General features: G+C 32.4%; 8 protein-coding genes across 13 annotated transcripts in view; 3 read left to right on the top strand and 5 right to left on the bottom strand.

Moving 5' to 3' along the window:
* Mlf (myeloid leukemia factor) overlaps positions 1-5,309 on the top strand; it is a 6,427-nt gene extending 1,118 nt beyond the window's left edge. The window contains exons 2-7 of one of the 5 annotated variants that reach the window (XM_018543394.1): positions 928-1,093; positions 1,216-1,507; positions 1,602-1,752; positions 3,096-3,152; positions 3,990-4,049; positions 5,034-5,111. In XM_018543394.1, coding sequence (XP_018398896.1) covers positions 928-1,093; positions 1,216-1,507; positions 1,602-1,752; positions 3,096-3,152; positions 3,990-4,008 — 685 coding nt within the window. In that variant the 3' untranslated portion in view covers positions 4,009-4,049; positions 5,034-5,111. Of the gene's footprint in view, positions 1-927; positions 1,094-1,215; positions 1,508-1,601; positions 1,753-3,059; positions 3,153-3,989; positions 4,050-5,033 lie in introns of all 5 variants that reach the window. The other 4 variants (XM_018543393.1, XM_018543391.1, XM_018543390.1 and 1 more) reach the window with 4 other exon arrangements.
* Positions 5,310-6,639: 1,330 nt separating this feature from the next.
* On the bottom strand, positions 6,640-8,329 carry LOC108776678 (uncharacterized; the record flags this gene model as incomplete). The annotated part of the gene is made up of 4 exons (XM_018543362.1): positions 6,640-6,921; positions 6,997-7,551; positions 7,838-8,027; positions 8,112-8,329. Coding segments are annotated over 4 exons (1,143 nt in total), but the record flags the coding sequence as incomplete, so codon positions are not given.
* A 14,302-nt stretch (positions 8,330-22,631) lies between these two features.
* anchor (integral membrane protein GPR155 homolog anchor) lies at positions 22,632-26,424 on the top strand. Its single transcript, XM_018543361.1, has 11 exons — positions 22,632-22,698; positions 22,791-22,918; positions 23,066-23,355; positions 23,432-24,243; positions 24,360-24,427; positions 24,515-24,661; positions 24,739-24,878; positions 25,331-25,496; positions 25,574-25,733; positions 25,798-25,984; positions 26,111-26,424. Exons 1-11 carry the CDS (start codon positions 22,696-22,698, stop codon positions 26,422-26,424), a joined length of 2,415 nt encoding a protein of 804 aa, XP_018398863.1. The 5' UTR covers positions 22,632-22,695.
* A 1,660-nt stretch (positions 26,425-28,084) lies between these two features.
* On the bottom strand, positions 28,085-29,213 carry Elp5 (Elongator complex protein 5). The gene is made up of 2 exons (XM_018543359.1): positions 28,996-29,213; positions 28,085-28,866 (listed from the first exon to the last, which is right to left on the bottom strand). The coding sequence occupies exons 1-2, from the start codon at positions 29,057-29,059 to the stop codon at positions 28,085-28,087; spliced, it is 846 nt and encodes a 281-aa protein (XP_018398861.1). The 5' UTR covers positions 29,060-29,213.
* Positions 29,214-31,322: 2,109 nt separating this feature from the next.
* On the top strand, positions 31,323-39,908 carry Madm (MLF1-adaptor molecule). The gene is made up of 11 exons (XM_018543376.1): positions 31,323-31,705; positions 34,107-34,196; positions 34,848-35,072; positions 35,165-35,295; positions 35,375-35,469; positions 37,699-37,782; positions 37,861-38,148; positions 38,285-38,444; positions 38,533-38,719; positions 38,802-38,921; positions 39,009-39,908. Exons 1-11 carry the CDS (start codon positions 31,577-31,579, stop codon positions 39,312-39,314), a joined length of 1,815 nt encoding a protein of 604 aa, XP_018398878.1. The 5' UTR covers positions 31,323-31,576; the 3' UTR covers positions 39,315-39,908.
* Positions 39,909-40,846: 938 nt separating this feature from the next.
* Positions 40,847-63,558, bottom strand: LOC108776729 (uncharacterized). The gene is made up of 22 exons (XM_018543430.1): positions 63,490-63,558; positions 62,322-62,890; positions 61,149-61,259; positions 60,620-60,711; positions 60,359-60,448; positions 59,808-59,911; positions 47,510-47,574; positions 47,117-47,276; positions 46,650-46,792; positions 46,278-46,482; positions 46,032-46,193; positions 45,438-45,719; positions 44,743-44,991; positions 44,283-44,458; positions 44,040-44,189; positions 43,573-43,855; positions 43,184-43,393; positions 42,865-43,015; positions 42,572-42,794; positions 42,360-42,489; positions 42,158-42,278; positions 40,847-42,032 (listed from the first exon to the last, which is right to left on the bottom strand). The coding sequence occupies exons 2-22, from the start codon at positions 62,873-62,875 to the stop codon at positions 41,296-41,298; spliced, it is 4,398 nt and encodes a 1,465-aa protein (XP_018398932.1). The 5' UTR covers positions 62,876-62,890; positions 63,490-63,558; the 3' UTR covers positions 40,847-41,295.
* On the bottom strand, positions 47,849-49,709 carry LOC108776730 (uncharacterized). The gene is made up of 2 exons (XM_018543432.1): positions 49,202-49,709; positions 47,849-48,609 (listed from the first exon to the last, which is right to left on the bottom strand). Exons 1-2 carry the CDS (start codon positions 49,255-49,257, stop codon positions 48,297-48,299), a joined length of 369 nt encoding a protein of 122 aa, XP_018398934.1. The 5' UTR covers positions 49,258-49,709; the 3' UTR covers positions 47,849-48,296.
* Positions 63,559-65,062: 1,504 nt separating the features above from the next.
* LOC108776695 (protein-L-isoaspartate O-methyltransferase domain-containing protein 1) lies at positions 65,063-69,158 on the bottom strand. 2 transcript variants are annotated; one of them, XM_018543384.1, is made up of 6 exons: positions 69,001-69,158; positions 68,707-68,790; positions 67,055-67,383; positions 66,856-66,990; positions 66,525-66,776; positions 65,063-66,421 (listed from the first exon to the last, which is right to left on the bottom strand). In XM_018543384.1, the coding sequence occupies exons 3-6, from the start codon at positions 67,359-67,361 to the stop codon at positions 65,433-65,435; spliced, it is 1,683 nt and encodes a 560-aa protein (XP_018398886.1). In that variant the 5' UTR covers positions 67,362-67,383; positions 68,707-68,790; positions 69,001-69,158; the 3' UTR covers positions 65,063-65,432. The 2 variants fall into 2 exon arrangements, with proteins under 2 accessions (XP_018398886.1, XP_018398887.1); XM_018543385.1 differs by lacking the exon at positions 68,707-68,790.
* Between the last annotated feature and the right edge of the window lie 2,931 nt (positions 69,159-72,089).

The raw sequence follows: 72,089 nt of genomic DNA, 5'->3' as shown, positions 1-72,089 counted from the left end.
AAAAAAAAAATCAGAGTATGGAAAAAGGAAATAAAAAAAAAGTTGTATTGGGTATGAGTTCTTCCTTAAAGATGCAATAAGTTATAATGTTTGTTTGATATTATTTATAAAGTAATAAATAATATTGTTCTAATAAGTAACTTTAACTAAAGTGATATTACTACGGTAGTTGATTAGAGTTGCGTTGTAAGTCTGAAAAAATTTCGGTACGTGATAAAGTGACTACATACGTGGTAAATAAAATTCACACATTACTTTAGCAACCAAAATCTTTGCTTGACCATTATTAGGCCTTTATTTACTTGTTTAAATACTAACGGTCCTACACATATCGTAATTTTCTAATAAGTAATATTTTAATTAATTCGTGTAGAATCCTAACTTGAATACAAAGCATGTAATATTGCACAAATCGATGAAAATCAATTAAGGCTCTTGAGTAGTCGCTATATTGAATTGTGACGTTACGAGCGAGAAATTACATGTTAACTTTTTATAATAATAAACGCACTTTACATGCTTTTTACGACTGTCAAAGGAGGTAAAGATAGAAAATAGTCTCGACTTATTTTTGCAAGTGTTTTAAAATTAATGGGAACATTTTGTTTTATTCAAATTTTCAAATGGCATGCAAGAACAATCAATGTGATACTTATGATATATTTCTCGCTTATGATGTCATGATTCAATATAGCTGAGATGAGTATTCGGGATTCTTAAATAATAAAAAATAATCGATGGATAAATCCTGGAAAAACTAAGATTTTTAACTGGAATATTCTGGAATTATTCTTGAATTGATTAGTCAAATTTCACTGAACACCATGATTCCTTCCTTAACATTTCTTAAAAAATTGTTATATATATTTAAATTCAAAAATTTGAAAACAAGAATGTATGAATAATGAACGTGTTATTTATGATCAGATCGCCCATGCATACTATGAGACAAATGAACTCCATGATGAACACTATGTTTTCTGATCCATTCGACATGATGGGACAAAATGCTCTTGTGCCACGTTATGGCAGAGGATTTAATGATATGCCAGTTTCCCTCTTTGATTCTCATTTTGGAAGATCGTATGATTTTGTAAGTACAATTGTGAAGATAGATGATGTAGTTATATTATTAATAATTATTATATATATATATATATATTAATGGTCTTAAATTATGATTACAATTTAATTTTAAATTATATTAATATATAGAACAACATGGCGGCAAGTAATGGAGGAAACTGTCATTCATTCATGAGCCAATCAGTGATGACTATGTCCAGTGGTCCCGATGGTCGACCACAAGTTTATCAGGAAACTATGTCTACAAGAATGGCACCTGGTGGTATAAAAGAAACTAAAAAGACAGTAAGCGATTCTCGTACTGGAACCAGAAAAATGGCTATTGGACATCATATTGGTGAGAGGGCACATATTCTCGAAAGAGAGCGAAATGTTCAAGGTGATGAAGAAGAACATCAGGAATTCATTAATCTTGAAGAAGGTAATATGTTCTTTTATGGCCTTAAAAATTCAATTTGGCATATAAAAAAAATTTTTTTTTATATATAAATTATTTGTTTTTATACCTATTATAGAAGAAGCAGAGAGTTTCAATCGCGAGTGGGAAACACGTACGCGTCGTGTCGCTGGCAATGCAATTGCTAATACAAACGTGGCTAGTAATGTCAGAGCTAATCCAGCTCCGAGACAGTTAGCTTTACCATCTACTACGGATATACCAGCAAGGTCAGTACCTTAGAGAACAGAGAGGATTACTAAAATATATACATATTCAATAAATGAAATCTTATTCAAGGTAAGAGTATATAAACATTCATATTTTATTGCATTTGTAAATTATAAAATTGCATGATCATGTATTTTGATAATACATTTTATAATATAATTTTTCACTTTCTTCACATTTACACTTTTCAAATCTTTTATCTAATCATTTTCTACAATAGCATGTGCAGTGTTACATTTCATAATCTAAAGAGAAGAGTAAAATATTTGAGTAGAGCAGGACTGTTTTGTTAGATTCAATTTTAAAATAATACGAAAATTTACGATAGCAAACAATATTAATATGTCTTTGCAATGACATTTTTATAATTACATTATATAATCATGACTGCTTCTTGAGAACACAAGTACAACCTTTAAATCAACATGTGCTGTTCGCACAGAAACATAAATTTTATATTATTGAAAGAAATGGACGAAAAACCCGTCTGTACCTTAATGTATGACGAAATATTGTTTAAATATCAACTATTTGTATTATTTATTAAATTAAATTAATCTGAGTGCAAATATTAATTGAATATTCTACGGAGTATTTTCAGTAAATATTTTACACAAGTTATTTTAATATTAAATTTTAAACTTTGTTAAATTATCATTTTATTTATTAATAAAATTGACAAATTACTCACTTTAATAATACTTTATAAAAAGCATTGATAAATTTTATATTTGCACAGCAGATATATGAATTGGATATAGACACGCCAGAAAATAATAAATGGAAATACAGAATTCTCCATCATGTGTGGCCATGCTATTTATTATATGTATTATATATCCTTATTCTTTCTTTCTGTATGTAGTTTTGAAATAAATATATGCCTGTTTGCTTTTCAATATATATATTACGAGAGCATGTATGTTTATCGTTTAGATATGTATAGCAAATCTGTTTTTATAATTTTCCATGTATACACTTTACTACATTATTATATACATATAAAAAATTTGTAGATATATATTATATTAAGAAAAGGAAGAATGAAATCATATTTGAATAAATTCAGAGTTTGTATATATATTCTATGTAATAATTCTTTTCTATCATTGCAAATAAAAAAAAATACAATATTATTACCTATGTATAAATTAATTATTTAAATTTATAAAATGTTTTTTTCATGTAGCATCATTTTATTCTGTATTATTTCATTCTTTATGTATTCTGTTATTTGCTTTTTTTGCTGGAATATTTTTCTTGTTTCTTTTATTTACCTTGGTCTTGTTGTCCTATGCTTTTGTAGTCGACATTCTAATAGAAGATGGTTTCCTTCTGCTAGACGTGCTGTAAGGTCTTTAAATCCTTTGAAAGTAAAAAGTACACATCCCTCTTCAAGGTAAGTTTAATTAATTTCTGTCAACTATATCAAAGATTAAAACTTATAATTTATATAAAAAAATATATGCCTGAATAAAATAAACCGAGATTTTTATCATTTTATAATAAGTGTAGATAATTTCATTTTACTTCATAATTTATCACAGCATTTTAAATATGCTATTTCATATGTACATACATCATGTACTAATATTTTTAATATCACAAAAACGAAGAATGCATTGCAATGCTTATATTAGATATATAGATAGATAGATAGTATCTTGAGATATTAATGCTCAGTCTCTAATATTTATATTTCACAATTATTATATCTTATTACAATAAATAATATCTCTTACACAATCAGGTTTTATGGTAATGTAATATATATTATAAAAGGCATTAATACTTCAAGGCCAGTATTTATAGTCTGCTCTTATATTTAAGACTGTTTTGAGTATAGTCTTAATATGACAAATCAATCACAGAATTGTATTAGGATTTTAAGATATTACTTAAGACATTACTTAAGATAATCTTGGAATAAGAACGTCGATAAATATTGGCGTAAGACATTTTTTTTAGAAATATTCTTATATTCTCTCTATTACATTACTTTCAAGTGTGTAATTTTCATTGAAATGTTTATTGTTATAATGCAAAATTATAATTATTTAATGTCATTTTTGAAACGTTAATTTATGGCGTATTTTATTCTTTAGACGGTATCAATATTATTATCAATGCTTTAGCCATAATCATATTTAAATTAAGATATGGAACACATAATTCATAATAATAGCGAATCTGCTAAGATTGATACAGAATATACCGTCTTGTGTGTGTATTGCAGGTACAGCCGCAAATATTAATAAGTTAAAAGCATAGTATACACCAGTGACGCTTATGCAACGTAAGTACGTTGCGCTTCACTCTATTATTTCGTTTTGTTTATTTTATTCCAATTTCAGTATTAATTTGTAATTACAAACACTTATGTTTAACATGTTTTGTAATATTTTGAATATTTATCTCGATATTAAAGTGTAAAAGTGTATGTTATATACTTGGAATGAGATTTGATTTTATTATATTAGAATAAAAAGAAATAGTGTTAGGTTTTTTTAACGCTTAAATTAAACAGAAGGGGATGCTATCCAATGACAGTTGGAATTTTGGAAAACAGAATTTCGAAAAAGCAATACAGCCAATCAAAATCCCCATTCATTTGTATAATACGTTAAAAATGTTTTAGATTGGTCGTATTACTTTTTCGAAATTCAACTGTTATACTGTTATACATGTACTCAATCCTAATTGATATTAATATACAAGGGGCCTATTCTGCAACTCTTAATGACTGTAACTATAGAGTTACAGTTATTAAGAATTACATAATAGGCATCTAAATATTAATAACTGTATATAGGAATATTAGGTAGTAGCTGTATATTAGGATTGTATTAAGTTCTTATGTAAGTTACAATTTAATAATATGATTACGATATAATTTTATTATTAATACTAGATATTTTTAAATTTCGGCAGTTTCAATAAATCATAAAACACATAAATTTAATATCTGTATTATATTCGCTTATATATTTTTTTTAATACGTTAATTATTTTTTATATGCTTACATAAGCTTATATACACAGTCTTTTTACTTTTAAGAAGTGCAGTTTTTGCAAGGAATAAGCTACAGCAATCTTACACTATTCTAGAACAAGAGCATGATTCGCTTAGTTGCTTATATTTTTTTCTCGCATCTAAACACGCAAGTTATACACTTTTGCGATAATTTGATCATATTGGACTCTTCATGCGCTTCAATTCTTCGGATTTGTCTCTTTCTAATTATTATGCAAAAACAAATGTTGATTCATATGCTTGCAGCTTCAAATCTCGAGAACCTGCAACGTCTTCGAGAGCCGAAGCATCGTCGACGTCGCCGTATACATCAGGATCTCGAAAACGCGAACATAAGCCGGATAGACAAGTTAGTAATAAGCGTCACGCTGCTCCTGCTAGTGACAACTAGAATATCTCCAATTATTATCCGTAAACGTACTTTACTGAACTTTACTCTATATCTATTATAGAATCTCATATAACGAGGTTTACTTGAAACAATGTAGAAATATATTTTTTTCATAACGTTAATGTTTTAAAAAAAATTGTGCGATTATTTTTTCTATAAATTATCTCTCTCTCTCTCTCTCTCTCATTCACTTACAAGAAGCATTATTTTAACATGTAAACGAAGTGCTCAGCAAAGTTCAGAGTAATGTTCTTTCTTTCTTTTTTGTATACGAATATTTATTTAATTAGCTTAGTAGAATATCTTTTCTCTTAGTTATATCGAAAAGTTTCATATCTTATTTTCATACATACATGTATATTCTATCTTTTAAAATGTAATCGAAAACGTGTCACATACATTAATAAGTAATAAATTTCTGTTAGTTTCATTATTGTACAATTAAATAGATTAAAAAGTATAAAGGGAATATAAATTTCTTGTTTTAAATGTATTTTTTAGACCTTGTATGTTTTATTTAATCAATTTTCTGCCTAATCCCGCGTATCGATGAAAAATATTCATAATTTTAAAAGTATAAGGTGAGGTATTTTCAATCAATACAATATTTTTCTAACCAACACAATTTATTCAAATAAAGTTGAATTTAGTGTTTATAATTGAAAGATATACATATATTATTCTAAAGAAGAAACGTCGTGCGCGCAAACATGCGTACACAATAGAATAAAACAAAAAGTTCCCTCATACCAATATAATTTTAGTGCAGTCTTTTCTACATAAATAGTAACTATTAACTGCATTAGTGCCAATATTGTTCAATGAAAATATTACCACACCGATCTATATATTAACACAGAACCCAACAGCTTACATGTTCAAAACTAAAATCTAAGATGCAAAATAATATTTAAAAACTTTTTAGTTGTGAAGATAAAATGACGTTTACTTCGCGTTGCATTTTATATATATAAAAAAAAAGCAAATATATAAAATTGTCAGATTTAAAATCATACATGTTTAAGTAAATCATTATACTATTTGATCGTATCTGTTAATGTTTTCATTGAATTACATATGCAAGACAATATCAGAATTGTCGAAAACATTTTACAAGTCTTATCATAAAGAAACGACGCTTTGCTATAAAAGTTGAATCATGCATTTTGAGTGAATCATTTAGAATTGGTGAGTAATACTTAAGTATTATGCAAAATAAATTGAAAATATTAATTTAATTTTTACACAAAAGTATTCTTGTACTTTTGCGGCGTAAAATTATCCAAATCAATTTTAATTCTCTTTACATTAATCTTCATAATTTATTCATTATTTCATGTAGAAAAATTTATAATTGAAAAATGAAGAGCTTGCAAGATTGCATGACTCGTCTTATATATATGCAAATATAGCGTCGTAATAAAGCGTGATTAAAACAAATAAAAGAACAAATAAGCTATGAGAGGTAATAAAAGAGAAAGAACGTAAGAGGAAAGCGGGCAAAAGAAATAATAAAACGTAATGTTGTGTCGACGCTCCATTGGTTGGAGTGACTTCTGTTTGTTAATTATCCTCTGCTAAGGTGTTAATTCTTGCATTGATAGCCAACAGCTGTGCCACAAATGACGAATCATTTATGATAGTGGCTAAAGCAGAGAGGATATCTTGCAGGATATCTTGCGAAATATTGAGTTGTCGAGCACATTCCGCTATCATCTCCATTTCCTCAGTATCAGGACTTATCTGCAATAAATATTTTTATTGTAAATTTCAAGATGTCCACGAAGACATTTCTGAATTTAATCTCAAGAAATTTACCTTACGCGAACCATGGAATTTATTAAATGCCATCTTGACTCGCTTCTTCCCGTTACCAGTCTGATAGAAAATTGTGAAGGTCTGTGTGTTGTTCTTATCTAGTACAACGGGAAAATATATGCCGGCGGTGACATGACCCTTAGTATCTCTGGCAAGGAGACTTCTCTGGTTATAAACCAAGTTTCTACGTTCTGTAACGTCAATGGCAGTTAAATATGGTCTTGCCACATAAATGAGAGCTACTTGCACCCCCTCCAAGGCACCAGGTCGAGTTTTTCTCTCATGCCACTCGACATAATCAGAATCGTCGGCACACAGACAGTAATTGTACTCTTTCTTACAGGTCGGCTCGTCGGATTGCGTGAACCAACCCGTATGAGGGTATAACTTATCGGCCATCACAGTGATAACTCGTGCTACATGGTAACCGGGATCGAGTAGCATGACGCCGCGACGTCCGCCAATCTCGATTTTCAGGCACACTAGTACATGCTCCTTTTCACCGCTATCTGCCGCTGGTGGACCGCCAACATATCCGGCGATATCACCGATCGTCTGCAACCAAACATTAATTTTTTTCATGAATATTAGTAATTTAAACATATTAAAAATCTGCTCTTTTTAGTTAAACTTCTCGCATGATTCATCTTTTCTTTTTTGTTCTCGCAAAGAGAAAAACAGAAAAGATGAATCATGCAAGAAGCATTATTCAGCTTAAAAAAACAGAGCAACACATTTCGAATAATTGGTGGACAAAAGAATTGTTTTCCCCAAAGATATTGAATGTTATATATTGAATAGAGCATAACTGTATGTATACATATAAATATTTCGAACTTACTTCTTCACAAGATACTAAATAGAGGCCACTTGCTATTCCTGGGAATCGCTTGTTTAATCCTGTTAATCGATGTAATAATTCAAATCCAAGACCGACGCAAGTATGGTGTTCGTGTGTTATTAGTGGCTGATATTTCCGGTAGAATCGATCCAGCACACTTTCTCCACTTGCAGTGTAGTCCTTGTAGAACCTGTATATCGTGTACAATCGACATTGCAATTTATTATTTACAAACTACGGGCATAATGATAAAAGGAGAGATCGTATCGCATACCTGAGGAAATTGCCAATAGTGTCATAGCGATGCTCACGCAATAAGCGTTGCGTTTCAAGTTCAACGCTGCCTGCTAATTCCTCATACTGTTCGACCGTGGAGACGGTCAGGGCTGGTGACTCGTAATGGGCCCAGACCGGCAGGGGTAGCGGAACACCCCTGATCCAGGGCCCGCGTGCCTGCCCCTGTGGCTGGCACCATATCTCTGCCGTCTCGAGTCAACTCGGCCATTCGCTGCCCCAGCGACCAACCGTTGGCACAAAGCCATGCTCGTCCCTGCAGCTGCTTATTGGCTCTACAGGGCTCTCTCCGTGTTTTATACTCTTCTCTCGCTCTATAACCAAGCATACAAAATCATTACAAGAAACGAAAGGAATTAATTGTTTTCCTCAACAGTCGCGATACTCTTTTAGAGTTACTTTTCGGTAACAAATTGCAACGCGTATTGTGTCTCGAATAAATCTTTTATTCTATATATCCAATCAAAATGAGAGATCTTATACTGCACAGGGAAAGAAACAGGAAGTAAGAAATATCCAAGAAAACGCTTTAAAAAATTGCAAGAAATATCTTTTTGAGTTCTAATAAGAACGATCCGTTCAGACAATACTCGTCGGGCTCGAATTGCGACGCAACGGTATCGGGCAAACGCTCGCGAGGACGCGTCCGCGATTACCGTAAGTCCACTGCTATTTGAGCACACGGATGAGCACGGTGCCGTAAGACAACATCTGCGAGATGAATCTGGAGAAGCGGATCGGATTTGTCATCGGCTCGGTATCCAACGTATCCAACATGGCGGTGCTGTACGCTTGTTGGAGCCTTAGAGGACGCGCGTGGCGAATCAATACACGACCAAATAGGTACGTAGCGCGTGCCACGTGTCTGCTCGTCACGACCTTCGCTGTGTGACACTTCGCGACAGCTGGGAAATATCGCGGGATACGCGTTATCGTGCTCCGCGAATCTCTCGCGCGGAGACGAGAGAGAGAGAGAGAGAGAGAGAGAGGAGCTGGAAAGGGGGCGAACACTCGTTACAAGTTCACGGGAAAAAACAAAGCTCCCTTTTTTTTCGATTCACGCGAGAACGAGAACTCTCGGTCGAGCCGTCGCCGAGGGCCGCGCGACGGAAACGCGAGGGGACATCGAGATTTAGAGAGGCGGAATTCTCCCCCTTTCAACCTCGAGGGAGAGACTCGTTTGGAGGATAATCGCTCTGTCTCGCTATTTACATTTACACTCTCTACGCGGGGCGACCTCATCCGCTCGCGCGCCGTTATCCGCGCGCGACGAATACACGAGCGGATACGAGCGAGAGTCATCGATGATTCACGAGGGGGAGGCACAATGACTTCGAGGGAAAAGGGCGTGTGATGACAATCCAGTTTTGCAACGGGGAGGGGAGGGGGGGGGATGGCGGAAGTGTTTTTCTCTATTGCGCAGAAGGAATCGTTCCGTGTGTTTTCCCACGGTGTAAGATCTAACGAAAACAAAAGGGAAACACGATAGTACGCTAATATACTCGAACGTGGGATAATCTCGAGCGAGACCAAACGAGAGTGTTCCTCTGCTCGAACGACGCCTCGCACTTACCCATACAACGAGCGCACCAAACAAATAAAAACTTTCCCTCCGCGCGAGCTGTGTTCGGAAACTCACGTGTCCGAACTTCAAGTAGAACTGAGGAGGTGGGACGCGAGCGTAGGGTTATATACGTTCAATGTCCCCCTTTCCGCCCCGCCGTCCAACCGTTCTTTCGGCCGCTCCTCGCCCCGCAAATCGTACTTATGCGCGTTTCTCCACGTGATCACGATATACCCGTCATTCTTGACCGAAGTTCTCTAATGCAACGCGAGGATAATTATCTCGCGGCGATAACATGCCCAAGGCCTTCCGTTTCTCTTTTTTTCGCTCGTTTCCTTTTTTTTTCTCTTTTTCTTTATTTCATATTACTTTGTTCGCTTCTTTTTTTTTTTTTTTTTTCGTTTTTATTCGCAAGTCATTCGCGGAATAGGTATACTATCGGTCTGCTTTCTGTTCCTGCACTAGACTGTGCTAAAAACTCTTTCGCTCTCGACAAATATATCGGACACATCTCACTTTAAGTTCCAAAACTACATTAGTTTAGCCATAGATAACAAACCTTAGATCGAAAGCGTTCCAACAGGAGGGGATTAAGTTTAGAAGCAAAAGAGAGGGAAAAAAGAAAGAAACATGGAACGAACTTTCCAATTAGGGGTTGCGCAGAATAAAAGGAACAGAGAATAAGAATTTCATCCTATCAGAAATCATGTACTGTGGAATACACAATTTCTGATATGTTACAATTCTTATATTCTCTTATGTTCCTTGTTCCTTTTATATTTTGTGTAGCCCCTTAGACATCAGTCAGAAAACGTCAGCAACGGTGATAATTTTATTTCAATTCGAAATTATCTTTGGATTAAAGAACAGTTTTGCATTAAATTCAATATTACGTTTCTATTAAATGTGTTTATAAATTATATAGGTAGCGGTAGATTTCGATGAAATTACGCGCGCGTGGTACAAACAAGATTAGATTTTAAATGCAAACTTGTTTATTGCCTAATTATAATTTACACGTGTTTATTGCTGTAATTGAAACTCGATAACCCGTTTTTGTTTCTCTTTTATTACTGAAATTTAAGACTGATATTAATTTGTCGTATGACAATTTTTTTAAGCATGTTAATAATTGGTTGTAAGACAGAAAGACTTTCGAATTTTTCTGTCCCAGGCTGCACAGAATATTTTCAAAAACAGAAATCTGACTTTAGGTCGGAATCAGACATACGCACTGAAGATTGAGATTGAAGATTGAAAGACTGAAATTTGTCCAATCAAAATAATAAGAGTTAAAATTCGTTTATTCTTATTGATCAAATTTTAATTTTCAATCTTCTCAATTTCATCTTCAATGCGTAGTCTGATTCCGGCTTTAGAGTTGTCCGCCTTGTTTACACTTTTTCAGCATCTTCGCTTTCTCTTCCTTCAACGAATATATTTATTTATCTTGTTTTAAGTGCACAAATTTTTGGATTTTTCTTTTAAGCGCGCACGCTTGAACAGATCTATGTTATACAGTTATAACAACATTATAACGTTATTCTAGCATTATTGCAGTGATATTGTAGATGTTACAGTAATGTTATTTCTAGATTTGTTTTTTATTTATGTACTTTTTAAACACACAGTGCAATAAGTCGAAGTGAAACAAATATTTATTTCACTTTAACTTATTATTGCATCGTGTGCACAGTTTAGAGATATCTGGATTAATAAAAAGTTTTTTTCCTTGATCCTTGAAAGTTCTTTTTACTCGTAAATGAAAAACTTTCAGAGATCGCTGCACAGTGTGCACGACTGATTGTGAGTGCATCTAATCGATTTCGTCATTAGACACTTTCTTTAAAGTACTGTACTGTCGAGATAGTGCGGTGACGCAATTGCCGCATATTGTGTAATCGATCTCTGATCTTTTGACTTTATCGATATGGTGAATGGATCAGCTGTTGCTTTCAAGCTGTTGCTTTCAAGCTGTTGCTTTCTGCTTGAATAACCGTCATAATAATATACGAGTAAATTATATTTACATGTAATTAACATTCATGTTTAAAGGAAATTTTCCAGACATTATACGTATTGTTTGGATTTATAGATACGATATGCATGATTGGAATATAATAAAAATTGTCGCACTTATTCTACATTGAATTTGAACATTTTTATCGACTTTATGCTGACAAAATTTGTTTTCAACTGATTTGATTATTAAAAATACACAAATACATTCACATCTTTAATTGAAACTTGAGAACTGTTTTCTTCCTTTTGTTTGTCGTCTACAAAGAAAACAGTTGTTGCTTTTTCAGCATGTTTAATATATTCTAAGAAATCAACGGGTGCATTCCATTTAGTCATTATTGTCATCCACGACGAGGTTCTTATCACGATTGAATGAATACTTTTCATTTGATACACAAATCAACAAATATTATTTTATACTTTTTAATATTTAGAGAGTAATAAAAGTAGACTCACTTTTGTATCGACTTGTATCATTAAGTGGAAAGCATTCATCATCACAACCTTGTCATTGATGATAATAATTCTTTCCTTCCCGAGACACTTAGTTAATTGGCTCCATAAATTAATAAGAATAATTGCGTCGTACATAAAAAAAGAAGTTCTTGAATAATTTATATGTATATATTCATTAGAAATTTGTACATACGACACGTGATTCAGGCGTTTAAGGGTAATAATGAGTTTTTTTGAACTAGAGGTTATTTATTGGGAAAAACGTAGGCGTGAAAAAGATGTGGGCGTACTTGAGTACTAAATGTGTGTTATAGTCGCTATTCGTACAAACGCCGACGCGATACACGTAGAACACAGAAATTATAACATCATAAAGAAATTATGACCTTATTTGTCACTTATAATTATAAATAAGATTATAAGTTTATTTTTAAATGACAAATGACGTCATGATGATCCTATAATGACATTATGATTTAATTAGTTACAATTTAGTGTAGGTTGCGTTCCTATCTAGAAAACATGGACCATTTTTTCGTTATGCAACTGGAAGCAATCACGGCTAAGGCTATCTTCGTCTTTTGAACCCTGAAGACGAAAATAATCTTAATTGCAGTCGCTTCTGGTTGGATAATAAAAAAATGCTAATGCTTCGTAAAAGATACTCGTTATAAGAAATGCTTCTTTAGGGGTTGCGTAGAATAAAAGGAATAGGTAACAGGAAACAGAGACTAGAGAAAGGAACACGGAATTTATTTTTGGAATTTATATCAACTTACGATACGTGCTGTATGTGGTGCTCCTCCGCAATATTTAGAATATTAAAAAGGTTCGACAACTGTTTTCTAACCGAACTTTGTTCAACGATACAAGAAAGCTTACGGACCAAGTCGGAGATGTATTACTAGCAGCTTACGGAAACAGACCAACTCGATTAGAGCTAAAGGGATCTTTTCACTACGACAAAAGAGATGGAGTTCCGATAAATTTTAATCAAGAACTTGACATTTTCGTATACCAAAAATTTGCATGGTGGAAATGAAAGAAACTGATTGTGAGATATGTGAGCGTCATTAATGACTAAAAACCTATAAGAGACTTGAAGATGGATCATAAAATATTTGTAAGACTAAATTTTTGAAAAGGATATATAAGGGATCTTAGGGGAGTAGACAAAAAAAGGGAAAAGAAGAAAAACGAGAAGTGAAAGCAAATAAGATGAATATAGCAAGAAACAAAATTTATCAATGAAAGAAATTGAGATATGTGAATGTTGATGACATAGGAATCCACTTGGAGATGGGTCAAAATATATGTAAGACCTTTTCAAAAGGGATATAAAAGAGATCTCAGGGGAGTAAACAAAAAAAGGGAAAAGAAGAAAAACGAAAAGTGAAAACAAATAAGATGAATAACAGGAAACAAAAAATCAGAGGAACGTTTTAGGAAGAAAAATGTGTGGTGAAACTTTATGTTAAAATTAACAGAAATTACGTGGCATGTAACAATTAACGCAGAATAGAAGAACAGAGGAATAGCGCGGAAAGACAGCAATGTAGTAAGATTCTCTTATCGTCTTATCGATCATTATTACTGTCGTTAACTACCGACAGCGAATGGCAAGGACAATTCTGGAAAAATAAGCGTGGCTCTTATCAACTGTCATTAATTAACGATAGCAATAATTATTGATAATATATTAGAGAACCCCGCTACTATTCTCTTTCTTCGTTCCCTCTTTCCTATTCCTTTTATTATCGCAGCCCTTTAAAAAAACAGAACTTACAGCAGTCGAAGTCACGTTTGAATGCGATTGGCTGATGGAAGTTACGCCTCCCGAAATTCTCAGCTGTTCGCATCGCATGATGTGTGTCTGCGGTGAACGTTCGACGCTGCTTCTGACGTCATGGGATCAACAGTAACAGCCGTTTCAACGAAACACGTGAGAGGGTGGCGGGGGCGAGTCATCGGTGAAACGACGTAAAATGCTGTTGACCAGTGCCGGCTCTACGAGTCAAATAAAGCTTTCACGCATGATTCACGGGGAAGACCAAAAAAAAAATAATTCGATGTTAATTTCTAATCGATCCTCGCGGGTCAATAAATTTTTTTTTTATTTCATTTTTCTGGGGTAAATAAAAATTGGAATGTAAATCGAACGTAAGGACAGAATGACAAATCGAAGCGCAAACAAAACTTCTAGCAGAAATGAGACAACGAAACTTAAAAGAAGTGTTTACTTTTCACTGGCTGCGTTCTGCAGAAAAAAAAGCTTTGTAATTGTATTGTAAGATTCTTTAAAGCTGGTTCTACATTAGTTGCAGGCCGATCGCAAGTTCGTTGCGACAGCCAATCTCAAGCTTGCATTTTGAAATCAACGCTTCAGATTGGCTGTCGCAACAAACTTGCGATTGGCTTGGAACTAATGTAGAACCGGTTTAATATGATTAGTTCTTGCTTTTAGTTCCTCCGTTGCTGAATGTAAATGTATAGCCAATTATATTAAAGAGTCTTACAATAGTTGGCAAAGATGCTTTTTCTGCTACACGCAGTTACTGTTTCAATTTTTGCCACGTAGAAGTTTCGTTTACGCTTCTGTTCTTTCTCTTTACATTTGATTTACGTTCCAATTTTAATTTTTGCTAGACTTGCGACCGCTTTCAGCGGCTATTTCCAATAACCTTGGACATTATACACGATTACGCGACTTCGATTAGTACGACACGTAGCCGTCACGGAAAATTTTTATGGGCGGTGTCTCTTCGCGGAAATTGCCAAAACGATAAATCGCGCTATGAGCGTCACTATTATACGTATTTCGATCACGTTGCGCAAGTTTTGCTTTCGTGCCGAGATAGGCTGCTGCACATCACGACTGCAAATTAATGTTGCCAAATTTTAAACACGTGATAAATACGTGCGTATTTATCTTTCTAACGAATTTGAGTATCTCTCTAGGTCATATTGATCGAAAATAATCGAAAATTAGACGAATTTTATTAATGAAATCATTAATCAAGAATTATTAATAAAAAAAAGTATTAAATTGCTAAAATAAAATATTATAATAATAAAATTATTTAATAGTTATTTTTTGTTACTAATAATCCTTAGAAAAATTTAATACTGTAAATTATATTTTAAATTAATTATCTATTTTATGTATAAAAAGCTGTTTTTAGCGCTTTTGATAAGTATATTAGTCACTAATCAATTTAATACTTAAAATAATTATATAATAGATACTAATATAGTATGGGCTTATTTATGAAACGCAGTGATAAAAATTTTAAATATTAAGTTTTTAATGATATGTTCGATTCTAAATAAAATTGTTTTATTAAATTTTTGTAAATAACGAATTTATATATATCATTAAAAGCTTATTACTAATATTAAAAATTTTTATTATTTCATACAATAATTGGTTCATATCCACTAATTATCTACGATATAACTGTGTACATTTCCTTCATAGTAGTAATAATATTATATCTTCCTAAGGAAAAAATGTTAAATTTCGAAACGAATTTTTTTATCGTTATCGAAAGAGTCAAACGGGCGCATAATCTTGCAACGTGATCGCTGATCGCAAATAGGGGAAACGACGCAACGTTATTTATAACTCTGTGGATTCTAAAATCCTTTATCTGAACGTCAGCACTTCTTTCTGTTCATTCGTTTTATTTCGTGATATTAACAATTTCGCTAGATCGATGAGGCTCTGGCGACATCGCCAACCTTCTCGCAGACAAAGAAACGCAGGCTGCACATTAAAATGCGACTGTCGTCCATGTGATTATTATATATGACCCGATTAGAATCTATGGCGCAGTAACGCTATTCACACTTGAGAATTGGATACAGACCAATCGTTCGCATTTTCTCCGCATACTTATTTCCCGTACTATTAAGCGCATTTCTGTTTACTAACGTGAAGTTTCGAATCAAAGCGGAAATGTCCCTTTGAAACACATTGCGCAAGAACGTCTCTGGCGTACTAACGGCTAATTTAGTGTATATATGTGCGCGCCACGTCATCGATAAATTTAATACGTTATTTAACTTTAGCCTAGCAGTGGACGCGTTGTTATTATTGTACCACGTTTGTTGACTTTTGTTATCTTACATAATATATGCAGATATGTATTCACGCATGCGTACACATATATTTTTTACATTTTTGTATCACTATTAATAGCAACGTAGTATACAACATTGTTAAAAGTAAACAAAAATTTAAATAAAAAAAGTTTTAAAGCTTATAAAGTTTTTACTTTCGAAGGATCATTACATATATTTTTGAGTTTTTGTAAGTTTGATAACACTTTCATATACACAGGTGGATAAAATGGCAAATTTTTTTGTCATTTGTGGGTTTGTTACGTGTACAAAAAAATTTGAGAACATTTTTTACTTTCTATCATGAAGGCTCGAACTTTTCCTACAAAATTGTTTTTTTTTTTTTATAATTGTTCCTAATAATTTAATATATATTTATTGAGTTATCACAAATTAAATAAAAAGAGCACACACACATTTTGACTTTAATTGCTCATAACTTCGTTAAAAATAATCGTAAAACTGCAATTGAGAAAAGATTCTCAGCTGAAATTTTGATTTATTCAATAAAGTAATTGTCAATTTCTTTTAAATATATAGACATTTTGCATTAATAATAATATGAAAAACGGATTTTGTGATTATTTAAAAAAAATGATATTTGTGTATCTTCTAACGGATATTTTGTGTTAATAACTAACACATAAATTTGAATGGATACATGGAATATGTTAAACTTAACACAAATTTTCAACGGTGTATTGATCATAAATATATAGATGATGCATACATATACGAATATATAGATACATATTGAACCCGTCTATTTTTGTGACTAGGTCCTAATAACAGATAAATGCTTAAATTGAAATTTTACGTAATAAAGTATTAATAATCTCACGCATACAGAGCATGAATTATCAATTATATAATATAATTATATAACGATACAAATGATTAGAAATGACCGGTGTTTATTATTATCTTGAAACAATTAATCCGTCGCGAATGATTGATAAAGCAGTTCTTTGTACCGTGTTTCATTCGCGATTATGACTCACGTTTCAGTTAGGAGTGACGTAAGTCGCACGATATTTATTCGCTTTAGCATATTCACACATATACACACGTGCATTAATTAATTATCGCGATGATTTTCATAAATGTACCAAACAAAACTCTCACATTCCCCTTCATTCGATCCCGCCCGGTAATTTTAGCTTAAAATACTCCCAGATCATATATCAGCGTAATATATAGTTATACGAGAAGTATTGTACAGTGTTTTGCGTTCTGAGACTTCAAGAGCATCCTAAATATTTAGGAACAAAAATCGATGCAGAAAATAGTATTCAGGTTTTGAAAACATCATATGTAATGGAACTGATCTTTTTTTAAATAAGCAGAAACTTTTTTCACATATGATTCTTTTATAATTTATTTTATTGACTACAGTCAGTCGAAGTAAACAAAACTGTATAGACTACATCTCTGGTGAAAAAAAGTTCTCATGATATTTCATAATATTTTTAGAAAAGAACTTGTCATGTTTTAAATTTATGATAATTTCTGAAGAATATCCTTCTTTCTTAAAGGATAAAGCCATTCTAGAATATTCACAAAATCGGTTTTTTCGTTGCTTAAATGATTTGCTTAAATGCTTTCAGATCTTTGAAATAGCATACAAAAGGTCTTACAGCGAAGAAAAATTCATTCTTGTATTTATTCTTATATTTTTCGGTAAGATTTATAGCTTCTGCGAAAGGGTCCTTCTGATAATAATAAAGAAATTAGTAACGCGCGACTCGATCATCTCTAAAATCAGTTAAGAAGGATCAGGAAGAAAAGAGAACATTAACGAGGAAAGTCTATTGATTCAGGTATCGTTCCGGCCACAGAGCATTGTCCATGAGAAGACGTTACTATTGCAGAGCTGTAGCGCTGCCATTTTATAACAAAATCACTATAAAAAAATATTTTTTTATACTTTAATGTATTTTAATACATTTTTTAATTTCTTTCATTACAATAAAAGGATAATTATTTTATTATATTCCTGAAAAAAATTTATAAAGTTAGGCTTATTTTTCGTGCTCTAGAGTGGTTTTATCCCTTAAACTTTTTCAAATTTTGTTTTTTTTTAGAAAATTACGGAATGAAAAATCTCAAAATATATTAAACTTAATAATCAAAATATATATTATATATATTTCAGAACTCGCATGTATTAAATGATCCTAGAAAAGATGTAGATATTTTTACAATTTCTAAAAATGTTTTAATTCGTATAAAGAAATTTGAGAAACTTTAAAATTTATAAAATTGCGTTCAGGAATTAAACAAATTTTTGAAATTTATACATGTATTTAAAAATTATGAAATTTTGAAATAATTTCAAGAAGAATTTCTACCGGGTGTAATATTATATTACTTATTAGCTATAGACAATCATACAGTTAAGCTTCTTCGCGGCTTTCTTTCCTCGCGTTATCAGCAAAGATAGAACTTGAAAGCTACGCATTTAATTAATCATTCGAGAGATTTGCCTTCTCAGAAAGAACTTCTAATAACAAATAAAAAAATATTCTTGACGCACTTATTTTTATCGCAACCTCATATAGAGTGTCAAAATAAAATAATACTATTAAACTTAAACTAATAATTTCTATTCACATCTTTCGAATTAAACAAGATTGATTTATTGTCTTGAGACAAAAGTAATATATATAAACTTAAGTTTATATATTATTCAGAATAAATCTTTATCCCAAGTTACAACGCACGATGTTGGCATTATAACATTTGGCACAAAATTGATGTCTAAAATCATCTTTAGATTTAAGAATTTTTCATTTACGATCAGTCAAATATTTTTCTGTTAATAGTAAATATAATTCTCTCTGTATCATTCTATCTTATGATAAGAAAATAATATTGAAATATTTTCTATGCATGCATGTATACCACATGTTCGATTGAAAAAAGCGGATATAAGCCGACGATGTAAAGTTTCAATGATCAGCAGGATATCGTGTATGCCAAAGAATTTAGTACGCGATAGCAGTTATACGTCCGTCTGCTTACGTAAACGCGAACAAGCACGCGTCGATGTGATCGGAGGAATGCATGTGTAAGAGGTGCTCGTGAGAAAATTATATGGCTCAAGGAAAAAGTTGTATAAAAAAAAAAAAAGGGACATAACGCGCTGTGGAACTGTAAAATTGCGGCGCAATTTCATTGCACTGTCGAGCGGAAACTGCGTGTATAAGTACGATATACTACAGCATATACTCGACTCTGCGTATTTGACTGTGCGCGCGTAAACGATAATTATTTTTTTAACCTTTTGCTTTTATATGATACAAGATACCATCTGTTGGTTTACATCCGCAGAAAACACTCGCACGGCAAAGACGATAAAGCCACGATATATATGCGCTGGTTAATATGTGCTCTCGCGGCCAACTGTGCTTATAAAACTAATCCAACTAAGCGTGTACACAGACATATAATGCATAAAAATCTACCTATATCACATACGTTGTTGAAAGTGCGTCTAATCTAATCTGAAGTGGATATTAGTTTTCATATGATGTTTTAAATGACTATAAACTTTTACGCTTAGACATTTTTATATAAGGACATTTACTCTCTCAGACATTTAGACACTTATGCATATTCCTTCGATTCTATACGAATTACATCAGCAATAACTTGTTTACGATTATTGGTATAGTTTTCTTTTTTTACGCTGTCTTGTTATCTTTATGTATGTTTACTGTATAACAAAATAAGAAAGCAACAATATACAATTCTGTATTATTGCCTTTTTATTTTCATTAATAGATACGTATATAATATAATATCTAAAAACTGAATAAAGATTATTATTAGTAAGATATGGAGAGTCAATAATAAAAATGATGAAATGATTTGTTTTTTTATTTTTAAATATTTGATAACAGAGTATCAAAATATGAAATCACAAAAAGATTAAATTAATAAGAATCAATCAATATAACAAGTTCGTAATATCTTTTGTCTTCTCGCATTAATTGAAACTTCTCTGGCAGAAAAATTTTTTACAAAAATATACAGAAAAACTAGATTGAGACTAGATTTTAGAAATTCTTAATTTTTTTATAGATATTTGTAGCGAGATGTAGAGTGGCATTGTTTGTTTCAAGATGCAACAAAAATGTGTCGTAAAAATTCATGATATAGCGTCAGAAAAGAAAGGGCGAAGAATTTCTTTGTTTTTTCAAGCAAACAATGCCACTCTACATCTCACCACAAATATCGATCTATAAAAAACTAAGAATTTCTAAAATCTAGTCTCAATCTAGTTTTTCTGTATATTTTTGTAAAAAATTTTTCTGCCAAGGAAGTTTCAGTTAATGCGAGAAGACAAAAGATATTTTTGTCTTACTACTACGTCTTACTACGAATATATCTATAAAAAACAGAGAATTTTTAAGAATTTGTCTTAATCTATATATAATTTTTCGTAAAAATTTTTCCGCCAGGATCGCTAAAGATACAATCGATTTTGCAATTGTATTCATAATCGAAGATTCTGGAAAATTTATAAGATGCCATTTTATCGATCGCTTTTACGCAATCTACGACAAATCTTATCAACGACCGAGTTAACTGCGCATAACGAAATCTAGCTGGCTTCTTTAATCATACGCCTACAATTAAATCGATTATTTCGAGCAATAATTTATGCTTGATATTTCAGGAGAAAAACGGAACGTCACTTTTATAATACTTTTAATGTTAAATATTTATTTTTGAAATTTATAATAAAAAACGTACGACTAATACATGTTTCTTTGTCATGGAATGCTTTACATATACACGTATAAAGGTAATTCGTAATAGCTGCTTTATTCTATTCCAACGTAGCACACTGCAACACCTGCAAAGCGCTCAGAAAATGTAAATAGCATAAAGTGCTCTTTGAGCGCATTGCAGACTATATACTGTGCTACGTAGGTTTAAATATTGTCTCGTTTTATTTAAATATACATGTCACATTCAGAATCTTCAAGCTGTTTCTTTGTTTCCAGTTAAACTTGCACGGTTTATCTTTCCTCTTTTCTCTTCACGTCAGAGAAAAAAAAGAGTTGGATAAAGAAGTACAGCTAAAAAGAACTGCGACCTATTTTGTTAATGTCTTCGCATGAATTTATGCACATATCGTATATATTTTATTCGATTTAGTTCGATAAGCACTTGACTAAAGCAACTTAACTAAATTTCAACTTTTCATCCTATTTTATGAGTTCCAAATTATTTCTCAAATTAAGAAAACATGATTATTAATTGTCTCTCTATTAAGTGTGAAAATTATAAGTATGAAATAATAAGTGAAAATAATAAGTCAAGATACTAAATGTGAAATATAACTAATGTGTGAAGAATTTTATGTTTTATTTAAAAACCCAGCTAGGTATTAGATATTCATATAATACATTCAGCGGTCGCAGAATGAAATAATAATAAATTTGTTCACGTTGCTTATACTTGCATTTAGCAAGTTCCTCGCTTTCTTTCTTTAAAACGAGTGAATATATATATTTATCTCCTTTTAAGCAAACATTTTTGAGGATTTCATGCGACGCAAACAGATCTAATAAATTTCGGAGACGATCGTACCTGGGGCGCGTGATTATTTCGCAAGTCACGTGACAGCGCGAGACCAATCGCCGCGCGTTTCACGCATTTGCTGCGATTGCCAATATTCGCGGCTGCGCGGAATCACCTGCTTTGCGTGACGTGACTTCGCGCTTGTCGCGAATGGCTTACTGGACTTTGCTCCTACGGTAGCAGATTGATAAAGATCTGCTCGTTGTCAAAATTTAGACAGCTATCGCAAGATTTTCCGATTCTTTTCTTACGATCTTAGGTCGAAATATGCACTTCGACTAATCGATTTTTCGAATTCAGTGATATTTCAGGTAATAATTGTGCGACGAGTGCCCACTCATGATTTTGAACATATGTTCGAATTGACAGTTGACTTGGATAGACCGGCGATCGTCGAGAGAGAATTAGAACGTTGATAATTTATCGTCTCTTCTCTGTCGATGAAGTCTTTTCCGGTCTTACGTAAATTACATATGTATACTCTGCGCGTGTATTTTTTAATGTGCATATCAAAAAGATACATTATAAAACATCATTTCACTAATCTTTCGTGCTTTATGAATGCTCCTATGTAATAAGTCTATTAGAATGTAAATCGGACGAATGTGAAAGGATTTTAGAATTATACGCAAGAAATTGAGAAACATTTGTATTTGCAGGTCGTTTTATAATTTTGAAATATGCATATTCTTTCTTGATGGAGATATGAAGACAATGTTATACAAGTTTATTACACGAAGGGATCAGTTTTATGACACCAATGAAATATTAAGGAGATGATAATTTTTTTCATCTAGCAGAAAAAATGGTATTTATTACAAGTATTATTGTTTATTACTGTTTGTTACATTATTAATATTATATGCTGAATTACATATCTTGTGCTTTTTTCTAATTTAGATTAATGAAGGAAGTATTGTATCGACATCTTCATTATTAAGCACAAATCAATATGCGAAGACAGTGGATGAACCAACTGATAACTTATATCTTGCACTGATACAATGCTTTGGTATTATACTATGTGGGTAAGGATGCACTTAAATACTGATTACTAAACTGTCTGATAAACTTTATTAAAGTTTCAATACGTACTTGAATTTTTATGAAATTTTGTGCACTGTTGCTCTTACACTTCTTTATTGTTGAATTTATGATATATGTTTTTATTGCAGATATATAGCAGGAAGATTTGGTATGATAACAAAAACCGGAGCAAATGGTCTGAACACTTTTGTCGGCACCTTTGCTTTGCCATCTTTAATTTTTATGTCTTTGGCAAAGCTCCACTTCACACTGGTTAATTGGAAATTTCTTCTTGCTGTATTGTTTGCCAAGAGTTCTGTCTTTATTACCGTGCTTATGGTTTCATCAGTAACTCAAAAACCATCAAATCCTGGACGCGCTGCACTTTTTGCAATATTCACTACTCAGAGCAATGATTTTGCTATTGGATATCCGATGAGTAAGAATTAGATTTCTCTACATTTCCATAATGTTTTATATTCAATGTGTTTTACGTTAGATGTTGTTCTTTTTAGTTCACGCCCTTTATGGAAGAACACATCCAGAATATGCTGCTTATCTGTATTTGATGGCTCCTATATCATTGGCGATTTTAAACCCAATTGGTTTTATATTACTAGAAATAGGCAAGCGACGTGTAGAAGAGCACACAAATTGTAGAGACATGGTTTATTCGATTGTCAAGGGTGTCGTGCTGAATCCTGTGCTTTTTATGACAGTCTTGGGCATTATAGGAAATTTTATCTTTAATCACAATGTACCGCGTTTGCTTGCTACAATTCTCGAGGTGCTCGGTAATGCTTTCTCTGCTAGCGCTTTGTTCCTGCTCGGTTTAATGATGGTAGGAAAAATACACAAATTAAAAGGTACAGCGTTAGTTATACCAGGTATACTGATCTCGGTAAAGCTGCTAGTCTTGCCTCTAGTCATAAGAGAGTCTATTATTCTCTTGAATGCCGGTGATAATGTCACTGAAACGAGAAATTTAAGCACATATGGCTTCCTGTATGGTACTATTCCGACAGCGCCGGCGCTATTTATTTTCACTTTACGATACAATACCGAGATTGACTTAATTGCGTCAGCTATGGTAGCTTGTACATTTCTCTCTGCTCCACTTATGTTCATATCGGCTAAAGTGATCAATGCAGTTTCTGCTGGAAATACACCAGCTAGTTATGCAAAGCAACTGAATATCTTTTCCTTTGATATAAGCGTTGCATCAGCAACAGCTTGCATATGGTTGTTAATATGCTTCCTTGGATTTGGACGGAAAAGATATAATAAAGTTACTCACAGATGCACTTTATGCCTCGTAATTGCACAGGTACAAATAGGTGATAAATTATTGAATATATTTTTTTTTACGTATTCAGTTTTTCATAAGCATATATTTCTATATGTTGTACAGTTTTGTACAAAATATTTTTTATTCATTTTCAGCTTGCAATAGCAATAGGTGTGATAATATGGTCAAAACTTGACTCAAATAATAATCAGACAATATTATGGTAATCACAAAACTTTTTAAATGATTATTCAGTAAAATTCGGTTTTATCAAATAAAATTTTATTGATTATTCTTGTTATAATTACAGGTACATCCAATTTATTTTAATAACTACTGGTGTATATGCAAGTAGGGTATGGACAGCTGCAATTGCAGCAACATTACTATTCCTGAGTTCACGTTCATTATCTTTTGTTGAAAATCTACAAAAATGGTTTTATCCTCTTGGATGGGGGTACGATTATTATAGTTCATTTTAATTTTTAAATTACTTATATTATTGTTATCTACTATATATATTTTAATTTATAGATTACCACTTCTAATGGTGACATTAACATGCATCACTGTTAGATTAAATCCGTCTGATCTTGATTTTAAAAATCCTAATTTTCAATTAGGCAGAACTCAAGCAGCTATATCTTCATTTATATTAATATTCTGCTTTATAGGTATGTTACAAAAATATATGTTTTATATATATCATATTTTTAATGAGAATTTCAAAAGTTATTATTTGTCAAATTACTGTATTCAAATTATAATTTTTCGAAAAATAATTATTACATAATTGTTAAGATAGTTGTATTTAAAATTTTATAAGGTAAACATCCTAGTAACCAGACATATGTATACACTTATATCCAGATACTTACAAAAAATTTATTATTAATCTCAGATGCTTTGTTTATTGCAGTATTATAATATATGTATATTTAATTATTATATATTTAAAAATTACAATTAAATTATAATATTACGTTAAAAAAAACATTTCAAATTAATAATAATTGATAATTTAAATAAATAATGCTCTGTGTAAATGTCCGGACATAGATATATGTTTAATTATTAGGACATTTACCCTATTTAAATTTCATAATAATTATTTTTCTGCTCATAGTGACATTAGGTTGTTTGATCTTACAACAAAGATATCAAAGAAGGAACAATACGATGTCACATGAGCATCTAAGGAACAATACACAACATTTCATAACTGAAAGTAATGAAAGGACCATAGTAGATGTGGAAGACTTAGTGTCTCCATTAATTAATTCAACATCTAGGTAAGTTAACTTCAAGTAACGGGGTGTACGTAACTATAAAGAAATTTATAAATTAATGTTGATATAAAAACTTTTAGAATTGGTTGTGAATTTCAAAATGGTTGTTCAAGTGAAGCATGCAGAGCTAATGAAAATGAAAATGGCTGTGAGGAAGAAAATGGAATAAACGTGGATGACGATCCTCAAATTTTGCGACATCTGGTTTTTCTAATTTTGTTGTTATGTTCCATGTTTATAGTACGTAAATTATTATTTTCTTGGACATTATCAAGATTGTAAAACTAATTTTGATATATTGTAGGGCTTATCGATATCTGTGGGAACATTAATAATGGAACAGTTAACTGGCATTTATGCTGAGCTTGCATTCTTAGATGTGACTTTGAACTTTGGACAATCATTAATAGCGTTCGCTATTTTTGGATTAGATCCTAGTTTGGGTAGATTAGGATGTTGGCTGCGAAAAATGTGCATTAAATGGCAATCTGGTACAGTACTTTTATGAATATGTGTGCTTTTATATGTGTGTATAATCGATCAATGATATGTGAAATATATATATATTCACATATTATTAATTTTATACGATCAATAATACTTTATAATTTTGATAGGAAAAGAATTACAACTTCCTTGTGAAGAAGCTCTCAGTCCAGAAGTAAAAGAAATTCGAGAACAATTTAATCGATGTCATTTAGATGAATGTCGAGCACGTATATCTATGTGCCGTAGGCGATTGTTGAGAGTATACAGAGGAGTCTTTTCAGGAACAGATTTGGTCAACTGGTTGCTTGAAGTTGGCATTGTTAATAATCGAGAAGACGCTGTGCGTTATGGTCGCTGTTTGTTGGAGAGCAGAGTTCTGCAACATGTTGATGGTACACACCATTTTTATGATCAGAATCTTCTGTATATGTTTAATGTATAGTTCAATTTTTTAATGATTTGATCAAATTTTTCCGATAAAATAATTCCATTCATATTTATGTTAATTTTAAATATTTGAATGAATACTTGAATGGAAAAACAAGAAAAATTATAAATTGTAATGATAATTTATGGCATATAATCAAATCTCTATATTCCTTATCCATTTAGTCTGTGCAATCTCTTTATTCTTGATTTTCAAATTCGTACGTTTTTTCATTTAATGTGCTTTTTTTTTATATTTTGTTTTTCTCTTTTTTTCCTTTATATTATGAATCTTATGCTTGAGCTTATTTTCAACTTATACTATCACATATCACAGCGTCTCAGTCGTTCTATGTTTTATCAATAAATAAAATATTAATTGATATAAAAATTTATATTGATTGAAATATACTAATTATAATATTGATTAATCATATCTTTCAATGATGTTTTTTCGGTGAGAGGTTTGATTATATACGTTCAAAACTTAATTAGTCAACTGAGTTTTATTTATTGTACAGTTTTGTATTAGTATAGTTACTTTTTTATGTGAAGTAACATTCATGTAATGATAATTACATTTATAGAAATATTCCTCAATATATAATTATCCCTGTGAGAAATATTTTATTAATGAAAATGACATCCTTTGAGTATTTAGGTTAATAAAATACGGTATAATTTATGTTGCACAATATATAGTGACATATTCAAACTATTTTTATTAAAGAGCAGCATCAGTATTAGAAAGAGATACTGTAACTATTTTATTATTTAAAATAAGTACAGGCTGTGTTTAGTACATGACATACTGCATTCTCAATACATAGTTTAACAATTAAAGAATTGTCCTATTTTTGTAAAAATCTTAATTATTTATTATACATTTAATTAAGCATGTGATATAAGCATGATAGAAATGATGAACAAACAACAAAAAAGCCAAAGGAATAGTGAAAATATTTAAATTGTCATGGCAATGTTAATTATTATAAGATTATATCGAATGAAATTATTTATAGGAATTGTTAAGAATGAAATATCTTAAGAAATTTATTGTGAATTTGTATGATTTTATATTTTTTTAATATTGTACTTATTATTTTACTTATTAAAATACATTATTATAAATGCTATGTAAGTGAAAGTAATAAATACACGACAATATTAAAAGTGCAATTGCTTATTAATGTACAAAATGATCGCCTTTCTTCCAGATAAGTATTTTGTATGTAAAATATACTGTACATAAAATATTATAATTGTCTAAAAATTCGTGAATTAATAATATTATAGCAAGAAATTTCAAGAAACTAATATTTTTTATTTAAGCAAATTTAAGTTGTTTCGGAAGCGATTCCAAGTTACTAGAAAAGTAAGATTTGAATAAACTGATAACACATTTATTTTTAATTAGTTGTTTCTTAATATTAATTTATTTTATTGGTTTATAAGCATAAATAATAGTATAATTTAAAAAGAATTTTCTTTCTGCACTTCTCACTCTAATCCATATAATTTTGTACATCTCTAAAAATTTACCCTCTGATTCGAAAAAGTTTGTCTCCTAGTGAAATATATAAAATATACACATAACAAACTTTTGTTTTTATACATACATTAAATATATTTTATACAGTCTTCAAGCATACACGAATTCTTTGAGTTTTACAAACTTATATACACAAATCATCATCAGGATCTTCTTCATCTATATCATCTACATCTTCCGGTTGATAAAATATTTTGGATGTATTCGCTGCATTTAAAGTATAGGGTAAAGGTGTCTTGTCTCTTTGTTCCATTTCCTGAGCACTCATTTCTATTCTAAATGATGTTTCAACTTTTACAGGTTCTGTTTCTGGTTTGTGAACGCTTGGTACTGCAACCTTATCAGCAGTGATTTGATAAGATTCAATATCTTGCTTTATTATTTCTGTTTCACATATCACGGAACCACCAGACTTTCTATGAGTGAATCCTGTCATATAAATTATATTGTTTATAGAGCTGTTTTCTGTAAACTTTTCTAACTTGACATAGGTGGTGCCAAAAGTTTCAATTGCAGGAATTCCAATCGGTATGAAATCTCTCCGATAAATGCATATCAATTGTGACACTTGTTTACTTAACTTTTCTATAAACCTAATAGCCTTTTCTAAACCAATGTACATAATCAAAGAACTCAAACAGTTGACAACAACTGTATTCTGAGGTTTCATCTTGATGTTTTTGAGTACATGAGCAAGATTTTCAAAGTCCTTCTTCTCAGCATTTTCATTTGGCTGAACACTATAATAATCATGTATGGTTACTTTTGCAGGTGTAAGTGGTTCATTGTCATACCAAGTTTTTGGATCTGAAAATGATAATAAATCGATACTGTAATCAGGACTTTTTTCTTTCCATGCGTGTATCCATCCAGCTATCAACGCCAATGCATATGGTGTTTCTGAATCTATAAAATATAAAAATCAGTACTTTTTATAAAAATATAAATAAATTATAATATATAACATACAAATTGTGTGTGTTTTATACAATCTATTATTAATAGATAACACACTATAAGCGGAATATAACCAACCTTCATCTATAACAATTACTTTCGTTCCGTCCAGCAAAGGTAATGTTTTTATGTATGATGACATTTTTATGCAAAATACACTGTGTGTAAATTTGTCAATAATGATGTCAATAGTAAAATTGTCAATTAAGGCATGCGATGATGTGTCTAATGTGTAATCCTCATTCAAAGCTGTTCACTCTAAAAATTCGTAGATGTGCGACGCACAAAAATTACGATATTATTTATATAGAATAGAATATTTATTCACTTCCAACATTTTTGACAAAGCCAAGAAGAGGATATTACTAATAGATATATGTTTCTCGCAATTTTGTCAACAAGATATTAATAAATTTATATACGCGCGCCCATTTTTCGTTACACGTGGGTTAACGAGACAAAGCGACATATTGTAAATTTGAAAGATTACTTCTTCGAATGCATCGTATCGAAGAACTTACACGAAATCCTGAGAATAAACATAACCACATCAGCGATCCATTTCGTGACAAATGCGAGAATGAATCATCGAGTGCCCGAAAGATATAAGTTCCAGTTTTTAGAAATTGTCGGTAATCTTTGATAAGAATCAGAAGAGGAGAGATTATCAAGGAATGAAAGGAATTCTAATTTATCTAATAAAAAAAACAGCATATATATACTAATTATCAAGATGTGACGTGTATCGATACCGCAATACCGCACGTTAGGATCGACTTCGGTCGATTCGATTTCCTGTAAGTATCGTTCATAATAATTTTTTCTAGAATCGTGTGAATAATCGTTATTTTATTGCTTCGAAGTAAATCAGAAACTTCCGCTTTCTCAGTTTTTTTAAAATGAAATCGGTATTTCTAATCAATATTTCTAGAAAGAAATGAGTAATATAGAAATATCTGTAAATTGTAATAATAGATTATTGAATGATTAGTTTAAACTTGTTCTTTTTAATACAATACTTATATTTTTATATAATAAATCCTTTTTAAAACATTGTTTTTCTTAATTAAAGGTTCTTTCCTTTCTCTTATTTCTATTTTGATTCTTCTCAATAATTTTATAAAATCGCTATAATCGACAATATATTTTGTATTACATTTATTATTACGTCTTCTTTTGAGATAAACTGTGTTTAGTTCCTATGTTGGTAATCATATTGATTGAATTAACCATCGATTAGCGTTAATCAGAGTTGGTGAAAGAGGCCCTTGAAAGATGCTAAAAAAACTAATTAAAAAGAGTATATTAATACCAATATCCTTCTTTCTTCTTTGGTGATAAATGGCCCTGGGGTTCTATTCTTGAAAAGAAACGTATATGAAAGACACTTTCGTATACGTTTCTTTTCAAGAATAGACCCCCTGGTCCTCTTTGACGAGGTAAACTTGGCCAGTCGCTTCCTAGATAATATCCCTCCATAATATCAATATCCTGTTTGAAGATCGCTCCAAGTCTAAGCTCCAGCATGAACTAACAAATCCACAATGAGCCGCATTGTCTTCCATAACTATAGGCGCCAGACGATTGGTCTGATCAGCTGAGCGCCATCCAATCGCGCGCGCGCATACCGCTTTGGGGGCGTTGTCGGTCGAGGCTGCGTTCGAAAACATTGCTCGAATGCCACCAAGTATCATTGTATCCTTGTTTAACGTTTGGCGAACAACAAGGATAAAGTAATTACTCATATATCACTTGACTAGTCTTCAAACGCGCCTCGATAGGTGGTGCCACGGTCGCAGCCGAGAGGCGGATCACTTCGGCCGTTCGGGTGGGCGAACGTGACCGAAGACATAACGAAAATGAGTGCCAGAGTGTGTGTCACATCGAGGCAGTTTTGCTCGCAATAGGGAGGTTTTATTTTGACAGTGCGATACGCGGGCGGCTAGCGCGATGTATATCACCGCGGCGCGTCCCTGAGCGAAACTGAGTAGCGTCGAGTAACGCGCGTCCGTCGCGTAAGATCAGAAATATCGCCGCTCCGGGTCTCAGCCAGTTAGAGACGAGCGGGCGCGCTGCGTGCACCTGCATGTGTCACTTGTGAGTGCAGTGCGAGCCAGGGACACGTAGTACCTACCTACGCGTTGTTACGCACGAGTAACGCGACTTTGTTATTGTTATTATTGTTGTTGTTGCCATTGTCGCCACATCCGCCATCGCCATCACCGCCATCGTCATCGTCGTCGTCTTCATCGTTTTGTTGTTGCCATTGTCGCCACATCCGCCATCGCCATCACCGCCATCGTCATCGTCGTCGTCTTCGTCGTCGTCGTCGTCGTCGTCGCCGCCGTCGTCGCCGTCGTCGCCGTCGCCGTCGCCGTCGCCGTCGCCGTCGCCGTCGCCGTCGCCGCTGCTGCTGCTGTTGCTGTTGCTGTCGTCGTTGCCGCCGCTGCCGTTGTAGCCGACATCGACGACGCCGACGCTGCCGCCGCCGCTGCTCTCCGTGTGTATCCGCTCATCCCACGAGTCAGTACGTCGCCGGTCGTTGTCGTGGCGAATCGCCCGATACGAGACTAGAAGAGTGTACCGCACTGGAGATCGTCACCGATGAGTTTGGCCTGCTGTTCGCTGCTGCCTTTCTAACTAATCGCAAGCGTGTGTGATGCCCGGGAGCCGCTCCAGCACGGACCCAGAGCACAAGTCACCGCGGGAAAGTGGTGAAGACTCGGAGGATGAGAGCGAGATCCTGGAAGAGAGCCCGTGCGGGCGGTGGCTTAAGCGCCGGGAAGAGGTAACTTGTTTCTACAACCTCTTCAAAGTATGTTTTATCTTTCGTTTCCTCCTATCCTTCGCTCATTCTCTTGCTGATAACTACTCCACTAAGGTAGATTTTTGTATACATACTGTTTTCCATTTTGAACCTGTGGTGCTAGATGTTGGATGGATGGTTTTCTATTTCGAGCCTGTGCTTTCTGCCGCAGCTTGCCAGAGGACTGAAGGATGTTGTAAAAGATCTGTTTGCGTTATTCAAAAATTTTTTTGGAAAATTTTTACTTTTAAATCGCGAGGCGAATGCAGAGTCGGATATTGAAAAGAGAGAATGCGAAGGTTCATGCAAAAAGTGAAAGTAACGCAAATAGACCTGAAGATTTTTGGAAAATTCTATGTGCTTTCAGATATCTTTTAGATATTTTTCCAACTTTTGGTTTTATTTGTTATAGCAGTGACTTATTAGGAATGATGATACTGATTTTAACTGCCCTAACACACCTGTTGATGTTGAAACATGATTGTGATCAATATGGTTGATTTATAATATTGCTATATTAATTTATATTAATGTTAACCATTTGTTTAGCTGAAAAGAGCTTTAAAAGAGCAGTATGTTCTTGTAATTTTAAGTTCATTCTACAATTACATAAGTGTAATTATGAGTGGTTGTAAGAATTGACTAAGAAAAATCTATTACAGTTCAATATTTTTCTCATATTTAACTGTGATTGGTTGATTTTTACAATTGCGATAATTTACAATTACATTTATGCAAATGTAGAATGAGCTCTAAGCCAATCTACAATTGCATAAACGTAGTTGTAAGTGGTTGTACTTGTAGGAATTGATTGATTACAGTTGAATACGAGGAAAATGTCCAACTGTGATTGTAAAATTCTTATATCTACGTGACTACTTATAACTATATATATTCAAGCAAATCATGCTTTACATCCAATTACAACTTACGCTTACATAATTATAGAAGAGACTTTAAATTTCTACTTCTAAATTATGATAATTTACATATTACCCAAAATATTATGTTTTTACTCACATATTATATCCTCGAGATCATTATCTCTATGATATGCATAGCATATCGTAACATAATGTAACTATAATTGTACACTAGATGATAATTATGCACTATGACTTGTACATTTATTTGGACATATCAAAATATGAAAGAAAAGACTCATTTTTATCTTATCTATGTTTCTCTATATCTTAAGCCCTTATCGACATAACAATGTCGGTGTCATTAAGAGTTACAAAATAAGGGTCTTAATCTATGAATGTCTCTTACATATTAAATAATATCTAAAGTAATATGTTTTTATTTACATACCTTTAACATTATTTTATTATCTTTACATACACTACCTAACATAATGCAACTAGATTATAATTATAAAATTTTTATAAATATATTTAAATGTATCAAAATATGAAAGTAAAGATTTGTTCACACACATATCTTATTTATGTTTCTTTATATCTTAATTTATGAATGTGTCTCAAGTAGTAACAATTTTTATTAATATAAATTTATTTATAATGCTTTTGTTTGAATCATGTTACAATAAATATCGGCTCAATTCATTTCATGTTGCATTTATACAGGTGGCTATATGTATCCAGCTGATTTTGTTATAAAAAGGTTTTAAATTATAGAGAATTGCTTTTGCATGAAATATCTCCTTTAGACTATTGTGTGCTTTTCATATTATTTAGTATACTTCATCTGTATCTCTTAACTCACATTCTTGGCACAAATGTCTAACCAATATTTAGATTCATTCATATTTTATCTTAAAAATAGACTGCTGACGTTCTGTTATCGAATGTATAAATCAATGAAATTATTTTGATCATGCTTACCTTGCACGCAGCTCTTCTGCTTAGAAATAAAATAAGCTTTATCGTATTAACGACGTTAATAAAGATTATGCTTTGTTATATATAATTTATTCTATTATTTATTTGAATTTTCTTTTTTACTTGGACTATTTATTCCAATATAAAATATAATTATTGATTATATTTTGTGAATACTTGTCTCACCTATTTTGTATTATCATATTATTTTAATAATAGAAACTAAAACATATTTGTTGTTACAAATAATTTTATTAAGTTTTTTTTACGTTATTTATTGCCATGTGTGCTCCTATATTTTATTATAACTAAAATTTGTAATTGATTATTAATTCTTTTGAGTTATTAGTGTGTATATTTTATAAAGTAAGTATTATGATTTTAGTTTTTTGTATTTTATGAAAAATAATGGCTTTTATGGAATAATAAAGTAATAAAGATATTATTTTTTATGTGTGTGTGTCTGTGTGTACATGGAGATAAATCTTTATATCTGTTTAGTATATTCTTTATTAATTGTGGGATATGTGCCTATTCAGGTATATGTAGGTTCCAAATCAACGTTAGCTGAGGGTTCTAGCTTCGGATCCACACGAGGAACTGAAAACGAAGTTACTGATACAATGGAAGTACGTACTTTGCGATGCAGCAGGCAGAATAATTTCTATGTTTTATTGTATTTACGTTGAGTTATTTTTTTAAAGTATTTTGCACAGAATTATATTCCTAATTTGAATGGAGACAACAACAATTTACATACATTATACTATTATGAACAAGTCCGACATTATTATCGTTAATGTCTACAGTGTGGCAAACCCTCTTCTGAATTATCTCCCCCTCCTCGAATTCTTCACAAGGTCACATTCATGTAATAGTAAATAGGCGTTGAAATCGTTTCAACACCACTTTAAGTACACTTAAAATGGGTGATTACGGTAATACAATCCATTATACTATATATAGACTCATAAATTGCATTGAATAAATCTGCTCAGTCACAGTATGTAGCATGTATTTTCAAAGCGTTTTGACAATGTATTTATATATGTATTTACGCCAAAATATTTAAATAATATTCGAAATAATGTGGAATACCTTGATAATAGTCATAAACTCGAGTATAACTGAATATATTGACTATATAACACTGATTACTAACAATATTATATTGCACTACATGTTTTTGTAATAAATGTATTTTATAGTCTTTTACCTTTTGTGTTAAAATAATTATGGAAATATATAGATTATATATATAAACTGATGCTTGTTTATAGGTGGAACAAAGAGATGTTCCAGGAATTGACTGTGCCTATTTGGCGATGGATACAGAAGAAGGTGTTGAAGTGGTATGGAATGAAGTGCAATTTTCGGAAAGGAAAAACTTCAAGGCCCAGGAAGAAAAGATACAACTTGTTTTTGAGAACCTCACGCAATTGGAGCACCCTAACATTGTTAAATTTCATAGGTATTGGACAGATACCCATAATGACAAACCCCGAGTAAGTAAACTACCTATACGAATTATGAATACAGTTTTCGTTACGTCTATATATAATACAATTTTTATATATTTTTCTATTAATTTTTTCAGGTTATATTTATAACGGAATATATGTCATCCGGGTCCCTGAAACAGTTCCTAAAACGAACGAAACGTAATGTAAAAAGGTTACCTCTACAAGCATGGAAACGGTGGTGTACGCAAATACTTTCTGCACTCAGGTATAGTATAATTAATATACAATATACACGCGTATTAAACAATTTATTTTTGATTTATGTTGCGTTTGAAATGTTTCAGTTATTTGCATTCCTGTTCACCTCCTATTATACATGGGAATCTTACCTGTGACACTATATTTATCCAGCATAACGGACTTGTAAAAATTGGTTCAGGTAAGTACTTATGTAAAAAGAAATAGAATTTTCTTTACGTTGAGTATATAACGTATACAGCAATATCATTTTGTATCTAAACAAAATCGAATAGCTTGTTTGAATTTACATACATTGTATCTAAATTTGTGTATGGTAAACATAGATCATCATACGATAGGATCATTGTTTTCTGAACGAAAGTAATTAAAATGTAACAAGATGAGATTATTTACATATATGTATGAGGTACCTTCTTCTCATTCACAGGATTGTCAAAAGTATATGTCTCTATTTTGTTGTATAATTTCTCATCTTTCACAAAGAACGGCAAATTTTATGCCGACTGCTTCTTTGAGATACAAAGTAGTAATTATATTCTCAGTTCTCTCCTTATTTTGTATTTACATAGGATATCAAGACTCAAATTAGAAGACATATTTTATTTACTTAAATGAGCAAGAAATAACCCATGTTAATATTTTTTTGCTCAATTTACCATATATTTTCTAAGTGTCGAATCTGTTTTTTTTTTTTAGCATCCATACAAAAGTGAAATAGATGTACTCAGAAGTCTTATCGTACATATATATATATATGTACTTTTTATTTACTCATTACTCAGCTGAAATAAATAATAATTATATGACTCAGTTCCTGACTGACATGACAAATAATATGATTCATCATTGTGTATCACATAGGTGCTTCTCTAATGATTCTGGCACACAAACATCACGGAAATATTTATTTACACAAATATGCATACGTATGCTCAGTTATGTCTTACAAAATAATTATTTGTTTTAAATAATTATAATTGTAAGATAGTATCATCACAAATTAAATATTTTTAAAACAAAATTATTATAATGTTTAACAGGGATACATATATTAAACATGATATTAATTTGTAAATAGTTAATTTTTTAGCGCAAATAATGTCTTTATATATATATATATATATGTATATACATATATACATATATATATATATTCATGTGAATGTATGAATACATGTATGTTAAGAACCGAATTGATTATGTAGGAATGATTGCAGTTATATCGAGTTTAATTTAAATGGTGTTTGAAGAATTATTTATAGATGTTAATATTCTATTATAACACGCGTTTTTCCCTATAATTCTATATGTGATGTTAGTAACATGAATCCATTAGAAAGATTGTGTTAAATTGCCTTTTCATATTAGGAGTAACTTGAGTCCTCATTTTTAATTATAGCAAATAGGCTAATCTAGATAATGAAAAAAACACAGCAAAGCCTTTGAAGAGAGAGGAAGTACAAATCGTACTTTCACCCATCCAGAGGATAAGTTCACCAACGTCGGTGTCTGGCTTATTGGTCAATTGGTGTTATTGTCAAAGGTGATGAATTTCAAGAAAAAATCATTTGGCAGATTGTCATCAACTATTGCCAGCTAAGTAAATTAGGCATAGAGAGGTAAACAACTTCTATACTAATTATTAAGTAGCTCCATTAAATGTACAAATAATTAAAATTTATTTTTTTATTATGTTAGTGCCACTATGTTGCACTATTTATCTTGTTCTGGTTATTAATTGTACTTAACTAAGAAGGGCGAAGTGTCTTCCGCGTCTCTTTGTCCTTCTCACAATCACCTAGCGCACGCATTTTCATTGTATTTTAATATGTACATTGCTTTTTTGTTCATATGCTCTATAATTCTCAAAGGATTTACTTTCCAAATTTATACTTCTTCTGAATTCAACAAAAGTAGCTCTTTCTAACAGAACTGTACAATCAACAAAAAAATATGTGATTTTTTTAAATGAAATAATTTATGTTTTATTTGTACATCTCTGATCATCCAAGGAACATACTTCTCTTTTCAGAGACACTTTTAGATTTGTACATGCGAAAACTATTAATTATACGAGGGCTCAAGTTACTTTTAGGATAAATTTTCAGCTGAAACACAATTTTTCTAGAGAGGTTTAGTCATTCATCTTGGCAGCAAACATACGGAATGCGTAGTAAATATTATATATTTAAAATTATTGATGTCCATTGTCTATTGTCTATAATGTCTTCAGGAACATATATTTTGTTTATATATCACACCTACATAATTCTGTCTGGTGGCTGCCCTACAAACAAACTCTAACACATTGTCGAATACGTTCACATTAATATGTCATTTTTATGTTAACGCTTTTCTTTGAATTGAACAGTTTGTAAAAACGACAATGATTTCTTTCTAATTACAGTAGCCCCAGACGCAATTCATCATCACATCAAGACTTGTAGAACAAACATGAAGAATATGCATTTTGTGGCCCCAGAATATGGAAGTAAGTACATTGTTTATTACATACATGGATCACATTTTAAAATATTTTCAAATAATTTGCTATTTTTTTTTTTTTAAGATTCCGTCACACCTGCCATTGATATTTATTCGTTCGGGATGTGTGCTTTGGAAATGGCTGCGCTGGAAATTCAGGGAAATGGTGATACGGGTACAATTGTTACCGAAGAAAACATCCAGAAGACAATAGAATCTTTAGATGATGTTCAACAAAAAGATTTTATTCGTAAATGTCTTCAGGTGGACCCGCTCAGTAGACCGAGTGCGAGAGAGTTGCTATTTCATCCCGTTCTGTTCGAAGTACATTCTCTCAAGTTACTTGCAGCACACGCCTTGGTCAATTCAGCTAGTAAGTTGAAACAAGTGCATAATCTATATGCTATTTAATTTTGATTAAGTTTTTTTTTTAGAATAGTTGAGATAATTACTTGAAGATACTTGTAATGATTGCGATTATAAATCACACATATAACATCTTTTTATAGCTAACATTTCGGAAACAATCACAGACGAAGTGTTACAAAGGCTATATGGACCAGATACCGTAGTCGCCGAAATAAAATATCAAGGAATACCTCCGCAACAAATTCGTTTAAGTGATATTCCTGTTACGGAGAAATTAGAAAAATTTGTTGAAGATGTAAAGTGAGTATCTCAGTTGTGAGATACATCGACTTGGATTTTGTGTCTTATATCGGATAAATTGGTAACCAGAGTGATTTTACATTGCCAGGTACGGAATATATCCATTGACTGCATTTATGGCGAAATTACCTCCGCCTGTCCGACCGAGGGCGATATCGCCCGAAGTGACAGAATCGGTTAAATCGGTTACACCCGAGCCCGTGGACGTGGAGTCTCGAAGAGTAGTTAATATGATGTGTAATGTTAAGCCTAGAGAAGATAGTAGTGAATTACTTGTGAGTGGTCCATAGAACATTTTAGCGAGATAATCTATGGAGTACGTAATCAGTATATTATTAAATCGGTATGTTTTTTTAGATGACAATATTGTTGCGAATGGATGACAAAATGAATAGACAATTGACGTGTCCTGTGAGCCAAATGGACACCTCAATGCTTCTCGCACAGGAACTTGTACATTTTGGATTTATTAATGAGGTAAATTATCTCGCGCATATCGTCAATGAGCGATCTCAATTTGCGAAAGTTTAGTTTGCTTTAGCAAGATTCTTACAACTGTTACAGAACGACCGTGATAAAATAGCCAATTTAATTGAAGAGGCATTGAGGAGATATTTCAACAAGCAAATAGTGACGCCAGGAATGGTATCATTAACTAATCTTCCTACTCAAACTACTTTATTGCTGCCTGATTCGGAATTTTCATGTCTGCAACACTTTGACAATTCCGTGTGTAACGCCACAACATCCAATAGTGATAATGCAACTAACCTGCTGCCAAAAACCTCAGGTATACCTGTGTCAAGTAACAAAACGAGTAAACTTCACGATGATGCAGAACCGCCGACAATCAGCGAGAGCGGTAGTTAACCATCCAGGACGTCTGATAACTCAGTTCACTGTGCCACTTTGCACGCTTTATGTATAGACTGGCTATGTATTTTTATATTTAAGTAAACAGAATGAAGAGGAATGGAAGTAAAAATGGGAGGGTGCCGTGGCTACACCTCTAAGCTAAATACGACTGCAAATTAGGAACTGCTTAGTATATTTACTTTCGTATTTAGGCTCTTAAAGTAATACTTCCGTTGTCAAATTTCGTTGGCCCTCTATATTCTAGAGTTTTTACGTTATACAGGTTCTACCTGTTATATCGTTATATAGGTATGTGACAAAGAATGTATAAATCTAATGTAAAAAGACCAAATACTTGTGATTGTATAATTAAGAGGATAGTTAGAGGTCTGCTGGATATTGATTCATATTTATACGAAGCTACGTACGATTTGATACTTACCTGTCGTAATCTACCTATCGGATACAGTTACGAAAGTTCGTTATGTATCATGTTTCTCATAACATCTCTTAGAATTACAAAATGTGAAAATTAATACGCCGAAATTGTATATCATGCTTTTCATCATGACAACATATTCCATAAAATTTATTTTGTGCGTGCAAATCGACAAGAATTAATTCAATTATGTATAAGAAAAAGACTATCTCTTCATTGTACAGCTATTATAAAATCCATTAATATTTAAATATTGTATGGATTCATAATCTTTTTCTTTCGGACTAATTTTTCGATCTCTTAACACATTTATTATTTTTGCCAAAATACTCAGTCTATAGTGAAGTCTGTCAAAAAAAGTGAGCGAATATAAATATTCGCGAGAGAAAGTACAGTAGCGTGCTTGTTCATTTTACTTTTAGTTCTATAGGCAAGATTGTAAGAGATGTAATACTGGCTCAATAGCGTAATTTGGTAGTAATCGGATAAAGCCACGGCCCTGCTCTATACTTGGGTATTATTGATGTGATTAAACCAAGATTAAATCTCGATAAAATTAGCCGAAAATCCCTGTAAATATTTTATATTTTTAAGAAAAATCTGTTGAACACAGAAAACTAGTCATATAGGTATATTCGAGTGCTAACAGACTAACACAGATCTTATTACGTCTTTTGCATTTATAACACGTGCTTGGCCAAGAGAAATACCGCTCCAATTTCATACCTCGGTCGAATCAATTTCAGTGAAGCATTTCTCATTAAGTAAACGACTAACTCTACTAGAGGTACCTATTACCTACAACATAAACTTCGATCTTAAGTATGTAAGTAGATTATCAAACTAAATTGAATGTGTATAGCTTTATAATACAAATTATAAACGACGAAAAAAAGCGCGACGACTGATTCGTGGATATTATGAAAGGGCTGTACGATGACAGTGATAAATAAATACTTTAACTCGGAAACGCTCAACTGAGTACTTTCACCTTCTGAAAATCTATACAATAATTGTATTATACATAAATCGAATTTTTACGCAGTACATTTTATTCTTTAATATTCTATTTATTTATTATGAGGGACAGTAAAGTCTCCTCATGATATACAATGGACGTGAATGTAAATGTTTATAATAGAGCATGAAAATTTCGAGATTATATTTAAAGTAAATTCTGATGGATGGAGTGCGATGATAATCACTTGTCGCATCGAATTTTTTTTACGACTTACCGATTCGTGATCAACGATCAAATTACAATTAGCGTTCTGGTGCAGAATATACGAGAATGTAAGAAATAAGAAGGGATTATATGTATATGTACTTTAGACTTTGGTTTGCAGCTCCCAATACGTTCATATCGCGTTGACTTCTCATTACATAGCAAAAACGCAATATTGACGAATATTATCCTAAATAAACTACGATACATGAAATGACCTGCGATTCACTTATTTATGTGGAAATTTGTGGCGAAATCCGTTTTGTACAAATTTAACAAGTATTTATTCACGCACTTGTTGCATACATACTTTTTCACGATCTTGGCAGATTTCAAGCTCCTTCTTTGGCGTGTGTGCGATTAAGCAGATAGTCAAGATCGTGAGAGATACGATCTAGCATACCGCTGGTCGCACTGTCGCAGCCACCTGTCGTTACCATGATCTCGGGTGTCTTTTCCTGGCCGTCAGGTTGCTTACGCTCACTCGTGTTGGCGATATCCGGCATAGCGCTCACTACGTGCTCTCGGCTCTTCAGTTCCACGCTTGTTCGCGATGATAGTTCGACGTCACTTTTCACGGCCAATGTGACATCTGGCATTGCACCTAATCGCGATTCCACGTCGGCATTACAGAGGACCTTGGCCGAAGACTCGGGGGATACGCTCACCGTCGGCACGAAGGTCTTGCTGTCGCTACGATACTTGCCCGATACGTCACTACGAAAGCTGCTGCGATCATTAACACTGTAGGCTACTACATCATTGGCACAGTGAGAGCTAAGTGCGGAGAATGCAGAGTCGACGAACACTTCTTGATACTTTCGCGGACTCGTGTTGTAGTTCTCAAGATCGACATTGTCCGAATGATCTATTCGGATCTCCGGCAAGAATCTGGTCGTGGGGACGGAGGACTTGGCGTAGGCAGATGAAGACTCGGATACAAAATCACGCATATCTATGCTACCCGCGGCGACGCCTCGCGCTTCCCGATATGGCTCGACGGCGATTGAAGACGACGTCGGGGGAGTCGCTGAATCGTTTTCCACCTCAGCGTCAGCTTTTGAGCACACTAATGAATAATATGAATAATATGAATAATTTTGTAAATCAAACTTTGACGTTTTTTTTAAACAATAGTTTAATTCAAAAAGTTTCCCTTTGATATCATAATGCATGTCAATAAATTCACATTACCTTTAATGGGTTCGGACGTATGTTCGTCGTCCACATTGCGTTTCCATCTGATTCTCCGCAACATTGGTCCGATAATTGCATTCTCGCCGTTAACAATATATACGATTATTATACTGAAGCCCTGCGCATCAATAGTTAGTGAATAATTTTAATATATTTATTATTTAGCCAATATAAATTATCGTTTGCGAAGATATCTTACCAGAGCGAAAGATAGAGATGCAAATACGTAATGGAAAATTACAGACGATGAATTTATGTAGAAAATAGAGGATGCCTCCATGGCGATGATGCCGCATATGACGATAGCTGCGCGATGCAATGTTCGTATTCTGCGACGAAAAAAAAAAAAGATTTAATGACTTGTAAAAGAGTCACCAAAATTTTACGAAACAATCTAATAGATCTATGTACCTTGTTTCTATAGCTTCTCTCTTCATCACATTCTCCTCCACTAATGTGTGAACTTTGTGGAGCACCCCCATATACAATAATATGAATACTAAAAACATCATCGTGGCGCAGCTGACAAATATGTTATAGACGCCGCTGCCATATATGAGCCACCAGGATTCGTGTCTCCATCCCGTACTCTTATGCGTTAATTCAGTTGCAAACACAGCCAAGATCGGAACGCCTAAGAAACATACGATTACAAGTAATGCTCGACGCGTTTCAAAAGATCTAGGTTTAGATCTAAATCATACCTGTTATTACAGCGATCACTGTAGGCTGAAGATGTTGGCTTGGTCGAATTTGTGTGAGCTCGGCATATACTATTAGAGCCTCAGAAATAGGTGCAGACATGCCCACGAGGAGGAACGCCTCTAATCCTATCGCCACGAGCGAGTAAGATGACTGAAACGAAGAGAAATTAATGACGAAGTATTTGTATTAAGTTTAAGATTCGTATAACAATTTTATAATTTATATACAATTTTTCTTTATAATAGGACATCATATTTTAACGAGACATAAATTATAGAATTAATGATGTAAATTTTTTTTATAAACAGACATGATTACCTCTGGAAGATTAGTATGGACGGCGTAAATAAAGATGGCCATTGCGCCTATTAGTGCGCCGCAGCATTGGAGTTTTAGAAAATTCAGCCAGCTTTTGTGTTTTTTCCAAAAAGTGCCTAGTATTAGAGCAGATAACAAACACTGAACAAGGCAACTGCTGCATCCGAATATTATAATGAATGTCGTTTGCTCTGTTTTCGCCAATACTACCTATAACGTTCAAGAAATTCATAAATGGCGATAAAAACGTGGTTTTTCGCTTATTATATGGAAAATTATGTGTAGATAAACTACATTATACATAAGAATTCTAGGAATATGCATTCCATAAGTGATAGAATAACATGGAATGTTAAAACATAGCTTTTCTTAAATGAAACTGTATTTACTTTTACTGCGCGAGTTGTCAAGAAAACAGCTATTGTCCCCGTAGTAGGACACAAACAATGTGTTACTGCATCGCCAGATACTGTGTTTGCTATGCAAGTATCGAGATCCCACGATCCAGTGTTGTCTATTAGACCGCATGATGTGTTCCAGGAACTTGTTTGATTTTGTAAATGCCGAATTTGCAGATCAATCCATATCTTGTTATATTTATCGATGCCAAAGGAGGGAATTGCGACGGTGATTATTCGAGAATTAATGCGAAACTCTAGGTCCGTGCCATCACTAAGGTGATAAAATTATTATATGTATATATAAATTTGAATATTTTAACAAATTGAAAAAATTGATTTTAGTTTTTTTTTTATTGATTTTAGTTTCACTTAAATAAATGTTCGAATTCATAAAATTAGGCAGGCTTATTCTTGCCTTTTGTTCGACTTTTTTTTTTTTAAATAAATCAACTTACTCGAGTTCTTTAATATATGCTGTTGGTATAAAGCGCGACATATTTTTGTACACGATAACAATTCCGGTAAATGTGTTATTAGACTTTATATTACGCTGCTTTTTCTTCCATAATCGTATAGCTACTTTGTCTTCGTACCAATCAGGATACCTGTCATAAATAAATAATTTATTAAACTTATTATAATAGATCTATATGGATCTATATAATAGATCTATAGTAGATAATATATAAAAATATTACATATAATCGGCGGAAGGTATTTGAAGAGAATGCGTTATACTATCTCCATTCTGAGATTGTAGTTGCTGAATATCTATAACCATAGATGATAGAGACAGATGTTTATACATATCTTTCAGCTGTTTGGACCAGTGAATTAAATTGCGTTGCGTCAGCTGAAGCAACACCGACAGTTTCTAAAAACAGGTGAAGATTTGGAAGTTTATAATTTTGTTATAAATAATGGAAAAAAGAGTAGTTTTGCATATAAAACAGATTTAAGTAAAGAATGCTTTTTATAAATTTTCTGGGTGATCAATTGTTATTTTTTTAATAAGACTATATTACGACTAAACAATGAGGTACTCTGCAGTCAGCACAATTTTTGAAATAAGCTTTATGTTTGAAATTAAGCCAAAAAGATTGTTATCTTACTAAAAATTAAACTTTTCTTTTTACATTATATTTACATTATCTTTACCTCTTGACTTAAGATCGAATATTCATCGCTTAGTATGCGATTTATTATGTGATTCAAAACCTCTGCGGAGTTGTATGCATCCTGTGGATCGATACTGTGCTGATATCGTTCGATTTCAGCCAACATACTTATTATACGATCACCTTCGCCAGGATAAAGCGGCAATGCACGTTTGCGCAAGATCTCCCAAAAGGCGAGGATCGTGTCCGAACTCAAAATTTTTTGGTAACCCAATGTCAGACTTCGAAACTATAAATTAGAACGATTTCGTAACTTATTACTTTGATAATAAATTTGGATCTTTAATCAAGTGTATAGCAAATCAAACTAGTCAGCTTTGATTGTGAATCAAAATGCGAACATTTTTATTAATTTCCTGTTTTATTTTATATTAAAACATATAATGGAAAATTAAATAATTTTACATTTCCATCATGTATTCAATGAATGTTAAAACTTAATTAATAATTAAATCATTAATATTACAAATAAAATATATTATATATACAAAGACCTTTTAATTTTTACGCGCATTCTTCAGTTTATTTTACAATTAATATTTATTTAAAAATATATTCCACACATTATATATTACTCTATTAAAAACAAAATCATTTTAATAGATTTTGAATAAATTTTCTCGGTTCCTCGCGAAACAAATCAATTATAAAGTATAAAGAGAACAAAATACTTACATTGTTATATGGTAAAATCAACGGCTCAAATAAGCAGAATGAAAAATCCGGTATTTGCCATTCGGGTGTAGTAGCATCTTTCATCGAACAGAGCCTGGACACTCGTCGACCTACGAAATATCGGGGGCATTCTAGCAGCGCTTCTGATCCTGGTGCAGTGTCTGGCCATTGCAAACCCCAGGACTGCTCTTTAAAGCATATTGGTATCAGCGTTCGATTCATGACTTCAACTCGCACAGACATAGATTTGTGCGCTACATTGCAGGTGTAAATCGCTGATTTCTGAAAATACCAAACAAACTACTTTATATCAAATAGATCAGTCGAATTTATCCCCATTAATATTTTTTAATTTTATCACTAAGAGTGTTTCATCCTTCAAAAATAAAAATGGACATGTATAAAAAATATATGTTCTTCATTTTGGTCTAGATAACAATTACATATTAAAAGAACAAAATCGGGAACACACTTTAATAATGTTCTTTGTAAGTTAATTTTAATTTAAAAAAAGGGGAGAGATTATGTTATCCTGCATTGAACTCCAATATTTAGTCGAATAAAAAAATCAATGAGAAAGCACGGGGCTTGTACCTGAGTATTAGTAATCTTCAGAATGCTACCCGCTGGATACAAATCCTCCCAAACTGCTCGACCGGGTTCTAATTTGAGCAAGGCGCGATTTTTCGTCCAACCAAAGCCGATCCCGATGTTACGCATGTTGGGAGTCATACATGTTAGTTGTATATCGTTGCCCTGTAAAGAATTGTCTAGCAGTGTTAATATATATCTTTTTGTTTTACATTTTAATTATTTGCATTAAATCTATTTGCGGTTTACTTTCTCTATAGAGGCGCTCATCGGCACCACTTTCACGTCTGGCTCATCCCTGACCTCAATGTAGATACTTTTGCATTGCTGCACACCCCAGTCAACTACTTGACAGGTGTACTGACCGGCATCGAGCAGGGTCGCCTTGTCGATCGTCAATATTGATGTATATAAATCCGATCCATCATTCGGTAAATGATTAATCCAAATTTCTCTAAAACAGCAAAGCACGATCGGAATAAGTATTAAAATGTGAAAACCTTGCTTTCTCACAAAGAATGAAGTACATTTAGATAACATATTTTAATATTGTTACTTTAATTAATTGTTGCTTTACGAAATTGTAATGTGAACTCTGAAATGCTAATAGTGTTCGGTTACCTGATAGCTTTACTTGTGTTCACCAACATGCTGTCTTTGTACCAAGTGAAACTTATGCTGTAGCTTCCTTGAGCAGCGCATGACAAGATGATTTGCTCTCCCAAGTGAACTTCATAATCGTTCACTTGATTAATACGCAGAGTCTAAAACGCGATAATTTTTAGAATTTTTTAAATTATGCAACAATTAATTGCACTCTTAAAAATATTAATTATATGAATATATATTTTTTATTTTAATTAAAATTAACTGAATATATATATTTTAACTATTTTAATACCAATTCAAATCTTGAACTTCTTTTTAATAAAATTAAAGGATGCGGAGAATGATCCTTAAATTTCGAATTTTAACGTATTGTACGTGTATATATGATATACTTTATGTATACGATTATTTTGCTTTCGTGATAATATTATTCAAATACGCAATGTTATCATATATTTATGTAAATTGTAATAAATTACCTGTAATTTAAGCGCGGGTTTTTGCTGGAAGGTAAAGTGCGTGGATTCCAATGCAATTTCGCTGAGACGTCGACGCTGTACGAGTCGATTGAGAGATTCGCGAATTTTATCTCCGTCGTCGGAGTTGCCGAAAAAATGAAAAGTTACTTCGGCCGTTGGTCTGTTAAAGGAAACAGTAAAACAGTGACTGATATATAAAAGATGATCTTCGCGCGCGTATAGAGCATATTTTTTTAATTATTTCTCAAAGTGAAAAATATAAATAATTTTAATTTATTAGCAAGAAAAAGGAAGAGAATAAATAATCCAAAATATATAATCATTTAATACCGAAATCCGTTTTATATTTTACGTATAACTATACGTTTTATCCTCGAATGTGTACCTACTCACGTCACGTTCAGGATTTTTAATTCCTCCATGGAAGTGATATTGGAGTTCCTCAAGTATTTCGCAAGCTATGAGAAAAGTTTTAATGAATTAAGTTAACGCTATATTATCGATTTCGTATAAATAGATAGAATAAGATGTAAAGGATACAGGTAGACAGGAAATAAAAAAGAGCTTCGTATTTTTCTTACATCATGTAATATTATCAAATAATTATATTATACATTTAATTGTTCTTCGATACATCTCAACTGTCGATGTTCTTACAAGCAAACATAACAAAGATCAATTTGTTTTCACGACAAATGTATACAATTGACAGATATACATGTTACATATGCTAATTAATATTTCATATCCTACAATCATTGAGTAAGTGATTCCAAAAGAAACACCATTCGATTGACCACAATGATGACAGATCTGTTCTCCTCAGTTACCTCCCTGTTTCACACTCTCTGCATTTAAATAGAAATAAGTACTCGTATGTTGGAGGAAGAGGACAGAGGAAAATTCAAAGTACAGAAAGTGCTTTCAAACAGTTAAAATATAGCGAGCGCGATTGAATACATCTCGCTTATAAACATTTCGATATAAAATGTCCATTATCAGCAATCTCTCTAATGAGACACACAGGACACATTGCTTGCCGAGTTAAAACTCCCTTCTTCATCCTTTGCGTGAAGAATTCTCCCCGACACAGAGATCTCAGCAAAATACTTCGGCTTGTGAAAGACCGGCATGAAATCTGGCCCTTTAGTTTCAGCTCTCAAGGACGAGTCTTTATATTTCACTTCGGCAACTTCGGAAAATTCTTGTCGTCGCTTATTAGGACGCACGACAGATCCGTGTTTCCTGGACACAAGTACAATTGTATAGTCTCCTTGGACACGCTTAAAACTTTGATCCCAATCTCCCGGCAATAAGCCTCGAGAAGTGTCATCTGAAGGTGACTGGCCGCGTCCATCTCAATGTCGAAGGGCACCAGACAAATGCTCCCCCGGCTGTTGCATCCTCTGGAGTCCAGCTCTTTAAGGGTTGGCAGCATGCCGCACGTGACGGTGTCTCCGCAGCGAGATGTCTCGCACCGCGATGATTTCCCGCTGTAAGTCATCCTCGATCAATCATTTGCGTATCGGTTTATTATGTAAGCCGGCGCGACAGTGTACAGCAATACTTGGAATTGCCACAACGAGTTTCATGAATCACTATGACGTGGTAATTTGTACGCTTATTACGTGGAAGACGTAAAGCATTCCAAGATATAACTTTTAAATTACTTTGGCAATTGCTAAAAGATGATCTTTATATAACGTCAAGGATATGTAAAATTTCAAGATTAATTCTTCAAGTTTTAGATAACATCAGATAGTGATTTCTGCAAAGTCAAAGGTAAGGAATTTAATCTTTATTTTTTTTTTAAATTATATCTCCGATAAAATAATTTCTACGAAATCAAAGATACGGAAATGTGCAAGTTAAGATTTATATTGCACAATGTGAAACTACAATTTCTCATACAGAACAAACAAAACTCGGAGATAAGTCAGAATTACCTCGTCGTGACCAAGCATTTCTTTATCACTGCTAAGAGAGAACCACGGCTAACATGCTACTCCTCATTCGAGTGTTGCGTGTGAGCCACGTGGAAATCTCATGCAACGAGATCGTTTTTTTTTACATGACAATAACTACCTATCGGCCATTGTGGTCTGTACGTGATAGGACTGTGGTTCCTGGCAACGAGTCATATCGGTCAGTATCTCTGCTTGCTCGTTTGGTGGTTTAATCCTCAATGCACCTCTCTTGCACACTTCACTGAATGTGAGAATTTTCTTGGACTCGGTAAAGTCCGTCGAAGAAATTTTCAGCGTTGTTTTACAGCCACTGGAATCACTTCTTGCGATTTCTTCCTCCCTTTCTATGCTTTCACTAAACTTCGTTCTGACGCAAACTCGTGCAACACTCGCGTAACGTTCTCGTGGTAAGTCTCTCGGTGATTCCTTTCTGTTCTGACTACGACGTATGTATGACCTAGCAAACGTGGTGCGCACGGCTTTTATAGAGACTGGTCTCCCGCTACCGGCGCTAAGCCACTACCTCGTGACTCGTCACTGTCGTCCGGGCTGTCCCCTCCAGTTTCACGGATATTCCGTCGCGCCGGTCGCTCGGGTATGTACATAACGGAGCTTTTTATCGATATACACACCCGGCGCGGCGACTTTACCGGGAAACCCGAGGAAAAATGTGCGGATAAAGAAAGGCCAATCGAGTTGGAGTCTGTATATCAAAATTTCCCGAAGAGAGTTGAAAATAACATCGCTTTCATATCTTAGAACATAAGCTTTCTGAGAACAGAAAAAAAGAAATTAACAAAAAATAATAAAAACGAATAATAAAATTATCCGAATTGAGTAATAATAAAATGTAAAATTTATATGAATATTGCAGAAAGAGAAATAAGTGTGTGTACATATATATATATATATATATATATATATATACACACACACAAACACATACATAGACTTTAAGACGGATTAAAGATAAAAATTTGATTGAATAAAAAACGAATAATTTTATTCGGTAAGAAATTCTGAGATAATTAACTGTGACAAATATCAGCAATATTACAATGTTGACATGGAATGTGCTGATTTGCAGAGTTTCATGTATGATTCATTTTAAAGCTACTGGAATGTCATATTATTTGCATACAGATCGATAAATAACTACGAATGTAGTTTTGTTCTTTGCATATGTTTATGTTTTGTTTTAAGCGATTCGTTGAAACATCGGTCGAACGTAAGTTCAAGGTAAAATTATAAGAAACATAAGCTTTCGTGTTTTTGCATTTTCCTACACAATTATTATGCTTCGATTATAAGATGTGATATAAATTTAGTAAACATAAAAACATAGATACAATTAAACCTTTGCCTGTTTTATTTTATATTTATTGCGGCCCTTCTTTTTGAAAGCAATATTAAAGCCATGTAAGCTAAAGAATAATCAAAACAAAACAGAATCCTCACTGATTATTATTGGTTTTTCTTATATTTACAATTGTGTGAAAAATTAAAAAATTGATACTTTTTACTTCACAACTTTAACTATATTAATATTGGTAATGAAAAAAGCAGTGTTACTTTTAATGGTTCGACAGGCAATAAATATCTATGCATGATGATAACTCATATATGTACATGAAAAGTTATTCTAACAGTTCAGGCAGATTCAAGTAATTATACTTATTGATTATATTTCGCGTTAAACTCTTAATAGGATGAACATTTCAACGGAATCTACCGAGAACCAGTAATGTTAGAAAACATAATTACTTAGTAACAGAGCAAACAATTTCCATCGATGATGAGGAACAACGTTCATGTCGAGGTGACGCGCGTTTTACATCAATTTATATTATATCTAGCGATCTCATCGTTACGTCCTTCTTCGATCTTCGACACGTGTGTTGTTCGTGTGTAAATTGTCATGACACCCTGCCTTCTAACAAAGTTCAGAGTTCGAGAGAATTGAAGAATATTGCAAGAGCAACCAAAGTCTGAAAATACAGCACATTTTTAATACATTGTCAACATTTAATTGTTAGAAATTTCGAATTACTTTGTGTATGTAAAAGAGTTATAAGGATGACTTGTAAAATTCATACGTTTTGCATCACGTATGTATCTAATGACAATATCTTGTTTCATCATCTATGATCATCTGATGAGAAACAGCCACGTTGATCGACCGTTGCAACTATTTCGGTCAATAAATTTCATTTTGATAGACGACCTACGGTATCATGTATACTACTCTTAATCGATTATATGCTCTCGCATTATATTAATAATAGTGTACATTCTGTGAAGATGATGCAAGTTATGGATGCTTTGTTCCGTCATGTTTCATCACCCGTTTAATTTTAACGATAACGAAGGATTAACAAAATCCATCTGGCAAAATACACATCGATCGGGGAACTTCCTGATAAATACGTCACATGGCGTTATTTTTTGTGCAATGCAAAATCCCACATTGTCATAAAAAATTATAACATAATTATATAACATAATATAATTTAGAACAAAATAAAACTTTCAACACGATGGTTGTTTACGCAATAATCTTTTAAATTTATTTTTTTAAGTCTTATAAAAGAACATATACTAATCTAATAATTTTAAAAACATTCATTATTAAGTACTTAAAAAAGAAACACAAACAATAAAATTACAACAAAATATTGATATAAGAAACAATGGAAGGTACATAATCAAACACTGAATGTAGTTCTATTATATGTATAATAATAATTTCAAAGAGATGGTTATATGAATTCTGTGCCTGTTTCTATTTTGGTCGTAAGATCGCAGAAACCGAAGGTTTGCTCTCGTAATCATATTTATTGCATCGGTCACCCTCTTTGTGTTAACGAATATAATTGATCCTGCTAATATTGCCACGAGGGAGAAAGAAAGAGAATGCATGATATTACGCAACAGACGCGCTTATTTTAGGGATATAACAAGATTATATCGAAGATTACATCAATTCAGAGAACGTTTCAGTAATTATTATAATTTGGAAACATAATATATGCATTGTAAGAAAAAATATTCTTAGAAATTAATAAATTTTTCATAATCAATACAGATTTATTATGTAAATGATATTTAAACAATCTAGAACTAATGTTGACAGTAGAATGGAAAATATTTTTAAATTCTAAATTGTCCCAGTAATTTTTAGATTTTTATTTTGAGACTTTTTTAAAAAAAGATATTAAAATAAAAAGTTATTCAAGGATTTTTTTTCTAAAGACATATTTTTCGATTGAAATTAAATAATGTCACAAAGTACAATACTAAAATCGTTTTTAAATATTATAAATCATAACTAAAATGGATTGCGCTAAAAACTTACCTATTTTTTATTACGAAATAAAATATTGGTCAATTAAAAACTTTACAAGTGTTTTTTTTTCATATCTCTAAGTGATAAACGTGACATATTTTATAATTGAAGGATCGAGGGGAAACCCCAAAATATCTTGGATATATTTTGTCGTTTTTTAGTAGATATCTTTCTTCAAACAAGATATATAACTTGAACTATTTTTCTAATTATAGAAATATTCTACTATTCGTTTACAGCTTTTCCTCATTGCTCTCGTAAGTTACGAATGCTGTTTGCGTAAATGCAAATTTCTCTGGGGAATAACTACAACGTTGATAGAACCGGCATTACTTATTAAAGCATAATAAGATATTCATGTTTGGCATGAAATATTTTGAAAATACTTTTACTATCATTTCACAATATTTTATGACATCAAATTTCCAGGATATGCATTTTTTAAATAAATAACGAGCAAAATATTTTCTGTATTCAATATCGTCAAGTTAGACGCAACAACTAATTGATAATCTTATCGCGGACGTGAAGTAAACCATAAATTTATCATTATTGTGATATATTTCTTAAAAAATAATCGCATATCAGTGACTTTATCGAAAAACGGTAGTAATCAATGATTGTCTTTCTTTTTCTAATCTTTGATTTTGTATAACTGATTTGATTTCTAGATATATGTTTATAGACTTCCTCGGAAGTTGTACGTGATTTATTATATGAACAACTGATGATTAAAATTTTTTTCAGGTTTCGAAGATTATCAGAAGAAATATGTATTCGAAGGCGCTTTTTTTTACACGACAATTTTCGAACAGTACAAAGGAAATATGGGAGAGATTCCTATGTAATAGCCATAGAACATTGCTTAAAAGATTTCTCCAGAATTATCACGACGTGACAAATGTGATATTAAAAAACACTGAAATAACTCGCAATCATTTAACTCCAGAACTAAAATTATTCCTACTGACAGAGAATTGTCCTTTATATCACGAGCCATTCATTGATAAACGTATAGATGGAACACTTGATTTCTTAACTAGAAATGTATTTCAAGATCCATTTTGGTCTATTTATTGGCCTGGAGGCCAAGTACTTGCGAGATTCATTTTGGATGAAAAGGAAAGAATTTTAGGCAGTATGACACAAAATGTGAAAAAAGATGCAATAAGAATACTGGATTTGGGTGCAGGATGTGGTGCTGCGGCTATAGCTGCGAAATTAACGAATAAAATGTCCAAGATTGTTGCAAATGACATAAGTAAAGGTTAGTATATAATATGATTATTAACTTAAATGAAAGTATGTGACTATGATAATTTTATTCTTGAAAAAAAAAAAAAAACTTAAAAATTGATATTAAAAATGCATCATTAATACATGTAAATTTTATTGTAAATAATTCTATAATTTTTATAAATTTCTCTTTAAATATAGAATATAATCTTGTCTTAAGATTGCAATTAATGAGATATAGTCTTTATGTGTCTCATCAATTATTTTCAAAATAATTATCGTCTTGTTATCTTTGTTAAGAAAATGTAATTTTTAGTTATATATTTAAAGAATGTATATAAAGTAAAGTTACAAATTTGAGACTGTACGTACTCGACGTTCGATTATAATTGCAATGCCCTTGACTGATAATGTAACTGATAATACAAACGAGATAGATACACGTAAAAAAAATAGCATATGTGAGAGTGTTCTAGTAAGATAAATTCACTAATCTGAAAAAATGTGAAATGATCGAGATATCTAATTGTAAGAGTCATCGATGTTGCAATATCTGTGATATTACGGTAAATATGACATCATAATATTTTTCAATTATGTAACTGCGGTATAACATATATTTCAATTTTCCGAAATTCTATATGGAACAAATAACTATTTTAATGATTTTATAACAAATGATAAAAAGGAAAATAAATTATCCTTGGAAAGTATAATATTACATAATAAATAAATGTTCAATCGATTATAATCAATCGTACAAAACTGCATCAAAAGATTGTAACAACTCGTAAAACTTTCAAGATAAATATCATGTTGCACAAAATGAATAACAGCTAGTATTCACTTGCGTTTGCTTGTTTCCTCGAAATGACGAAAAATGCGTCGAAAAGGGAACTTTCGTTTCGGACAGAGTTCTTCGAACAGAATTCGAAGAAGGAAAGAAAGAGGATACGTGTTGTTCGAGGAATGGTCCGTCTCAATTGCGACTCGGGCTAAGATCAAGAGAGCGAAGAAACGCGTGCCAATGGCGTAATAATAAGTGGATTATTTTCAAAGACCTTGTTAACTAATGAGCTTTAAACAAAGCGCTTTGTTACACAACAGAGAAAAAATAAAAAGACAAGAAAAAAATATAATGGAATGTCGAATTTGAACTTCCTACATTAAATTTCTATCTATATTAAAGTTCATTTCCTGTTTATATTAAATTTCTTTTAGTATTTAGTACATATCTAGTAAGTTCAGTATTATAAAATAATTTTAATAATCTTAATATTTGGTTACGCAATAATATCAATAAAAAAATCAAATTAAATCAAACTGACAACTGATAATAGATTAAAAAATAACTAGGTTTATTCTAATATTAAAAATTATACGTAATTTTAATACTAGTTTTTCCACGACGATACATCTTGCAAGGAAACTTTTCGACTTACTTACAGTTAGTCCTCATTTCAGCCCGTAAAATAATTATAATATAAAGTAAGTAATGGATCAAAAATAATAAAAACGTTAGAATTGGTTAAAAAACGCAAAATGATAATAAAGTTGAACATATACAGAATGGCATTCTTCAAGTCCAAATACCTCATAACTGTTTCCTCGTTTGAAAGCGAGGAAATAGAATACAGTAATAAAATTTCAATGATGAGTCAAAAAATGGCTATGTATCAACGAACTTTTTCCGTTTCATTAAAATTAAAAAATGATACTACATAATAAATTACAAAAAAAGTAAAAAAAATTAAAATTATGTGTTAACATTCTGTGTAAGACAAAGAATTAAACATTAAAAACTTACAATATTACAATTATATGTTGAAAAACAATAAAAATTACTTATGTCTAAGCAATGAACAGAGCTTCACGTCGATATAAATAGTCAAATGACGTCAAAAATACTATAAAGTTTCTATGAAATTTTCTTCTTTTCCCAGAAGCCTTTGATAGAATTCTTTCGTAACGGAGTTTCCCAACTACCTTGTAACGATTGTGTCTCGCAAGTTACACCATTGACGCGGGGAATATCAGTAGCTGAGAGGAAAACGAGTGACTAAGATCCAAAAGGAAGACTCAAAAGATTTCCTTTGACGTCACTCGTATCTGTGTGAGTTTATCTGCCGATGAACAGATGTGTATAATAGCAACATAGATAATTGGCATGAATCCGTACGCAGATAAAACCGGATTCCACGGACATGATTTAGAAAAAAATGCATCCGCGCGAATGTATCCGCCCGTTTCATCGTACGCGTGCCTGTCGTGCCTTTGCACGATCGTATTGCACGAGCAAAACAATGCTGATAGTAGCTGATATTAACTGTCGCGTTTCATATTACGCACAGTACGTAGAATTAATGCTCCCGAGAGCATTTCTATCAATGATTAGTTCGCGCTGAAGATCCTCCCTTATGACGTATTTTCTGTATTTCTTCGCTGATTGAGCTTTCGTCGATTATCACGAAAGTCGCTGACACATCGTCGATTCTTGACGCAACGCCACAATTATTGCGCATTGGAAAAAGCAAAATAATTCACATAACATCTGCAAATCTAGCGAAATTCTAATATTAATACTCATCGCAATGGCATTGTTTCGATTTATTGTATTCTTTCAGAGAGTTCAGAATTAAAATCAAAATTGATAATTCAATAATAATTTGAAAAATTTATATAACTCATATTACTTAAAGTCACGTTGCGCCTTGAGAATTAAGCAGGTGAAGAAATTAGAATGTGGGACACAGAGTGGATTTCCCCCGGATTTTACGTGGATATAAAGGAGGATGGAATTACTTTTCGTGCGTCAGAGAAAGGCTGCCGATTCACATTTATTTGCATCTGCGTAGCATGTTAACTGTACCATATAATTCCATATAACAGATCAACGAAAATTGAAATATTATTCGTTCATAGGAAATACGATCAAAATAAATTTTCTAAAATGTATAGAAATAAATTCTCCATATAATTATTGAATAAGTGCAATACTCTCTATTGAGATTAAAATTTAGTATAATATTAGCACTATATAAACCATATTAATCTAATTTTAATAATAAATACATATTTTGGAATCCAATCTGATAAAAAGAAAAAATATGAACCACAGAGATCGTTGCATTAATAATGTTTTCTATTAGATTTTATTTATTTAGATACGAAGAAAAAGTTTCTAGTGGAAATGTGTATTACGTATAAGCTTCCCGACATTACGTTCATTTCTCTTGAACTTTAAAATTCGCAGAATGTGATTATTTTGTTGCTGCCGTATTTTACATTAATCTAGCATGCTTTTGGCTCGAATCGATAGGTGTCAAGGACGTCACATATACTGTACAAAGTCGCGTACGGTCTCTGTTCCAATGTCTATGAACAAATTACATCAATTCACGCGAGCGACAAAAACTCAATGACATAATATGACGGACATTGATATCAATGTTCAGGAATTTAACTTTCGATTATCTGTTCGGAGTGCCATTCAACCGCAATGATAAAGATAGTTCAATGATCTTATCTTTGCATAAAATTATAGCGCGCGCGCGAGTCAATCTTTTTTAGATAATATACTGTGAATAATATTACTAACGCATGTTCTATTTGTCTTAATTACTTATGTATAAGCAAAATTGCTTTTTAAAATAAAAAATAATAATAAAAAATTATGAATATTAAACTTATAATTTTTTAAAGCAATTATTTGTACACATTCTAAAATTATCAAATATTTAGAAACAATTTTTATGAACACATCTGTTGCCATAATGATTAAATCGAAATATATGTCTCCAACAATATAATATTAACTTTTATATATAAAATAATTTTTATATAAAATAATACATAACAATTTTTAGTGACAACTATCAGTCAATGATTTCTAAAAATCATATTTCCATATTTCTGAACTCTAATAACTAAATAATGAAGTAAAATAGCAACTTCTATAACAAGTGTAAAAACGTGAGCGACATTCTTGAGAAACCTATTTATAGAGTATGTGACTCAGAGTTAGTTATAAGATAGTGATCATTCTATGTACGATACGGTCAATTACCTATGAAAGAATGTTTTTTTATTATATCGCAAAATGAGTGTAATATTATTTGATGTTTTATCAAATAATTAAGAAAAAAATTATTTACATAATTAAAAATCTATTAAAATATAGATATAATATCTAAAAAGAGTATAACTAGATTGACCAGAATACTAGAATATCAAAACTGAACAAAATATATGTGCAATATTTGCTATTAATTCTCCGCCGATAATAAAATTTTCAATCTATGTTTGCAACCTGAGTCTTCGAATTACAAATTCTTATTATTGCTCCGAACTGTATAAAAATCTGAAAACTTTTTTGCATTCTTGTGAATTGAATGAAAGAAATTATGCATTTTGCGGATTATTTCTAAATCCATTTTTAGAATGCCAACGTTTCGCTTGTGAACATTACAGTTCACTTCATCAGGACAAGGAACAGTCTAAAACGTTGGCATTCTAAGAATGGGTTTGAACACGGAGATAACCCATAATTTTTGTAGAAACGCATAATTTCTGTAGATAGAAAATGCCCGTGGAAGCCTCAAGAATATTCCTGTGAAAGATTTTACGAGTTGTATCATAGAAGTTAGATTCTATTTTATTTTTAAAAAATTTATATTTTATCTTTTATCAATTTTTTAAATTTCTCTATCAGAATTCACAATCAAAATATTGATTGTGCCAACATTGTTGGTGCACAGTTAAATAGGGTTTTTAATGTTGCAATATTGTATTGAATATTTATTGTAAGATATCAAAATCATTAAAATTAAATTATACTGAGATATACTAATAATAAAACATTATGTATTAATAATTAATACTATAAAAATGTTTTTCTAATTTCAGTCGCCTGCATAGCTATTGCGATGAATGCCATATTAAATAATGTGGATATTGAAGTGTTGTGGGAAAACTTGTTAGAAAAACCACTAGAAGATTCATATGACGTGATCTTTGTAGGTGATTTATTATACGATGAAGAAATAGCAAACACCTTAATGACCTGGTTGGGAGACGCACATGAACGAGGTGCGCAAATTTATCTAGGAGATCCAGGAAGGCACGGATTAAGTAAAAATTTCAAAAAACGATTGAGATTGATACGACGATATTCCTTGCCTGAAAACGTTAGGAAGGAGAATCACGGTTATGACATGGCCACTGTGTGGAAATTTAATCAAACTTGAGAGTGACTAAAAAGTACGTCAAAGTTATTCTATATAAATTGCAATTTTTCTTAATTAAATAATATTTAGCATAGGTTTAAAATGTAAAATGCACACAATAAATTATTTATTTTTTAAATGTTTGCCTTGATCTTCAAATAATTCTTCAAAACCGTATAAATACGACTGAAAATTTCTTATAAACAACTATTTCAGAGAGACAAACATGTATGCTATAAGTTTATTAATTTTTAGATAATATGCTCATACTAATATTTTACTCTGACGCACATTCGGATATTTCTGCATTGTTATGAAATAAATACTAAGCTGGACTACGTTTAAGTCGCAATAAATTGATCGCTTCTTCACTTACGTGGATTAGATTGTAAGTAATGTGTTTGTTCGCGGACGTCAGTGTAAATTGACGCAAATGTACAAAAATCATTACGACATATAATTGTCAAATAGCTATATACACAACAATCACAAATCGATATACACCGCTCATCAGTGATGCTATATTATATGTATTATGTATATTCGTGCTTACGTTAAACCGCGGACGTAGATGTTTCATACGGGGAATTCTTCATAATATTTTAAATAGTTTTTGAAATTATCCGCGCACGCACGTGCTATTTTAAGAAAGGAAAATCCTATTTCATTACATAATCCATTTATGCATATCTCGTCATATAAACTCGCAAGTACATGCGTCAAATCACATGCGTGGTTATTCTTATATTTTTCATATTTTTATCACAAATACGAAGCATGTCATCTCATTGAACAAAGTGTATATTATTTCAGAAAACGATAGTCAGATATATATAGTTTGAATGTTTTCTTTAAATAACAATAAAAAACAATACTATAAATTGAATTCAACATATGTCTGACTCTTCTTCACTTACCTGCTTGCTAACAAATGATTCTAAACTTCCGTATTGCGATATCAGACCCGTGCGAAGAGACGTAACATTCGACAGCTTGATTCTGCATTCATACCTCGATCGATCTACGAATACAAAATCCATATATTACATAGGATGTTCGTCGCATTTTCTTTCATTTACAAATTCTTTGTTCTCTTAATTTCGAACATATTCAAAATGAAAAAATGATTATGACTATGTTTACATGATTTAATTTACGCCGTTCCATTCTTTAAAGAAATAGCTGTGATTGGCCAATTTTATAACATCGATGTTATAACTTCGATGTAAACCGAGCCACGTAAATGTAGTAAATGCTTTAAAAATGTTCTTTTTACATTTCAATAAATTTATTTTAATAAAATTTGAACATACTTTAAAAAATAAGATTGTCTAAGGAAACTGTAGTCAAAATTAAATAGAAAGTCCAGAGCTGAAAGAATCTACATTACAGATTCACAAAATATTTAAAAAAATATAACGCGTTGTTTTGCAATAAAAATTAGATGTATAAGATATTAAAAACTTACTGTTGTATATCTTCGTGCCGTCTTTACAAGTACACGGCTGCTCTTGCTCATTGACAGGACACTGTAGTATACAATTCTCCGACGAGCATTCTGCAAAGTGATATATAACTAATCAGTTTTGAAATTCTAAAGAGTTTTGTGTTCTCACACACTTCATTAGTATTTTATTCAACCTTCTCGTTAAAGATCGCATGAATAATGTACGAATAAAAATAAAACGGATTAAGCAAATCTAATTAGATCGTAATCAATAAAACATACCAGTATTTGACGTGTCTAAAAGATAAGTTTCACAGTTGTGTCCAACGTAACCATCCAGACAATCGCAGTGCATTGCTTCTGCCCCAATTTGTCTACAATAAACGCAGGCAATTATTCATCCGTAAATTACTTCAGGGAAAATTTTTCTTATTCATAAAATATTATATATAAATTATTTATCATAATTCATATTTTTATTTAAAAAATTTCATTTTGCAATTTCATATACGATATTCTACAATTCTTTAATTATAAATTATTTTGCAAATTAAAAGCTTTTGCGTTCTATAAAAAAAAACTATTTAATTATGTAATAATATAAATGAACTAAAAAATAATGGCATATTTATCGCACATAAAATATTAATTATATATTAATTATATTATACATTGTAAAGATATTTATAAAGTTCATTTCACATAAATAAATACGATGTTTTTATGTTCATAAAATAGATGTTTTTAACTCATTGCATAAAAAATAGTCTTTTTTAAATATATTGTTATACTGTGATGTATATAGGTGTACCTGCATGTGGCTTCATTTTGACAAACTGGAATATTTTCATCGTTGAAACACAATGGACCTTCGTTGCAGTTTCTTCCATTGAAATCATCGAAACAATCGCACCAGAAAGATCTGCAAAGAAAAAAAACATAACAATTAAGGAAACTTTGTGCTTCTACAATGATCGTGAAAAATAATGATTCCTAGTAGGAAGACTTGTAATCCTACACAGCAACTATTCTTTGTAAATATATATTTATAATTTCTTATGTATTTATCTTTGAAGGTATAAGTTTCTAGAAGTTGCTGCGATTTTTTTAAGGATAGTTTACTAACAGTGAATTAAAAGTTTATATTTATTAAAAAAAACCTAATATTTTTCTCTTAACAAATAGAAAATTAAGTAATTTGTTTCCATTATTTCTATTTAGATTATTAATAAAATATTTTTTTTACAATTAAAAATGTAGCTAAAATAAAATAAAACGTTTACAAAAAGCTAAAATTATTTAACATTTATTTCATATGTTTTAGATTAGTTATAAAAATTGTATTTTCAGCCTTTTCAATGAAAGTTAACATTATTGTATATATTATACATTCACATTTTAGTCAATTTATTTTTAGCTTTTTTAATTAATTACATTTCTGAAATAATTTTCATACATTAAATAAAAATTTTTTTTGCAGCTACAACAATGCAAACGCTTGTAAATTCAAATATTATATATATCTACATAGAAATATTGCAAAAATGAATATATAACTTCAGATAGCATAAGAAAAATAATTATAAAAAGATAAGACACAATAATATATAATTATAATTTAAAAATCTATATATAATATGTAAATAAAAATTGTATCATTTTATTTTTTAAATTTATTAAAAATTAATGTAATTATTTTCATCTACAATAAATGCAAATATACAACGTAAAGTGCCGGAATAATATACATATATTTTGATGTATAAATAATAAAAACAAATTAAAAATAAGAGAACAGAGCCAAATAGTTTTCTTAAAACTTATAAATATAATTAATTCAAATCGCAATACAATAAAATCAAACAGAGTAAAAATTCGCAAGTAAAGTACGCAAACAGAGTAAAATTAGTAAGTAAAATTCGCATAAATAATATATACATGTATATACATGTATAAATAATATATACATGTATTAATAACTCACGTGTAATCCGCTGAGACGAGACAGTTGCCCGCGAAGGAGCAGTCGCGTACGGTGCAGGATTCAGGATTTGGATGTTCTTCTGTCATCTCGTACGTCACATTAAATCCATATACATCGAGCAAGTCATTCAACACCCTCATGTGATTACCCTCGAGTCGATCGAGCTCGAACTCGACTACCAGGAACGGTCTGAATGTTCTAAGACGTTGATACTCGAAGACGTTACCCTCGGTCACCTCCTTAATTAGGGCCGCACCAAAGTTCATGGTCTCGGACTCGTAATACGCATATTCGGTAAAGCGGAGCCCTTTGTAGACATACAGTTGCGTCAGGTAGACGACGATGGAGCTGTTGGTCGACGGGATGTCGGAAACGTCAATCACCCAACGACACTTGATCGGAATTGGAAATGGTCCGGGGAAATTCGGCGTGTGTATGATGCCTCTAGGGCCTATCAAGTGACCACCACAGAACGAGTCAAAGTTCATGGTGACACCTGGCAAATTGATGCAGAAGAGACTCAGAAGAACAACACCTGACACAATAGTCTTCATCTTCGTTCTTCAAATCTATAGAAGAAAAAAATTAAAATCAGTATTAATCAATTAGTGAAATTAATCGATATATAAAAAGAGATTACATATTTATATTTTAAGTTCTTAGGAGCTAAAAATGTTGCAAGGGAATTTTTTACAAATATTTTGTCTCATGCTTTTATACTTGATGCAGTATTGTGAGTATATAATATTTTTCAGCTTGATTCCATCAATATTTTTCTTTCAAGAATTAAAAACAAAGAGTAAATTGAACGAAGATTATAATTAAGTTCATATTGGTGGAGCCAGGTCTTAAACTCATATCTGTAATATTCTTAAAAATCCATATATATTGTAAAATTCGTAATATTCTTACAAAATTTAGAATTTCTTGATGAATAAAAAATCATAGTTGGAACAGTATTGTGCGCATGTAGTACAAACTTATAATATATTCCTAAAAAAAACTCGTACGTAACTCATTCTTAAAAAAATGTAAAGACTTGGCAAATAAAATTTATGAAATTCGTATATCGCAATTGAACCGTTTCGAAATATGAATCGGTTGTGACGATCTAGACGATGACGGTGTAAACACGTCGGCGACGCGACATCTTTCTCAGAATCCTCACCTTGTCCGCGGCTCGAGCGAGGCGTTATCACAACACCTCCAAGTGAATGACCGCACGAATCGCCTTTTGTTTTCTTCAATTCCGTTCAATCGGCTATTCTCCGTTGGGTTTTTGTCCCCATCGACGTTGCCTTGGCACGACGATGTCGATATCCCGTTGCGCAGAAACTGCAGGGATGCTGTGATCGGTCAGGCTTAACCGCGAACCGAATACCGCGCAAAAGCGCGAATCTTGAAGAGATGTCCGACGCATTTCGAATATCTCGACTACATTATGAACTACAATAGTATTTTCGAGGAACCCTTGGCAAATTCGATGGCAGTGACGATGTGGTGACGATGAGATAGCGTGAACGAGCGCTACACCTCGATGTATCCCAGCACGACCTTGCGCTCGAGGTCGTGCGCATTGATACTGATCTCCCTTGTCCTTGTCCACCCTCCGCCACCCTCTTATCACGAAATGCGCGACGTCGCGCGATCTGCCGGGACGTGTAGTGCTGTTGGCACTAGTCTCCTCTCCACCCCGATCAACCCCGATCTGTCTGGAGTGTCCGCGGCGTCCACCCACCTTCGCAGGCACTCCACATAAGATTAATCCGTGGCCTATATGTGTATTGACCCGAAAGTATTGGTACCATTGCCAGAGTTCGATCGGGGCTAGTTCAGTATGAATAATTCAAATCTTGGCGCTGTCAAATATAAATTAACCGGTGTTAGAAGTTGCGATTTGCATTGATCGCGTTCGGTTGAATATGTTTATCTTGGAACTGTTTGAAGATTTCTTTACACTGATTGAATTGTATACTTTTAGATCGAAAGGAATAATCTTATCTCAATAGCGAAGAAAATTTTCAATAGTTGCAAAATAAATATTCGGCTGACACGGTCAATGTAGACCACGGCTTGTGATATCAGACCTAATTAATATCAAAAGCATGATCCTCCAAAATGAATTAGAAATTTTCTTATTTTTACAATCCTACCTTTCCTCGATCCTTTAGGTCTGTCGATAATTATCTGAACTATGTATTTGCTTAATTTTAAGTTATTATTAACGTTATTTCAGAATTCTTCGCGCGATAAAGAACAGGCTATAGTCAATATTTGTTGAGAACAAGTTCAAGACAAACAATTCAAATCTTAGTGCTGCCAATTATGAAGTAATATAGGCTGTGTGTGTTCTAAATTTACTGTCAGTAATCTATAGTTTATGTTGAAGCTGAAAATCTATAGTTTATGTTACATATAGATTCTTAGCATTGGCAATTAATTTTGGAATACAACTGTGGAAGACTTCTGACATGATTGCAATACTTGTGATCTAATTGATATCAAAAGCGTAATCTTTTAGAGATCAGAAGTGTTTTTATTTTTTACAATCTTATCTTCTTTCGATCTCTTTATTTCTCTCGATTCATTCAAAATGTGAAGTTGAATTTTGAAAAGTAATCTCTCTTTAAAGGATATCAAATTTAATCTTGACGTAGACACTTCGTAGGAGAGATATTACATGAATAAAAGATCGTATATATAAAATTATGAGACTTTAATCTTTTTAATAATTTCATCCCTAAATATTCCAATTATACATATACAATTCTGTATCTTATTTCTATTCATTATGCAAAGGAGATTAAACGAAAAGTTTTGCAGGATGTAGGAACAATAGATAACTCAGCACTGACAAAAGGTCGTATGTCAATTGATTCATCGTTATCTACAGACTGCAGTATATCAGTGACAATTAACTAACGTCGTAAGATACGAGACACGATAGAAATTAATTTTGAAAACATCACTCGGAAATAGAGCACTCGTACAAATTACGTAAGTTTAAACGAACTCTCGTATACGCGAGAAAAACAAAAACAGTGTAAGTTCGTTGCGTAATAAAAATGTATGTATTTCTTTAAATAAGAATAATGTATAACGATTACTTGCTTATAATTTCCGGTTATAATTCATATACAACTTTATTGAGAAAGGCAACGGTAACTGTCCTATCTTTTCCTTCATGTAGACGGCAAACGCCTTGCTATCTACATAATGCGCGACAGTTACATTTTTGCCGGTATTAGAACCTTTCGACGTGCGAGAGCACATGTCGCTACACGATTTAAAAATCGCGATCTCGGGTAAATCTACGTCCATTGCGTCGCCCGCATCCGTAGTATCGGTGATATCAGAATCAGAGTGATTGGTGTTTGAACTGGAACTACTTTCGTCATTGCTGAAATTTGCATCATCCACTATACCGCTGTCCGTTTTTTCACGCTTCGCAATTTTCTTGCGTTGCATAAAAATGTTCTCTTGCTCGCCGTCACTGTCGCTGTCGCTATCGCTCATGTTGGAGTACGCAGCCACGCTGGATTTTTCCGCGTTTCTTTTACTTCGCTCCTCTGCTCCGTTGTTGTCGTTCGTATTTGTGCCTACAGAAGAACTATGACCCGCACTCGTATCATCCATACTCATATTTGAAACAATGTTTCTTACGTTGGATTTCCGTCTCTGTTGACGTACAGGGAAATCTGTATTCACACCGATGTCTCGAGTACTATCGTGGGTATAGTTCGAAACCCGTTGAGTCTCTCCACTATCTTCACCGTTTTGATTTGGTTGTACGACCGCCCGTACCAATTGTAAGCTCGTCGTGATAGCTTCTCCAGGTTGAACATCAGCAAGACGAGCATTTAATAAGAAACGCGCTCGTCCAGTAAGTTCGTGCTCATCATCGGTAAAATCATCAGATTCGTCAAAAATAGGTATTACAAAACGTCTGAGGGTATCGTGTTGCTCAGTCTGTCTTTGATGTTCTGGTACTATAGGCTTCATAGTCTCGAGCTCAGGATGCTCGCACAAGATATTGCGACGTAGATGATGTCGAATCCTACCACGACACAGCTCTTGCAGAGATAATGGATTGTTTTCCGCTGTAATGTAGAATTTCGAATATAGTGTAAAATATAGTGTAATCTTGTAATAGCGTAAATTGTCGAATTAATGTAAAATATATGTTTTGACATATAAACATACGTAAATGAAACAAATTGTGTTCCGAGGACGGAGGTACAACTAAAGTCGCAAACGATACGGGAAGCATTGTATTCTGCAACCATGTGTTCTCATCCACTCTTTGCAAACGTAGCAATTCATCTTTGTAAGGCATTACTAATATACCTCCAACACGTACAAATTGTTTAATAAATGCTTCGTGACTTTCAGGACATGCTGCACCACAATATACTCTGTCGTACTGTCTACCAGGTATGAGACTAAGACAATTTCCTGTTGAATATATTATTATGTAATGTTTGATATAAATTCATTGTTATCTTGCTAGACACATTGAAGATAATTGCCTTACCTTGTATAAATATAGGTTCACAGAAATCGAACTCATTTAAAGCCAATGACGATTCCTTGAATTCCTCCAATCTTTTGTATGCATAACTTAAACAATCTTCGTGCAATTCAATTCCATGATTTATTCCATCTTGTTCTAAAAAGGATACAAAGGATATACAATATATTCGATATTATATTTTTGAAACAGCAATTCTTACTTATTAACAATCCTGCCATTGTACTGAGATAACCAGTACCCGACCCAAGATTCAGGAAACTTAAGCCAGGTTCTAAACTCAGTCCTTCTAATACTTCACTATATATACAGGGAGCTGATAAATGTATATTGTCATGTTTCCAAGCTAAATCTTTGTAAGCGCCTTCTCGATATTCAGGCAAAACATAATTTGCTCTATCTACAGCTCTAAAAACTTGTTCCACCTTCTTCGTCTTGATATATCCTGATCCTAGTAAATTATCTACTAATTCATCGTTGTCTTGTCCACAGCTTACAGCACCTCCCATGATTATTTAAATATTAAGTATTCTGTAACAAATAAGTATATGTTAATTTATTATATTATACAAACAATTAAAAAAGAAATTAAACAAAAGCTGATATATACAATACAAATTAACTTGTTTGTAAACATATTTAAACTATAGGCTGATAAGAGAAATATTCCTTAGGCCTGTTTTTGTCACTGTACTAGACTACACTTAAACTTTTTATCTCGCTTATGTCAAATTTCAAATATATATCAATTTTAAATATGACGAGTGTATGTACATTAGTTTAATCAAAAAGGACAGATTTAATATATTCACTGTGTGTGTGTGTGTGTGTGTGTGTATTAGGTTACTTAAAATTTTTTCTTATCCAAATACTAGATTACTTGACCTACTCTAATAGTCAACAATGATTTTAGAAGAAAGTAAAATTTATCTGTTGCTGTTCTTTTGATTAGACAAGCATGTTCAATACCTTATAATATAATTAAACTTATTCTTTTGTTCTATTTTATAAATTAAATTAAAGTAAATTATTTTTAAATAAAATATTCAAAAATATTGCTCTAAGATATTATGGTTTATTAAAGGAAAATATGATTAAATTAAATGTAAATAAAACAAAAAATAAATAAAAGAATACTGGCATATATTGGCTTAAATATCCTTGTTTTGATAAATATTTGCTACTGTAAATAAAATAATAAACCAATGAAAAAATGAGTAAATAAATTAACTAATACTTATTTTTCAAAGTAAAGAATGATAAGAAATTTTTATATTATATATATATATACATATATATATGATGATTATGTATATATGATATATATACATATATATACATATGTACGTCATTTTTTGTGTAACTTACACAACAAAATATTGACTCAGAAATAATTGGTTCTGGTTAAAGTAGAATTAACTCACTGGCAGTTATGTGGGAAGAATATTATTTAAATATTTTCTATGATTTTTATGTAACCATTGTTGCATTAGTTATTCACAGTATATTTTCCAAATATTAAAAGACAATATGGAGAGCTAAGCAATACAGTCTTGAACATTGCTTTAAAAATAACTTGCTAGGTCAAAGTACATATAAAGCTTTACCTACGAATATATGTATGAAAATGTAATGTAACAATTTATGTATCAAATAGCACTGTCATGTTAATTCAGTTTAACGTTTCACTGATTGTTAATTTGAATATTCATGACAATAATTTGTTGATGCAACCGATGACGTTGCAGCCTTCCACACTTACTTTAAAATAACGGACGGCAATAACCCGTGATCTATGATGAAGAAGGTACGCAATATAAACTTATGTTTATTTACGATAACACTGCAGCTCACCTCTCACTCTATCTCTCTCTCTACTTCTTCCTCTCTCCTTCTCCTTTCCCTCTCACTTACTCTCCCGTTGAGCAATGAGCCAATCTGCAACCACGATTTAACAGATCGGTGAAATCACGAATTTCTGGTACATTCGAGAATGATCTGTCAGCGTGTACGCTTTACGATTTTTTAACAGCAGCGTCATGCTAACGCGTTACATGCGAAGCACAATGCGTAACGTTATATCACTGCGTGACGGCACGCGTTAACAAAGCGCGACACTGTTTGAGGGAATTTACGAACTAGACTTACCAAATCAAAACACAACTTGATATCCCTGACGATGACAGCGGATTAATAAAGATGAGCTGAGAAAACAGAAAGAGTTGTTCAGCGATGTTACCTCGATGGCAACGTTATACGTCGGCATATTACAACGTTAACGGCTCGACACGACGTACTGCCACGGTACGAACTCCACACTTATGTTTTTCCTTTCTTTTTTTCACAATGCGGAAGAGTTCATCAAGTCCATCAGCTGATACTGCAAAACATACCCAAGCAGACCAAGCTAAGTGTAGATCTCAACGCTTCTATCTTCTACGTCCTACGCCATTGGGGCAGTCTTAAGGGATATTTTCATGAGCCTCAAATGACGACAATAAGGACCACGTGGCGAAAATTGACGAATATCAGACGTCAATTTTGATCACGTGAGCCTTTTTGCCATTAAAATAACTGATTCGAGCGATTCTTGAAAATGCACTTTAAAAATACATTTTCACAAGTTGCTCAAATTGGCCAGTTCAGCGACGTGAGAGATCACGTGATAACTTTTGTGGCAAAAAAGGCTAAACAGCGACAATTTTATACATAAAAAAGGGCAATTCTGAATTAAACAATTAGCAGTTACTAGATTATTCTAACCGCACCGAATCTTTTTATCCTTTTTTTGGGGGGCGGGGGGAGCTTAAAGCCCAATGTCTACGGTGCTAGAACTCCATCCGAGTTCTCGAATTGAGAAATGTATATAGTCAATCAACTTTCTGTGATTCCGTAAAAACTGCAAGTTGATTGGCTCGGTTCATTCATGTGCATTCGATTCATTCGGTGCATCATCAAAAATTGTTTCTCAGTTCGAGAACTCGGACATTGGACTAGGATTAGCAACAAAGGAAAATAATATATTAGATTTTATTGCATTATACAGGTATATTATGATAAATGTTAATCGATACGATCGACATAGTGGATACGACTTATAGTTATTATATATATTATAGTAATTATACTATTATAATTCCTATTATTCTTTACAATTTATAAATCACTCCATTCCCAGTGTGTAATTAAGAAATGATAATAAAATCGACATCAAATTGATGTCGATTTCATTGTCATTTCTCACTGGGTTGCTTATTGAGCGCTATATAACCTCACGACTCAAACACGATATTAGAGATAAATAATAATAAACAGTATAGGCAGCAGGTAATAATTAAATGAATAAAAATATGATATATTAAAGATTATCTATAATAGACAAGTGTTATTCTATATTACGAATATAATAATAAATGAATATTAATCAAATATATTAACAATTTCTTCAAATGTTTTCAAAAATATTTTAAAAATATGTTTGCTGATTGTTAACAAATCTGTTTCAAACGCGCATATAGCATCTCCTTTCAAACGTTAAAATAAACATTTTTTAATGAAAAAATTATCATTTAATCTATTATTCTTATCATTTAAAAAAATGTTTTTTAAATGCTCATTTAACATTTAAAAAACGTTTTCAAAAATGATAAGAATAAAAAAAAGCTATATTAGATATTAATGAGAAACTCTATAGAGGTTAGAAATTGAAAATTTCTAAACTAGAGAGTTTCTTAATTAATATAGCTTTTCAAACTTTAAAGAAATGATTGTTTCAAACATTAAAATAAAACGTTTTGTTTTAATGAATAAAAAATTACTTAATCCATTATTTTTAACGTTTTTAAAAATGTTTTTCATAAAACATTTTTTCAATCATTTTTTTTACTGACTGGCTATCAATAAGTTTTGTATCACGAAATGGAAAGCGCACTTAATAAAATAATTAGACTGACTATTAATACATTTTTGATTATAATCCGAATGAATATTGAGGATAAATCTCACACGAGACTTATAGTCGGACACACAATTGTATTCGATGCGTGTTTATCACGTGGGCTTCATGCAGATAACAAACTGTTTTATTTTTCCGTGTTATATATATTATTCAAACATAAATATATCGAATGCTTTAGGATGTATCGTTAATAGATATTAATATTACGATAAGGACGTGTTTAATTACATATATCGTGTTTCTCGCGCAGTTCGCAGACGAGAAAGAAAATTGTCATAATTCACGTTTGTGCGATCACGTGATCGCATACAGAGCGCGCTGCGTATAATTGGTATTTTCTTGCGCGAAGTACGGCGCCAGGTGTGCTCCGAAGCCGCACTCTGATCTTCACGAGGGACATTGGAGAGAGGAAGAGAGGGCGAAACGCAGTCGGTGCAGAGAGTGCAGCTGGGCGAAAGGAAAACACTTAAAATTGAGGTGCGTCTGCTGGACTGAACGCCATTGCGCACGCGGGCGAATCTCTCATTGTGTAAGCGTTTCTATTACAACGTTTATCATTGCTCCAGGACTCATCAGATGGCCCTGGTCGACAACTTTAAAACGTAAGTTGTTCATTTCCACTATTTTACGCATGTACTACCCGCCGTCGGCGTGCAAAATAATCCGTGGTGCTCGCGGAACATTCGCGGTTGTCCATTGCCGTTCGTAATCACCCACGATCGCTTTCTCGACGCGTGCGTTGCTAAAATCACCGCTCTTTGTTAGAATCTGACGTTCGCCTCTGTATGCTATTTCTCTGGTAAATATATCACAGGAGTATATATATGATATCGGGGGCTCGCTGCGCCTCGCCAATTACGTTCTCCGTAATCGTTCGCGGGTCGAAAATTCGCATGGACCGAGAGTCGCTAAGTGAATATACCGTGTATTTGCATTGATTCGCGCTTTACAGTTTACACGAACGCGAATATCGATGGAAAATATATATCTGTTTTAATTTTTTTTTTTCTAATTCAGCATAGTTCAATTCAGTTCAATCAATTTCTCTCTCTCTCTCTCTCTCTCTTTCGAACGTACGTATATATTTTTTTTATCTCACCCATTTTGCAAAGCAAATCTTTCTCACTTAAATAACGACGGATTAAGCTCGTCGATTCGCGGGGGACAGATATTTTATGACATTTTACAAACTTTTCATTATCAAAATCTCTGATCATTACGCGAAAAGCATATGGGACCTACGATCGACGAAATTGCATCCGGCAGACATTTTATCGAT

The sequence above is a fragment of the Cyphomyrmex costatus genome, unplaced genomic scaffold, assembly GCF_001594065.2.
Source record: "Cyphomyrmex costatus isolate MS0001 unplaced genomic scaffold, Ccosl1.0 scaffold374, whole genome shotgun sequence".
NCBI classification, from domain to species: domain Eukaryota; kingdom Metazoa; phylum Arthropoda; class Insecta; order Hymenoptera; family Formicidae; genus Cyphomyrmex; species Cyphomyrmex costatus.
Note: the sequence above shows the minus strand (reverse complement) of the source record. Positions and strands in the feature narration are given on the sequence as shown.

What these genes read in the sequence shown, in the direction of transcription:
- anchor (XM_018543361.1), top strand. An exon ending in TTTTATCCTCTTGGATGGGG is followed by an intron (nt 24,662 to 24,738) that starts GTACGATTATTA and finishes TTTAATTTATAG; the next exon opens with ATTACCACTTCTAATGGTGA. An exon ending in TTAATTAATTCAACATCTAG is followed by an intron (nt 25,497 to 25,573) that starts GTAAGTTAACTT and finishes AAAAACTTTTAG; the next exon opens with AATTGGTTGTGAATTTCAAA.
- Elp5 (XM_018543359.1), bottom strand. Translation starts at nt 29,059, where the DNA reads ATGTCATCATACATAAAAACATTACCTTTGCTGGACGGAACGAAAGTA. An exon ending in AGTAATTGTTATAGATGAAG is followed by an intron (nt 28,867 to 28,995) that starts GTTGGTTATATT and finishes TATATTTTATAG; the next exon opens with ATTCAGAAACACCATATGCA.
- Madm (XM_018543376.1), top strand. Translation starts at nt 31,577, where the DNA reads ATGCCCGGGAGCCGCTCCAGCACGGACCCAGAGCACAAGTCACCGCGG. An exon ending in CAAATACTTTCTGCACTCAG is followed by an intron (nt 35,296 to 35,374) that starts GTATAGTATAAT and finishes GAAATGTTTCAG; the next exon opens with TTATTTGCATTCCTGTTCAC. An exon ending in TGTGGCCCCAGAATATGGAA is followed by an intron (nt 37,783 to 37,860) that starts GTAAGTACATTG and finishes TTTTTTTTTAAG; the next exon opens with ATTCCGTCACACCTGCCATT.
- LOC108776730 (XM_018543432.1), bottom strand. Translation starts at nt 49,257, where the DNA reads ATGACTCGTTGCCAGGAACCACAGTCCTATCACGTACAGACCACAATG. An exon ending in CAGACCACAATGGCCGATAG is followed by an intron (nt 48,610 to 49,201) that starts GTAGTTATTGTC and finishes GATGACTTACAG; the next exon opens with CGGGAAATCATCGCGGTGCG.
- LOC108776729 (XM_018543430.1), bottom strand. Translation starts at nt 62,875, where the DNA reads ATGAAGACTATTGTGTCAGGTGTTGTTCTTCTGAGTCTCTTCTGCATC. An exon ending in ATTCGATCTTAAGTCAAGAG is followed by an intron (nt 44,459 to 44,742) that starts GTAAAGATAATG and finishes ACCTGTTTTTAG; the next exon opens with AAACTGTCGGTGTTGCTTCA. An exon ending in TACGTCCGAACCCATTAAAG is followed by an intron (nt 42,033 to 42,157) that starts GTAATGTGAATT and finishes ATTATTCATTAG; the next exon opens with TGTGCTCAAAAGCTGACGCT.
- LOC108776695 (XM_018543384.1), bottom strand. Translation starts at nt 67,361, where the DNA reads ATGGGAGGTGCTGTAAGCTGTGGACAAGACAACGATGAATTAGTAGAT. An exon ending in AATGGCAGGATTGTTAATAA is followed by an intron (nt 66,991 to 67,054) that starts GTAAGAATTGCT and finishes TATCCTTTTTAG; the next exon opens with AACAAGATGGAATAAATCAT. An exon ending in ACACAATTTGTTTCATTTAC is followed by an intron (nt 66,422 to 66,524) that starts GTATGTTTATAT and finishes TCTACATTACAG; the next exon opens with CGGAAAACAATCCATTATCT.